The sequence below is a fragment of the Gadus chalcogrammus genome, chromosome 15 (genome assembly GCF_026213295.1).
Source record: "Gadus chalcogrammus isolate NIFS_2021 chromosome 15, NIFS_Gcha_1.0, whole genome shotgun sequence".
NCBI lineage: Eukaryota > Metazoa > Chordata > Actinopteri > Gadiformes > Gadidae > Gadus > Gadus chalcogrammus.
Genome location: NC_079426.1, coordinates 27,932,443 through 27,987,406, shown reverse-complemented (window position 1 = coordinate 27,987,406; position 54,964 = coordinate 27,932,443). Strand labels below are relative to the sequence as shown.

Genomic DNA, 54,964 nt, shown 5'->3' with positions numbered 1-54,964 from the left:
CCCTCTATTTGCCACCGTGCACCTGTCTTTAATATAGTATATCCATGCTCCCCCTCATGGACACCGCTCCTGCTTCCCGGGGTTAGCCCTGCCCTAGACGATTGAAATAAAAACAGGCCTGCCCAGTTTCCCCCAGGATAGACGACTCTAAATAGCGTGGTTCCAGACCATTCTACTTGCTATAGTTTGGTCTGGCTTTGTGAGACTATTCTAACCCTAACACATTCAAGAATTTTAGCCATTGTAAAATAAAGGTCAGATAGTCGATATCGCTCTCTTACCAAGTGCAAATAGACAAAACGAAATTATTACTGGCTGCAACGCATGTTTTCACCACCGCATGGCGACACAGATCCACTGAACTACTATTCATTGGTGTTTCAACATATTATGCTACTAGGCCTACAGAATAACATTTAAAGTCACTTTACGAGTAAAATGTACGCACCAACGAAAAACCTACAGTGCGAAGACGTCATATTCTAGAGAAAGATAAGGCCTATTAATAATAATAATAATAATAATATTAATAATCTTTATTTTTACAGTGCTTTTCTAAACAGTTACAAAGTGCTTTACAGAAATAAGAAAGAAGGCAAAACAACCAAACCAAAATTAATTCCTAAGAACAATTGTATCACCGTTTTTTTTTACAATTATATATAGGCCTATATATATATTAAAAAAAAACGTATTAACCTTAGTACATGACAGTATTGGAAAAAGAAGTACTTCTACTGTCAGTTCAATAGGCCTATAGAGGCCTACCTCCAACAGATCATGACAGGTCTATATCTTCTCTTTTGTATTCTGTGTGTGTGTGTGTGTGTGTGTGTGTGTGTGTGTGTGTGTGTGTGTGTGTGTGTGTGTGTGTGTGTGTGTGTGAGTGTGTGAGAGTGTGCGTTTGTTTGCGCTTGTGAACATCAGTCCCATAGGTCAGGCCCACTGATGTTAAAAAAAACATCAGTTAATTAATCTTAATTAATCTTTATTATCTGAATGGGAAATGCAATATTTTAGGACAGATACACCATTAAACGCGTTTCTAATTACTTTTCTAGCGAGAAATGTACATTTTCCTTACATAATCTTCAGTCAGTGAATGTGTATGATCTTTATTAATCTTTATTATCTAAATGGGAAATGCAATATTTTAGGACCGATTCACCGTTAAACGTGTTTCTAATAACATTTCTAGCGAGAAATATACTTTTTACTTGCATAATCTTCAGTCAGTGATTGTGTCTGATCTTTAGTTTTATTGTTATTAGGATTTGATCGGCTCGCTCGCATGTTTCAACGACGTCAGGTTGCTTTCGCTAAACTAGCAGCTCACGTGCTTCCTGCGTTTGTGTTATTAAACTGTTACTTTATGTAACTTTTAATGATATCATCTTGTTAGAAACACGTATATCTGAGAGCCAACCCAGTCGCCAAAAGCATACGTTGACAGTGTACTTTTCGTGAACACTGGATTACGTCGCATTTCAACATAAAATAGCGTGATATACACACACACACACGCACGCACACGCACAGACACACACACACAAGCACACACAAGCACACACACGCACGCACAGACACACAGACACACACACACACACACGCACACGGTGCATTTCGCTGCTAAAACAACAACAAAAAATATTCCCTCAAATATTATTACTTTCAAAACGTTGGCCAAAATGGCCAATAATATCATTTTTTATTTGGGATGCTTCTAGGACATTTTGGCTGGATTTTGAACGGTATGTGGGGGGCACGTTTTTTGCAGGACCTGGCAACCCTGCGCTGTTGCCCGAGATCTGGATCCACCCCGGCGTGGTGCCGTCTCCTTTTGACCTTTTGACCCCAGACTTCTGGGGGAACAGCTGAATCAATTCATTAGTCAATCAGAAGCATGTAAATATCTTCCCGGTGGCGTAAGAGGACGAACAAGGTGTCCTTCAACATCTACGCTTCCAGGAGATTGCAACGGTGCCACACATGAGCCACACATGAGCATATTCGAACATGTTTAATGGTAGTAATTAGCTGTCGAAATTGGAGGCCTTAATCATTTAATTTAATCATCGACTTAATCATCGACTTAATCATCGACCTCCGCACCGAAACTTGGCCCGGTCGGACCCCGAGGGCAGGAAGGGGGGGCCCTTCCTGCCCGAGACTTGGCCCGGTCAGACCCCGAGGGCAGGCCCCCCCTTCCTGCCCTCGGGGTCCGACCGGGCCAAGTTTCGGTGCGGAGGTCCCAGTTAGGCCCTAGAATAAGGTATTAAAATTTCAGGGCGGTAGGACCTTCCTATCTCAAAAACTGTTTTTCCACCACATTCTGAACCATTAGGCCTTGCAGGCTACACTTCTGAGGGGCTTTGTCCAAATTACACTCCATTTGGGAAAACTTTTTTTCTCTAAGGGCTAGAACTCCAAATCTCGGACATTTTAGCATCCCTAGCTATCTCGAAAAGGTCGGCAAAGGGGCGTGACCTCCAACAGTACAGTAAATGTACATAAGACAGAGGTTAGTTTCTAGTCCCCATTTTTTGTGGGATGGAGGTGTACATTTGTGGCTGAAGGTGTGTAGACACAGCTGGCCTGTGGCCACGTTTTTGAAGTCGGGGGTCAAAAGGTCAAAAGGAGCCGGCACCACGCCGCTTATGAGATAACAAAAAGTTAATGTGTGTTTCTCTCATAACTTTTTGTCATTATTAAAGAGAGGCCTGATTCTCAGATATGCATGTTGGATGGCTAGGGTGTAGGTCTGGGAAGAACTTCAGGCCAAAATCTTGCAAGCGAGCCGCTGGGTGCAGGTGCAACGAGATGGAGCACTTGCTGAGCCTGGACTTTCATAATCTTCGCTCTGTGAATGTAAAGGATGTTTGGTCGGATGTTACGACGAAGAATCATAATGTGAATGGGAATATTCCATAAATCTCTTGATATCATCTTTCGTCTCAACACTTCTGCTGCAGCCACTTAAAGTCTCACTCCGAGAACCTTAAAATATGAATCAATCCATTAGAAGTATGAAAATATCTTCCCGGTAGTGCAACAGAGCAAACAAGGTGTCCTTTGACATCTACGTTTCGAGACGATTGCAACAGTGCCACACATGATCATATTTGAATATGTTTCGGGGTAGTAATTAGCTGTCGATTTTGGAGGCCTTTATCAATAATGACCAGCTATAGATTTGCTTCCCGATGGAGATTTTTGACAAATTACATGTTAATTAGCATCTACACGTTAATCTGAGTCCAATGAGATCAAGCTCGGCCTCTTGCTACACCGAGATCATGTCCTAGACCTAGGTGTACCATGTAAAATACATGTTACCATTAGCTAGAGTGTCGTTCTTGGTGTCATTGGACTCAGCTCAACGTGTAGATGCTAAATAACATGTCATTTGTGACAAATCTTTATCGGGAAGCAAATCAATAGCTGCTCAGTATTGATTAAGGCCTCCAATTTCGACAGCTAATTACTACCATTAAACATGTTCGAATATGCTCATGTGTGGCACCGTTGCAATCTCCTGGAAGCGTAGATGTTGAAGGACACCTTGTTCGTCCTCTTACGCCACCGGGACGATATATACATGCTTCTGATTGACTAATGAATTGATTCAGCTATTCCCCCAGAAGTCTGGGGTCAAAAGGTCAAAAGGAGACGGCACCACGCCGGGGTGGATCCAGATCTCGGGCAACAGCGCAGGGTTGCCAGGTCCTGCAAAAAAACGTGCCCCCCACATACCGTTCAAAATCCACCCAAAATGTCCTAGAAGCATCCCAAATAAAAAATGATATTATTGGCCATTTTGGCCAACGTTTTGAAAGTAATAATATTTGAGGGAATATTTTTTTGTTGTTGTTTTAGCAGCGAAATGCACCGTGTGCGTGTGTGCGTGTGTGTGTGTGTGTGTGTGTGTGTGTGTGTGTGTGTGTGTGTGTGTGTGTCTGTGTCTGTGTGTCTGTGCGTGCGTGTGTGTGCTTGTGTGTGCTTGTGTGTGTGTGTCTGTGCGTGTGCGTGCGTGTGTGTGTGTGTATAACACGCTATTTTATGTTGAAATGCGACGTAATCCAGTGTTCACGAAAAGTACACTGTCAACGTATGCTTTTGGCGACTGGGTTGGCTCTCAGATATACGTGTTTCTAACAAGATGATATCATTAAAAGTTACATAAAGTAACAGTTTAATAACACAAACGCAGGAAGCACGTGAGCTGCTAGTTTAGCGAAAGCAACCTGACGTCGTTGAAACATGCGAGCGAGCCGATCAAATCCTAATAACTATAAAACTAAAGATCAGACACAATCACTGACTGAAGATTATGCAAGTAAAAAGTATATTTCTCGCTAGAAATGTTATTAGAAACACGTTTAACGGTAAATCGGTCCTAAAATATTGCATTTCCCATTCAGATAATAAAGATTAATAAAGATCATACACATTCACTGACTGAAGATTATGTAAGGAAAATGTACATTTCTCGCTAGAAAAGTCATTAGAAACGCGTTTAATGGTGTATCTGTCCTAAAATATTGCATTTCCCATTCAGATAATAAAGATTAATATAAGCTACGCCGTGTTCCGGAGCCGCGGGGGATTCTGGGAATTGGGGTTCTCAGTTGACAAATGGGGCTTTTGTTAACTTGTTTTGTTGTTAGGATTAAGTGGGGTTATTGGGTTCGGGATTTTATGTGGTTGTGTGTTGTTCTATTAACATTGTTCGTGTGTTCATTATTGTCGACACCGTCACCGAGAGTGACGTGACCATCGTTTCGTGCAGCTGTTCCGTGTTGAAGTCTCGTTCAATAAAAACCAACTCTCGTTGTCGAGCGTTCAATAAAAACCAACTCTCGTTGTCGAGCGTGCCCCCCCCCTACAAACGTGTCTCCCCCCCTCCTCAACAAACGTGTGTGTCCCCCCCCCCCCCCCCCCCTTCAACTAACGTGTCCCCCCCCCCCCCCCTTCATGGGTCTGATTCGCCGATTTCCCATGCTGATATCCCCGAAGATTCTCGGGGCATCTTTGACAATTTGGCTATAGATTGTCTCATTACACTCTAAATAATATAATTATAGCCTTGTAGTGACCGTAACATAATTCACCTACAGTATTTCGTTATGTGTTGTTCTTTCAATTGTGTTGTTGTTTACTGCATGTAATTTACGTTCTTGGTGGTTCAGGGATCGCGGTCCCTTTAAGGATTACGTGCGTCTCATGACGTCACAGACCATGCTGGATTTGTTTACCTTCAGCACGCTTTGTTTTCCGGTTTTCTTTTTTACAAAATAAACGAGTCACACGGCTGTGTGCTCAACGTGCGAAGTTGTGTTCTTAACTTATTGCAATTTCCACAGCCTAATTATATATATAGGTTTTGGCATAAACATAACTAGGGTGCACTGTACTATCTGCGCACACCCTTTCTGAAGCCTCTCTCGCTCTCTCTCTCTCTCTCTCTCTCTCTGTCCCTCCCGCTCTCTCTTTCTCTCTCTCTCGTACCGTTTTGTGGAGCACGTTAATTGTCTTAGAACACTCCCATTCAGAATGCATTGGTTTACATTTCGTTATGTGTTGTTCTTTCAATTGTGTTGTTGTTTACTGCATGTCATTTACGTTCTTGGTGGTTCAGGGATCGCGGTCCCTAAGGATTACGTGCGTCTCATGACGTCACAGACCATGCTGGATTTGTTTACCTTCAGCACGCTTTGTTTTCCGGTTTTCTTTTTTACAAAATAAACGAGTCACACGGCTGTGTGCTCAACGTGCGAAGTTGTGTTCTTAACTTATTGCAATTTCCACAGCCTAATTTTATGTATAGGTTTTGGCATAAACATAACTAGGGTGCACTGTACTATCTGCGCACACCCTTTCTGAAGCCTCTCTCTCGCTCTCTCTCTCTCTCTCTCTCTGTCCCTCCCGCTCTCTCTTTCTCTCTCTCTCGTACCGTTTTGTGGAGCACGTTAATTGTCTTAGAACACTCCCATTCAGAATGCATTGGTTTACATTTCGTTTTGTGTAAAACGCAAAAAGTCGGACTATCGTGCTCGGGAACACGCTTCAATAGATTAACGTTCGTGCGCAGGAGCACGCAATTGCGTGATACCGGGTTGCTCCCCAAAGGTCTGCTGCTACAGAGCGGCTGGAGGAGACAGCTTGATCCAGAGACGTGGTGATGATTCACCAAAAGCATCTTGGACAACCAGTCTGCTCCCACCAGTTCTCCCATTACTAGCCTCTACAAGATGGAACTAGGACCAGACCAAAAGCAGAGATCAGTAATGTATGAATCAACAGCAATAATGCCCAGATGTAAAAGATTGAGGGGTGAAATTGTCGCTTTCCTCTCCCAGATCTGTCTGGAGCCCTGAGGCACATGTTCCACCTCACAACGAGGGGCTCAAGGAATCTGAGGCTTGGCTCCTTTTTTGCTTTTCTACAGAAGGGGGGCTGATTTGTCAACATCTTAATCTGAATATATGTTGTTCAACTTGGCTGGCAGGTAGACAGGTTAAAAAGACAGACGGTGGGCCAGCAGTTGGACAGGTTAAGTAGACAGACGGTCGGCTAGCAGGCAGAGAGGTTAGGCAGGCAGATGGAGGGCAAGCAAGCAGACAGGTTAAACAGATAGCAGGCAGACAGGTTAAGCAGACGGACGGGGACTAGCAGGCAGGCCTTCAACATCCTCCATGTCCTTTGTACAACAAACAGGCCAACAAAGGCACATCTGCTAAACCACCTTTATGGTTTCATGTAGCGTTTCAAAATAAGGGTCCGTGGAATGCCTTAATAATTTCAAGACCAGAAGGAGCTATTATCCACTTTGGCTATTTTTAATAAAAATTTGGCAGTATGGCAACGACAACAGTGAAATACTATTAGGGAGATAATGTTTATTGTACACATACAAATAAATTCTGTAAATAGAAAGTATTTATGCACCATAAAAACAAGATAGAAAACATTGTGTTCACCAATAAAAAGGACAAACAGTATTTTATAACAACAATAAAGGCACGTGTTGCATTTCTTAAATATGCTTTCATACTGTACATTGGGAATAAAAAAAGATTGGCTTGGTGTTTGGGCTAACTTGGGTGCTGCAGTGAAACCTGTTGGGTGTGTACAAATGATGGTTAATACAAACAGACGCCACACACACAAATATACAGAGAACAGGGAATCATACATTCTACTGGAAACGCTATTTAAACACCATATTTTTCTCAACTTTCTTGGTTTTAAATGAAATTTCTAAGTGTTTCAACCTTTCCTTACCTTATTACCTTAACATATATCAAGATTAATATTTTTTTATGTAAGTCGCTTTGGATGCTGACAAATGTACATATTGTAAGTCCCTTTGGATAAAAGCATCTGCTAAATGCCCTAAATGTAAATTGAAAATGTTGAATTCATTATTCAACATTACATAATAATGATTACTTCTTCTACTCACAAACAAAAGTTGAAGCCAGAATCAATATTCCATGAGGCACATTTTCATCTTGATATGGTGTTTGACAACCAATATCTATCACTCACAAAGTCCTCTTGGTCACATGGAATATATTGATGTATGTATCTGTGTATTCACACACACACACACACACACACACACACACACACACACACACACACACACACACACACACACACACACACACACACACACACACACACACACACACACACACACACACACAATAACACACACACATACAACATTTCATCATCTACAGCTAATAGTTGCTTCATGGGTCCGTACTCTGTGTCTCGAAGTGACACCACAACACTGGGTAGAATGGGTACATAAATTGAGTCTCTGGTTAACGGTTAATGGTCTGGCAGTGTGCTGAGGGATGACAATTAGATGCACGTCAATGTCTGGTGAAACCTCAGCTCTCTTCTGTCCTTTGCAGTCACAGGCGCAAAAGATTGAACCTTGGCCTTATTTTGCATTAGGTTGCATCATTTCTGCTCATGCTGCAAGAGGCACCTTAGAAAGCAGGAAAGTAGCTCATCGTTTTTTATGCAAGCTTGTTTCTACTGGCATTCTGAAAGCACTGATACCACATTTACTGTATGGGAGATGATACAGGAAGATTACGATATTGAGAGAGGTATATGTTTGTTTCATGCATGAACATGTTTATAATCATATTGCATTTCAAACCATTAGGCAACTAATTATAATTGTAATAACTTAGTAGAGAATTAGAGAGATTTCATATATCAAATAACTTCAAAAATGTCAGTGTTAATTGTGTTTTGCATTAACTGTGAGATCGGCCTTCAGTCGCAATTGTTAATATAATCAAGCCAATGGGTTAAAGAGCTTGAATAAAAGCATGGTAAAAAACAATTGAAAACAAAACTCAACTTAACATAATTTAAACAGAGGAAATCTCAGAAAGTCAATACATATTATGCAACAATGATGGCACATTTGAATGTTCATGGTACAAAAAGAGATTTTGGGGATTTTTCTTCTCCATTTTTTTTAGATTTCAAAATAGAAGTAAAGTTGACACATTTTACAATATAAAAATATTCAAGTATATTTCATTAAGAAAATTGGGATCTAAACATTGGCAACAATACTCAACCACTCCATATGATCAGAAAAAAAAAGTTCCATATGATCAGAATACCGTCTCAATGCAGTTCAAAATACACGATGAGGCCGGTATGAAATGGAAAGAGTGATGTCACTGTGAGATGATGTCATTGGTCCAATCAAGCCTCCCTCCCTCTGCTCTCCACCCCTCCGCTGTTGATCCAGGAAAAGACCCACGAGTAGACATTTACTGTTTTTATAACAAAGCTGAACCAATATTAAAATATCATAACTAACCCAAAATCACCTATCAGCAGAAACCAGGATTCCAGAAGCCTTTGACATGAAGAAAATATCAAAAAATTAAATACCCTAAGATTCAATAGGTTGTGATAAATTCCTCTCTTCCAAACAATCACCAAAGGTGCAAGTTTGAATACCAGTTATCTGTATTGCTTGGTGTGATGAAACAGGTGGAGGCATCCATCCTCAATGGCACCCATTATTTTCCGCTGATTCCTGACGCCAAAATTTTGTCCAATGTCTCTTAGTTTCGGTAGATGGTAAAATCATTTCAAGTCAATATTGCTAACTCTCTCTCTCTCTCGCTGGCTCCCTCTCCCTCCCTCCCTCTCTCCCTGCCTCTCGCTCTCTCTCTCTCTCTCTCTCTCTCTCTCTCTCTCTCTCTCTCTCTCTCTCTCTCTCTCTCTCTCTCTCTCTCTCTCTCTCTTCCTCCCCCCCTCTCTCTCTCTAAATGTTGTTTCCCAAGCCAAGTCGAGAGGAAGTGAGCACAATGTGTTGTTTGCTCACAGGAGTGATAATGGAGACAGGAAGAGGTGGGTCCAACCTCCAGATGGACAGGAAGTGGTTTAAGTTGTTTGCTTTAGTTGATTAGAGGGAGGCAGAAGAGAGGGGAGAGACACAGTGTGTGAGACAGGGTGTATGAGGAAGAGAGGGGAGAGACGAGGTGTGTGAGACAGGGCGTATGAGGAAGAGAGGGAAAAGAGTAAAAGAGTGGGAGAGAGAGAGAGAGAGAGAGAGAGAGAGAGAGAGAGAGAGAGAGAGAGAGAGAGAGAGAGAGAGATTGTGTGTTTTTGCATTATGTGTGTGTGTTTGTGTGAGGCCGTGTGTGCCTGAGTGTTCATGCACATGTGTGTGTGTGTTAGTGTTGGTGGGTTGTATATGTAGCCAACAGGAGAAAAAAATATGGTTTCCAGCTATTGTCTCCACCGGTAATCAAACGTCATTCCAGCGTTTAAAAAAACACAGTCGAGTCCAACAGCAGAACAAAAACAAAAGAAGCTCTAACCACATTTTCCAAACTTTGAACAATGAATGAAAAAATAAGTGTGCCATACTTTCGGCTCATTTGTTGACAAATCTTTTGACATTTCAGGCCGAGCACAAAAAACCCTCAAGGCATAGAATGGTAAGGGTATTATGACTATTTGGACTATTTTGACATACTTGCCAAGGTAATGGAAGGTAAACAAAACTAAATATGGAAAAGTCAAAGGAACTAAACTAAATTAACCTAAACTCAATCCAACTACATGATGATCATCAGCATTAAGTTTGGTCATTAGTTCTTGGCTCCAGGACTCACTACAGCCCATCACATGCTGACAGATGTTTCAGCGACAGTAGCAGAAAGGATGCAAGGTTAGGCATATCCACACCACCTCAGAGCTGTACAGAGCCCTCCCGGACCTCGGGGCAACCACAACATCCCAAAAAGCTTTTTTTTCTGAAGCCGGGCTTCCTGACTTGTCTTAATGACTTTTCTCATGGGCCTGACAGAATCCAGCTTTCATCGCTCCCGTCCGTCTGCTTGTCTAGGCAGTGTGCATGTGTGTGCAGTGTGCAACACACTGCTTCCCTGTCTGTCTGTCCACAAAGCTAAGCCTGTGCTCCGATTGTAGTTCATTTGACATGACAAGTTTTTCTTCGTTGTAAAAATTAATTTCAACGTGATGCAATCAAAATAGCTCAGGTGTCTTTGTTTAACAAGCCGCTAGCACAGTTCTGTTTCAAACAAAACCCTTCCACTCCACCTCTCACATTCACGAAGAAAAGGTGGAAGTCAGAAACCAAATAACTAAGAAAACAAGTAGCAACCAAACAAAACCCGTTTGATTACTGCCAATATTTTCAATTGTAATAATACTTAATAATATATTTCCATACAATATCATAGTCAACCTCAAGTTCGGATATGGCACAAGACAGCGTAGCTGTGGATGTGTAGGGTGTATCTGTAGTATCAAACTCCATAAAACCTAGAGGAAGGCAACACTTCTCAGCGGTTGATTTTGTTCTGTGTTTTATGCTCTCTACAGCAGCTCTACGCACCTGCTGAGGACACAACGGAATCAGAGGAAATGGAGAGCTTGGACTTCAGGGCTCACACCCGATGGCAACCTCCAAGCAGACAATAGATTGTTATGGCCCACGGAAGAGGGGGAAAGACCTTACAGAAGGATGGACTGTGATGGACTAAAGTGTGAGTCTTGCTCCAGTTCCTCGATGATATCATACCACTTCAACCTCTTTCCATTTCATCGAGATTTACACAGGTTGGCATTTCATCGAAAGGGGAGGCAAAGATGTTCTAATAGCCTAATCTCTTGTGTATCGCTGGTTGGGCTGTGGTGACACTGGTTTATGGTGGCTTTGGGGAGCCTACACACACTAAGAGCATGAGTATCTACAGTGGAAAGAACAAATCCGTCTGCATCACACGGACTCTCCTTCATTTCTCAGAAGCTGGAACACTATTTATAGGCAGTGATAGCCGATAGCTCTTACCACCTCCTCCCTATGACAAAGGGAAGAGATTAAAGAATAATACCATCAAAGCATAGTTTGCACAGAAGCAAACTATGCTTCTGTGCAACCAAGCGTCAGACATGCTATGTGTGTGTGTGTGTTTTGAGAGAGATTTTAGTGTTACTGAGTTTCTTTTGAGTGTTTGAGTGTTAATAGCTATGTGGTGTGTGTGTGTATGTGTTTCGACATCAAGGTTCATCTGAGGACGAGGGCGGGTATCCTGCGCCCCCCTCAGTAGGGGAGGTAGGCCTCAAGCTCGTCCACGCCGTACAGCTCAGCCAGGGTCCTGAAGCGCGGCCCCCAGTCGCTGAGGAAGTCGTACTCGGGGCCCCCGGAGCCGGCGGAGGAGCAGGAGCTCTCCAAGGAGCTCAGGCTGCCGGCCAGCGATCCGGGGCCGCCCTCGTAGCCGTAGATGTGCAGCGTGTCATAGGGCACAGCCTCGCGGTCCGCATCTGCCTCGTCCTTCTTGGCCTCGATCATCACAGCCATGTCGCCCTTGCAGGCGGCCGGCGGCTGGGGGGGGGGGAGGAGGTGGGGCGGCAGCAGTGGGTGGTGCTGCTGGTGGAGCTGTCCACAGGGCTGCTTCTGCACCCGGGCGTAAAGGGAGGGGTGGATCCCGTGGTCCGGGTGGAGCAGCAGGGAGCCGTCGTGGCGGGCGGACGTCAGGATGGACACGTCGTAGCTAGAGGAGGACACCACCGTCAGAGTTCAGCTCAGTAGCAAGTCCCCTTAATCACAGTGACACAAGGGGCTTCACAGCTCCACCCTATGACACCCCCCCAACCCTCTGAAGGCCAAGAAGAACCCCCTAATGAGCAGGGAAAAACCTTAGGAAGGATCGCATGAAATGGGATCCCTCCTTCCAGTTAGGAGATCCATGCCTCCATAATAAACAGACATATTGGCAGCATGAGTTGTGAAGGAGAAGTACAGCCCAAAACACCAAGACAACGTTATAAACTATTTAATAGTGATGTACAACGAACTCCAGGTCCTACTTTAGCTTTTTGTGTAGTATTTTACTTTACTTCCTTGAAACTTGATTTGTGTAGGCATTGCTGCAGTAGTAACAGCGTGGTTTAATGGAAAAGAATGTCTTCAAATCACTGTCAATCATCAAGCATAAGTTTCAGTTATCAGTTTAATTCTCCTATGACAAGAACTCCTTGTGGGAATGCAGAGGAGGGCGCACACTTTACTGCCGGGCCAGCAGCCTGCTAAATGCAGGATGCACATGGGCTTTGCGGTCTTGGGGCGTGGCCATGTAGCCATGTAGCAACAAGGTTTCAGCGTCAACCCCAGAACAGCCGGGCAGCAACTCATTGGATATCCCTTCTTGCGTTTAAGCGTAAACTTGCAAGCCTCATAAATAGCTGCAGAACTAAATGCAATAAAATAACAAAAAAAACTGAAAGCGAGCGATGTAGGTTTGAAATCAAGCACAAATGAACTGTCATTGGGTTTTCTAGAATGCAGAACGGGCTAAGCTAACATTACCGCCGCCTAGCTAGCTCTCCTAGCCAAGTCACCAGTCTTTAATCCGGCGGCCGTCACAATTATCGAAGCCTCTCATACATATCAGTATGGTACATTTGATAAATGGCACCCTCAGATTGTGGTAAGCCAGCCAAACGACAGCTAGTCGAATGATTTTAATAACGATAGGGTATAAAAAACATTGAAGCTTAGTAGGGTTGTACATCACCAATAGACGATATCAGAGTGTATCAAGCTGTGTTTCTGTTATGATGTAAGGCATCATGTCCATGGTGTGCTTGTCACCAGAGGTGCAGAGGGTGGGTAAGGGTACTAGAAACAGTCTCTCATTTTGAACACCTGGTTGAGATAACGTTTCCTACATCATATAGGACAAAAGGCTTTCCTACCCATTGGTGTCCATCTCCCCTCCGCCCTCCTCATCATAGGTGACCAGCTGCTCATGGATCTCCCCGCTGTGCTTCATGCTGGCCAGAGACTCCTTCTGGAAACGCCTCCTCATCACCACCAGGATAACTATGACTAGGACCAATCAGATGATTACATGACCTGTCAGATGAATGCATGACCGATCAGATGAATACATGACCAATAGGATGAATACACGACCGATCAGATGAATACACAACCGCTCAGATGAATACATGACGGATCAGATGAACACCTGACCGATCATATGAATACATGACTAATCAGATGAATACATGACCAATCAGGTGAAAACATGACCGATCAAATTAATTCAAGCGAGGTGGACCGACCTTCCTTCTGCCCTTCATTAGCTCTCCCTCCGTGGTCACCCATCCTTAGCGTATTAGGGGACTAAAACCCTGTCTCTTTTAGGTCTCTGAATGTTTGTGGACAGACCTTGAAAAGGCCAACGAATACTTCTACCTTATTGCAACCCCATAAATACCCTGCAGGGCTTGAACCGGCAACCCCTGGGTTGGAAGCGAACACTGTAACTGCTACACTTGGATCATGAGTGACTTGGAAAGCAATGGTGATTGATGACTTTGATCTTCTTGATCAACCTCCTATTTGAACAATAATGGTAATGAACATCAACATTGAAATTAATTTGACTTCATCGTCACCTTGGGCATGTGCCACATTTCCACTCAGCAAGACATACCACCACTCACTATTAAAGTCCCCCAGATCAAGATCACCAATGTGACGAGATATCTGTGCTTAATTAAAATGTTGATGTGGCTTTCAACAGAGAGCGATGGAGAGAATGGTGAATCGTGGGAACAAGGAAGGAATGAAGTAAAGAGAGAAAGCGATGCATTGGGGAGCTTTGAAGACATTTGATTAGACCCCAAGTCTTCTGGCCCGTCCTACCCCTCTGCGTCTCAGCGGGCCAAAGTCATTAGCCATGCCTTTAGTTTAGGGCTGGCCCAGCTCATTTAAATCTGCATGGGAAAGCAGCAGATTCATCTTTTACAGTGCAGGCTTTCTGCTTTAAAAAGCTCTAGTGATAACAGACTTAGAAGACGGAAGAGGGCAACGTTTAAAAGAAGACAGAGAGTTCTTCTTTTCTTCTGTCTTTCCCAAACCGGACTTGGTGAGAATGAGTGAATGGAGACGGAGAGAAACAGCTGTGGCTGATAATGAACATGTTAAATAGTTAATTTGCTCTGCAGTGGGAAAAGGGGTGATGGGGGGGTTGTTTGATAAAGAGAATATGCGATGAGAGAGGGGGGGGGGCTAGGCAGAGGATGTTAGAGCCAGAGGGCCGGAGCAGCATAGAGTAAACCCCTGAATGAATAGTTAATAGGTGCAGTGTCTTGGGTTTAATAAGAACGACTGCAACTTAAGAGCAGATAAACACTCCTCATTACAACTTAACTTCTTTTGCTCGTTCTCACACAATGCTTGTCTAATGCTACTTTCTCTCAACTTCTTTCTTACTCTCAGGTAGTTTTGATTCCTTTTCCTGTGCCCTGTGTCTTGATGACTGACTTTGTAACAGATGTTAGGTTATCATTTCTCTTCACCGACCAGTCCAGGTAGTGTCTGATTACCAAGGATTAGAAACATGTCAGTATTTCACCTTGCGAGAAATATCAGATTTTCCTTTCCTGCCCTCAAAATTCCCAAATTTCCCAGATTAATGAGTAGCTCGTCTGCAGTTACACAAAGCATCTCCTCAATTTAAGCAAATAAGTGGAGCAGAAGCTTTCAAAGAGAATACTGCGCTCACAACCAAAGACATCATTTACTCATCCTTCTTGCTGCATTATTCATTCAAACCAACAATACCGGGAGAAAAGCTGGAAGGGCAGAAGCATGTTTCTGTTTGTTTCTCTGAGCGTGTATGAGTGTAATTCTCACGGCAGAAGTTTTAGATCCATCATTCATGCAATGCTTTCACATCATTACGATGGAATTCTTCATTTATAAATATATAAACTCAAAATAAAATGTTCTGTACCCAGGGCTGTTAAAAAGTGACACCACAACTGGGTCTTCTGGCAGCTGAAGCTGAACCTGCTCCTTAGTTCTAGTCTTTATCAACTCACCCAGGATGGTGAGGATGCAGACAAGAATGGCAATGAGAGCATGGATGCTGACTCCCATCCGCAGAGCAGCAGCTTTACACTGGGTGTGTATCCTCCGGGAATCACAGCGGCACACCTGAGGCAACAATCAACAAATCAACAAAACAATCAATCAATGAAAATATGATGCATTTGTAACATTATACTTTTTTTTTGGTAGTTACTATCAACTTTAAGAGTTTACACTTACAAATGAATGACCCCCCTCACACACACACACACACACACACACACACACACACACACCTTGATGGGCACGTGCATGACGCTGCTCCTCGGCGGTCGCCCTCCGTCGTCCACGCGGACCCCCAGGGTGTAGTCTCTGGGGTCGTCCAGGCGGAAGGTGCCCTGTCTCACCAGGATCACTGCGGTGTTGTCTGAGGCGTCTGCAACGTCCACAACAACATCAACATCACTCCCATGTCGCTGCTGTTCATCAAGTGCTGTAGAACCACAATGAGGGCCAGCCTCTCCGTTCTTCAGAGAGGCTGTAGGTCGGTAGCAGGGCCAGAGCCATTGGCCCGCTGTTTGTGAGTGAAATGCTCTGTGACAATATCTGTTTATGGTTCACTGCGCGTAAACTATGCATCAATAGTTGCAGGCGTCATGAGACAATATCGATTTAAGTCTGCTCCCGGCTGTTTTCGACCTATCAATCCCTGATTGGTTCAGGAAATCCATCTTGCATGTCAAGCACAAGCACACACGCAACGTTTTGGTGGCTCCATCCTCGGAGAGTGAGCAGAGAGAACGGGGGCCTTCTTTTGGCTTTTTATTCTTCAAATTGTTCACACTTATTATTTTATGCTCACTCTTAAACCCAGCATAGCTTTAACTGTCACAATCATTTGAGGTTCCCAAGATCTTGCGAATCTTTGGGAATTTTGCAATGTCCCATTTTTGCATGTGAAACAATACTGTAACTATAAATGAGGAAACACAGGGAAACCAAATGAAGAAACGTACGCCTTTGTTACTGAATCCACTCCTGAAGTGGCGTAAACCACAGTATTTACCTCTATGTATCTCTTCTATTGTAATTATTAGTGGCACGGCGGAGCATGGATCAGCGCAGAATATAATGGAATATAATGGAAATTAATTGAATGGACGAGAATAGAATAGAAAATAACATAAAAGCTCATTGAAGCGTACAGCAAAGAGCCTCCCAGACCAGAACATAAGAAGGGCTACTTGTAGAACTAAGCAGGACTGGCCCCCCGCTTGGCCCCAGAGAGGAGGCCCCTGGATTGATAATTACACAATAGAATCATTACTCAAATCTCTGCTGAGCACAGCTTCCTAGGGGAAGACCTTTTCATACACAATGTCAAGAGGAACGAGGAAGAAGAACAACACAATAGCAGGAAGCTCGGGCAGCGCAAAACATAACGCTGGTGGGTGAACAGCCTGCTGGAAACAGTCCAGCAAGGAGAGTCTTAATAGAAGAAGCAGTACGTCTTACGTTGTTAAGAACCATCATCTGTGTACTGGTTAGACTGTGGAAAAACTATGCAATGTTTTAGTGGAAAGACCTTGAAGACATAGCAGTACTCTACAGCTCTGGGGCCATATTCACAAAGGATCTTAGGGCTAAAAGTAGGTCCTAACTGGCGAATTTAGGTGTAACTCCTAAGAATAATGGGCGTGTCACTCTTAAATTTAGGACTCCTAACTTTTTTCACTAAGAGCAATTCACAAAGTATTTTAGGCCTAAAAGTAGCACCTATGTCTAGGAGAGCTTGAAAGTCCTCAAGAGGACTCCTAACTCAGTAAGACCTATTCACAAAGAATTGTAGAAAATGGCTGCCAGACTAAATGTTTTGGAGACAATGGAAGACTGGGAGTTAATGAAGAGATATAGGCTAAATCGTGAGGGTATTAAACTTGTTGTGGAGTTAGTGCGGGATGCAATAACATCCCGGACTAACAGGAATAATCAGATTAGTCCCGAAATAAAATGTTTGGCAACACTACGTTATTTAGCAACAGGGAAAATGCAACTTTGCAATGCCGACGATTTAGGAATATCGCAAACCAAACTATCAACGCGCTCTCTAGACCACATATCATCCAACAGTTTATCCGGTTTCCTTTGGACATTCAACAATTACACAGGATCAAAGCCAACTTCATGGCAATTGCAGCTATGCCCGGTGTGGTCGGTGCTATTGACGGGACGCACATGAAAATAATTGCGCCATCAAAAGATGAGGACGTGTTTGTCAATAGGAAGAAAGTGCATTCCATCAACACGCAGGTTGTTTTTGATGCAAATTTTAACATAGCCTACTGGATGTTGTTGCAAAGTGGCCTGGAGCTACCCATGATTTGCGCATTTTAATGGAGATCGGTCTGAGGCAGCTTTTTGAGAGGCACCATGTACCAGTTGGGTGTCATATGCTGTGTAACAGTGGCCATCCCTGCAAGACGTGGCTCTCGACACCCTACCTCAATCCACAACCGGGAGCACAGTTAAAGTATAACATGTAAGTTATTACGCAGATTACGCTTAGTCCTATGAGTAAAACACATCGTATTGGTTATTTGACGCCTTTTATTTCTTGAATCCATATTTATTATTGTTTACTGTTTTCCTCCATATATGTTAGAGCACACAAACATACACGAAATGTTGTGGAGAGAGGAATTGGGCAGATGAAACGTCGGTTTCATGTCCTCCACGGCGAAATACGCCTCACCCCAGAGAGGGCAAGCACAGTCATCACTGTATGTGCCATTCTACACAACCTCTGCAAGCGGAGGAACATTCCACAGCCAGACTATGATGATGATGATGACGACGATGAAGAGGACGATGACCACGATAATGATGATGATGATGGCGATCAACATGACAATGAATTTGGCCGTGTGGAGCCGAGTGGACTGGCATTTAGGGATCACTTTGTGAATACACATTTTAGGTAAACACCTTGGCACAAATCAGTCAACACACATTTGTGTAGTTCATAACATTTATTTTCTTTCAATTTTACCTATTTTAATTGTTTGCTTTCTCTCTCTCTCTCTTGAACGTGCAGGCTAGAACGTCATTATCGTGGTCTGCACATCATGCGTGTATTCTGCTAACTGCACTATAACTACTTTCATTTCAATTCATTTCTAGCATAGGCTATTTCCTTGTTTTTCGGTGATTTAGTGGGCTCGTCTGAACAACCAATCACCGCACTGACCGCTTCTAAACTCGTGCACGAGAATCAACGTAATCCATAGCAACGGCGCGTCACTCTTAGTTCACTCTTAGTTATTCATCTTTAGTAAAAGTAGGTCTCAGCGGCTTTGTGAATAACTTTAAAGAAAAAACTCCTACGTAAAATGTTTTAGCGCGAGTTAGGAGCACTTCTAGCGGTAAGATAAAATGCTTTGTGAATACGGCCCCTGATGTGTTAAAGGTCATCCTATTTCTTATTCTCTGCCAGATTTCACGCGGTGTCTCGTGACACGCGGGACTTCAGTGGATATGCCAAACAACATCTGTTAAATATTAATGTGTAAGAGCTTTTCCTAGTTCACCACTCAATTAGTCCAGGGGTTGTGTTCCATGTGGATATTCTCTCGCTCTCTCTCTCACTACCAATATGTTTGGTTCAAACCGCTGTCTCTTTACCATACGTCTGTGTTTCCTTGCCTCCATTTGTGTGTGATCAGTGTAAATGAGTCTGGACTGGTCTCACACGCCACAGATGAGTGTTTAAATAAGTCAAGGGAAATAATGGAGCATGGCAAGTCAACACCACATGGGTGTGTGTGTGTGTGTGCGTGTGTGTGTGTGTGTGTGTGTGTGTGTGTGTGTGTGTTTTTTTTGTCTGTGTGTAGGTGTGTGTGTGTGTGGAGGGGGGGGTGTTTGTGTGTAAGTGTGTGTATGGGGGTGTGTGTATGTGTTTTTGCATGTGTGTGTGTGTGTGTGTGTGTGTGTGTGTGTGTGTGTGTGTGTGTGTGTGTGCGTGCGTGCGTGCGTGCGTGCGTGCGTGCGTGCGTGCGTGCGTGCGTGCGTGCGTGCGTGCGTGCGTGCGTGCGTGCGTGCGTGCGTGCGTGCGTGCGTGCGTGCGTGCGTGCGTGCGTGCGTGCGTGCGTGCGTGCGTGTGTTAGGGTGTGTGTGTGTGTGTGTCTAGGGGGAGTGTACATGTGTTTTTTTTCGATCCATATTCATTATACAAGCCCACCTGTTTTAAGGAGCATGTCTGATGAATAGTTCATAACACGTCCAGCTCCTTCCCCCCAGAGTCTGTCTGCTGTGTTGGTGTCTCAACACTGACACCAAGCATGTGCAGATTCATGAGTACACAACCAGCGAGGTGTCCACTAGTAGACCGGAGGAACACAGGGGTTTGTGACATAATGCCAGCACTTAGCCCAACTCACCCCCTCCCTCACCAAACCCACACACTCCCTCTCCACCCCTCCCTCTCTGCTCTGTCTTTCCTTTTCTTTCCTCTTTCCCTAATCTCCATTTCACCCTTTTAACCTTTCTCCTGCTCCTCATTTCTTCTCCTTGCTGCTTCCTCAACCCCTGCCGTATTTTCCTATCCTCTTGTCTACCTTTTCCTTCTCCCCTCCCCCAATCAGGCAATTGATCTTCTCTCCTTCTGTTTTTCCATTTCTTCTGTATAATCTACTATCCCCCCCTCCCCTCGCTCCAGAACGGTCAGTCGGTCAATCGATTAGACTGAACATGGATCGATCAACATGAAGATCATTCTTCATCACACGTCTTCTCAGATCAATATAAATCAATAGTTCTCAGATCAATGCTTATAATTCCGTTTTTTGGATCAATGCTTGCTAATTCTGCTTCTCAGATCAATGTAAATTAATACTTTCTCTTGACTGCCTGCAAGACAATCTGAGCAGATTTCAGACAACACTTTGGGCTCTGGTAACTTGGGCAAAAGTAATCACCATATTATCTAGAGCGATTTCTAAAAGGTGGTCCCATGTGCTGTTCATTCCATTGATATAAAGAAAGAATGTTACAAGATGAACAAGCCAAAGGAGGCCAGAAGGAATGAGGGCTCTGCATGGCGAAAGGTACGTACTCTTTGTGATGGTGAAGTTGTCACTGGGATTGACCAGAGAGTAGCGGAAATAGGCAACCTGCTCATCCCTGTCAGTGGCACTTAACCTCCCGATTACCTGAGCGAGACAAGAGACAGGAGCCAGGAAACAGGAGAAAGAGACAGAGACAGGAGACAGAAGACAGGAGACAGAGGACAGGAGACATGAAACAAGAGACAACAGACAGGAGACAGGATACAGATATAGAGACAGAGACAGAGACAGGAGACAGGATACAGAGATAGAGACAGAGACAAGAGACAAGAGACAAGAGACAGGAGACAGGAGACAGGAGACAGGAGACAGGAGACAGGGATAGAGATAGAGACAGGAGCCAGATCACAGGAGACAGCAGACAGGAGACAGGAGACAGGAGCCAGGAGACAAGAGACAATAGACAGGAGACAGGTTTGCTCAGTGCATCCAACATGAATCAAGAATCGTCAATCAATAAATCAACCATTCAACAAATCAACAAATTCACAAGTTGCCAATCAGGCACTAAATAAATGTATTATGCATTTTATAATGTAACAATGAAACAATTCAATAATTAACCATTTAACAAATTAACCAATGAACAAATACAAATCTTACAACACCAATTACACATTAGGAAATAACACAATTAGGCAAACAGTCACTAAGTCAGCTTATCCCATCAGTATAACTGATGTGTATTCAGGGTCCTACCGTTCCCGCCATGTCGTTCTCACAAACAAAGATGTCGTCCCAGACCAGCTCCGGAGCGTTGTCGTTCAAATCCTGAACAGAGATGTTGACTCTGACCAAGGAGTGCAGCCCTAGAGAGAGAGAAGGCAGCTCAATCAGACAGACCACGAGGGGGGGCCCTCACCTGAACCCCCTTTACATCCGTTAACAACAGGGAGGGCCCTCTACTGAACCCCCTTTATGAAACAGCGTGTGTGTGTGTGTGTGCAGTGTGTTTGTGTGTGTGTGTGTGTGTGTGTGTGTGTGTGTGTGTGTGTGTGTGTATGTGTGTGTGTGTGTGTGTGTGTGTGTGTGTGTGTGTGTGTGTGTGTGTGTGTGTGTGTGTGTGTAGGGCTTACCACTTGGCTCTTCCTGGGCTCTGACTTGGAAGATGTGTGTCGTCCTCAGCTCTCGGTCCAGCTTCCTCAAAATGAACAGTTGGCCGGTGACAGGGTTCACACCAACAGGACACTCCTGGTCCTCCACAGAGTACCTGAGCAGGAGGAGCAGAGCAGGAGGAGGGAAGAGAGAGAGAGGAACAGAGAGCGGGAGGGAGAAAGAGTGGGAGGAACAGAGCGAGAGGAATTTAAGAGAGCCTTTCATTTGTTGGTCAGACAACCAGATCAAGAAGAGTAAAACTAATGATAGAAAATGCCATGTTGAGGATGGGAGAAAAATGACTTACAGTTTTTTTCAATTTATTGATCACATTTTGCAAAACTTGGCTCATTGTGTCAAAACTCAACACACAAGCAAATAAGACACAACACTGATGTCAAATTGAAACTCCTAAATCAAAACCTAATAATCCTTTATCAAAATGTCCCTCTGATGACAAAATGATACACACTTGTATCATATGAATACACTTTCAGATCAGCAGCAACACACTGCTCTACTTTATATAAAACACTGCAGTCTTTCATATTCACTATTTTTATTCAGTTCCACAGAAGGCACGTTTTCATAACAACCAAAAAATCAAATACAATACTGTACATTGCAATACGGTACTTTACAGTGCAGTAAATTCAGTTGAAACAAAAATAAGTTTTTTGCCAATTGCTTGAACACTATAGGCACATGCTTAGACCAAAGTAGCACAACTTGAAGTTTTTGTTACTGTACCTTACAGTTTTTTTCAATTGCTTGAACACTATAGACACATGCTTAAACCAAAGTAACACAACTTGAAGTTTTTGTTTAGATACTATGGAAGCATATATGTAGCAAAATTCAAATGGCAATGCAATTTGCAATTACATTATGCAATTGACAATTCATTATGCAATTCTATAATGTAATTTGTAAATACGTTATTCAAAGTGTATTTTAATATGCGAAGTGACAATGCAATCCTCAATTACATTTGCAAAAGTTATAACAATACAAATAGAATAACATTTTGTCAAATTCTTTGAGTTCCTTTATTCAAATTGAAAAGCTATAGCGTCCCCGTGATTGCAATCCACTTTGCCACGCTCCGTGTGTTGCGATATTCAAATGACATTTCAATCCGCAAAACAAACGCTTTGCAAAAGATTTGGCAAAACGGAATCCAAAACGTTTTCCAAAAAGTCAATATGCAAAGTGGCAAACGTATCAGCCAATCAGCGTCTGGGCGGGAACTACGTCACTTGCTCGTTATTTCCTTGTTCACGTTCGTATGTGTCTTGTATTGAACATGTATTGTTTTTGTTTTGAACATGAATTGTTTGTTGTTTTGAACATGTATTGTTTGTTGTATTGAACATGTATTGTTTGGTTTCTTCAATTACACCTCTAGTCAAGCAAACCAATATTTTATTATAAACCTTATTATTTTATTAGCTAAATGGCATATTCATAAATGTAAATACTCGAATCAGAAACCGCTTTTTGTTGTGTTTGAGAATGAAACCAGGCAATAGGAATGGGACAGCTATTAAAACACTTAGTGTGTGTGCTCTTTATAATATTTGTATTTAATTTAATGCTGCATTTTGTATTTTTTGTCTCTGTATTTTGTATTTCTGCCATTTCTGTACCCCCTGGCTGTTGTTGTATTGCTAATTGTCGATAAAATGTATTTTAAAAAACGTTTGTATGTGTCAGGTCAATGGTCACCAATGGATGAGATTATTGATACGCTCCGAAGTTTGGCCGATGATGTGGAGAACAATCGTGTTGAAGACACAGATGCAGTTGATAGAGGGCGTGTTCTGGGAGATATTATCCTCACTGGTACGTTTTGACGCCAGTGTGGTAAATAGAGACCCACCGTGGAGATACCCTTGGAGGCAATAGGAAGTGACGTAATTCCCGCCCATACGCTGATTGGCTGATACGTTTGCCACTTTGCATATTGACTTTTTGGAAAACGTTTTGGATTCCGTTTTGCCAAATCTTTTGCAAAGCGTTTGTTTTGCGGATTGAAATGTAATTTGAATATCGCAACACACGGAGCGTGGCGAAGTGGATTGCAATCACGGGGACGCTATAGCTTTTCAATTTGAATAAAGGAAGTCAAAGAATTTGTCAAAATGTTATTCTATTTTTATTGTTATAACTTTTGCAAATTTAATTGAGGATTGCATCGTCACTTTGCATATTAAAATACACTTTGAATAACGTATTTACAAATTACATTATAAAATTGCATAATGAATTGTCAATTTCATTATGTAATGACATATTGAATTGCAAATTGCAAATTGCATTGCCATTTGAATTTTGCTACATATATGCTTCCATACTATACCTTACACATGTAACCATTCCTTAAACAAAAGCGCTGCTTTGCACTTTAGTTTGCAATTGTGCAACACACTTGCTCCTTTCTGCATCACACTTGCTCCTGCACACTACACACTATTTCATACATAAGTCTCTTACCGTTTTTTTCAATTGCTTGAACACTATAGACACATGCCTAGACCAAAGCAACAAAACTTGAAGTTTTTGTTTCTATACCTTAAACACATGTAACCATTCCTTAAACAAAAGCGCTGCTTTGCACTTTAGTTGCAATTGTGCAACACACTTGCTCCTTTCTGCAACACACTTGCTCCTGCACACTACACACTATTTCATACATAAGACACTTAATTAAAAAATAACGTCTCATTGTAGCATTGGGAAAACACATCTATTCAAAATCCTAAACACATTGGTTACTTAAAATTCTTACATACACACCTGAAAACACATTCTTCCAAAACAACTATCAGCCGGCTACAAAAAGGCCTCAGTTACAGTAAGCCATTTTGAGGACTTTGCAAGCATGGATGCAGGAAGAGCAAGAGGCAGAGGTAGAGGAGGAAGAGGAGGACAGAGACATAGAGGAGGACGTGGTGGAAGAGGCCGTGCACGGAACATTACTTCCGATGACATAAGAGCAACTTTAGTGGACCATGTCATAAACCATGGTCTGACTATGAGGGAAGCTGGGTAGAGAGTCCACCCTAATCTAAGCCGTTTCACAGTTTCATCCATAATAAGGACATTCCGACTGGAAAACAGGTATGTCTTCAACTCTCTCTCTTTCTATTCTACTCAGACTGTATCTAGAGTATTTGCAGTACTTACCATATCACATGTACTGTATTGCAGGGTGGCTAATGGTCCTTTTAGTATGAAAGTGGTAGTATTGTGACATACTGTGATTACCTACATTGAGATGTTTCAGTACTTTCTATGGTATATACAGTAAAGTACAGTATATACAGTACTGTAAAAAAGAAGCAAACCAATACAGTAACATTTTGTGGTTGCTTTTTTCTATCAAATGACTAGAGATCTTCTGGGGGCGGACGCCAACGCCTGTTCACCCAACAGCAGGAACTTGCCATTGTTGACCTGGGCCCCGTTTCCCGAAAGCATCTTTAGCCTAAGTGGATCGCAGAGTGGGTCGTAAGAGCATCGTACAGTTTTCACACCGTTTCCCGAAAGCATCTTTGGTAACGAACGTCTTAAAAACGCTCACGAGTCACGAGTAGCTAACGAGTGCTCCAGGGTACTCGTAGGACGCTAAGAGCCTCGTTAGCCTACTATAGCCTCAGTGGCGTAGCCAGCGGACATTCCTAGTATTGGATGCGTTTTATTATAACACATTGGTAATGGTGTATCACGTGCGTCTGAGCCTAATGTGGGCCATTATGTTCTTAGTTTGAGAGAGACAGTCCAGGAAATGTTTGAGCAGGCAGGGCACTTAAAATGTGTGAGAGAAAGTGGGGGGGATTTGTGCAGACTGACATAGGCTACTCATAAAACGTAGCATAAAATAATGTAAAAAAAAAAAATATATATATATATATATAAATATATATATATATATATTTTTTTTTAATAAAAAACAAGCAAAGGAGCAGGCAAAAGGCTGGGATATGGTGGGGATTGGTCACGTTGACGGGAATGTTTAGTGACATGTGGGAGGGTGGAGGGGGTTAAAAAAAAGTCTCAATCACTCTTCGACGTGCATGAAAACCAGCCGCGTAGTTATGAGGGAGGCCGTCCTCACACCGATCTTCCTCGTCGTCATCGTCCTCAATGTCCTCCGTTCAACCAAAGCTACCCCAGCCTTAGCTGCAATGTTGTGCAACATAGCTGTCACACATATCACAGCGCATGACTTGGCCGGCGAAAACTGGAGCCCTCCGCTGGACTTGTGAAGGCATCTAAAGCGCAACTTCCACCTCCCGATCGTGTGCTCAGGATTAGGACTGCTATATATGCCGGCCTAGGCTTAATCAATTGTGTTTTAATATCTATAACATTCATATTATTGCAATCTATTCTTTTCGTAGGCTACTCTGCGGTTGGCCTTGATGGGGAGATATTTTAACCCTTTTTAACCCCATTTTCCTCCGACATTCCTGCGTCTCCCCCTGCGTCATAGCCCGTTTCAGCACCATGTCAGTGGACAGGTACAATCCTAAGATCGTCTTGAGTGCAGCGAATGCGCGTTCACGTTAAGAGGAGTTTCGGGAAACGCTCCAAAGAAATTATCGATGGTTCGAAAGCTCCCTCTTTCGAACCATCTTACGAGCGAAGATCCATCGATATCGCGAAACGGGGCCCTGGTCAGAGCAAACAATGCAATCCGTCTCAACCAGCTACAGCAACAAATACTTGCAGATAGAGAAGTATTCAATAACATAGAGCGAGTAAGCATTTCCACTATCAGACGCAGCTTGGTAAAGCACCAAATTACCATAAAGCAATTGTACAGGGTCCCATTTGAGAGCAACAGTGTCAGGGTCAAAGGACTTCGACGTGAATATGTACAGGTAAGTGTTACAGTCCGTTACAATTACAATACAGTATTCGTGTCATCCAGTTAGAGCTGAATATGTGCCATTGTATCAGTGCCACATAGATACATTCAGAGATGTATCAGGTACCTGTTTGATGGGTACTGTAGTACTGTAGTACTGTAGTTGAGTGTTTTGAGTAATGCCATCCAAAATATGTATTACATGTATTTCTTTTTTGTTACAGGGCATCTTGGAGATGGATGGAGCTGCACAGCCTCATGAATTTATTTACATTGATGAGGCTGGATTCAACCTCAGCTAAACAAGACGACGGGTCGTAACATTATTGGCCAAAGGGTTAATTGTGCAAGTCCCGGGGCAGCGCGGGGGAAATATCTCATTTTGTGCTGCCATAAGCCTTCAAGGGCTACTGCAGAATCAAGCAAAACTAGGTCCCTTCAATACCGAACATATAATAACATTTCTGGATGGACTTCACGATGCAGCTGTACGGGACAGAGCAGAGCAGCCCAGGTTTGTTGTTGTCTGGGATAATGTTAGTTTCCATCGGGCTGCTCTGGTCCACAATTGGTTCACCAACCATCATCAATTTGAAGTCCTATACTTGCCCCCTTACGCACCATTTCTAAACCCCATAGAAGATTATTTTTTTCGGCTTTGAGACGGCGCGTATATGACCGCCAACCACATGCTCGCATGCCTCTTCTACAGGCCATGAAACAAGGTCTGCGGAGTCATCGACTTAGGGTCAATCCATGGATGGATTCGGCACACAAGGCAATATTTTCCCCGATGCTTAGCGGGAGAAAACATTGCTTGTGATGTTGATGAGATCCTATGGCCAGACCCCAACAGACGGCAGGATCCATAAGCCTACCCACGCACAATTGCCATGTTTTTCTGTGTCTACAGTACAGTAGGGTTTATTTTTGTTTTATTTTTGCTCAAACTGTATTTACTGCACTGTAATGTACAGTACTGCAATGTACAGTATTTAGTATTTGATCTTTTGGTTGTGGTGAAAACTTGCCTTCTGTGGAACTGAATAAAAACAGTGGAAATGGAAAACTGCAGTGTGTATCACTTTGTCACCAGAGTGACATTTTGACAAAGGATTGATAGGTTTCGATAGAAGAGTTTCAATTTGACATATATGTGAATGGTATATTTCTTAGTGTTGTGTCTTATTTGCTTGCGTGTTGAGTTTTTGACACAATGAGCCAAGATTTGCAAAATGTGTTCAAGCAATTGAAAAAAACTTTATATAAAGTAGACTAGTGTGTTCCTGCTGATCGGAAAGTGTATTCATATGATACAATTTAGTATCATTTTGGCATCAGAGTGACATTTTGAAAAAGGATTGTTTGGTTTTGATAGTAGAGTTTAAATTCAACATAGATGTGAATGGTATATTTCTCAGTGTTGTGTCTTATTTGCTTGTGTGTTGAGTTTTAACACAATGAGCCAAGTTTTGCAAAATTGAAAAAAACTCAAACAAAAATATACCAAACAACCAACATGGTCTCACAGGAATCCGTGAAATGACTACGGTCGACGCTTAACTCGAAATCCGTGGCCACATGACGGAAAACAATTGAATTGATTCTGTCAGACCACCACGGATTTTGAGTTAAGCCCCCGCTGTGGTCAAATGTGGCACACACACAGATTGAAACGGGAGCACACACACAGATTGAAACGGGAATCTGTGTGTATCATTGTCATTGTCATTTACTTGCATTGGAGCAACTTCCGTGGACACAACAAGGACAATTTAAGTGTTTCAGTGACACCACCCCGGGTTTTGAGTTAAGCCCCCGTGGTCGACTCGCTCGTTGAAACGGGGATCCGTGTGTGAGCCACGGAACAGCAGCATCATTAACTTGCATTGGAGCGAATTCCGTGGCCACATCACGGAAATCGGCGTGTTTCCGTGATGTGTCCACGGATTTCGAGTTATTCGTCCGTAGTCATTTCACGGATTCCTGTGAGACCAGGTTGCAAACAACACTACTGTGCTCTAAACACAGAAATACAAGGCAATTGTGAGTGGGTGGGCTTATGTATCCTCGCATTGTCAATCCATCCAATGGATTGACCTTACATGTATATGACCGTTGGCGGTCACACACATGCCATCTTGAAGCCGAAAAAAAACCTTCTATAGCGTTTAGAAATGGTGAGTATAAGATTTCAAATTGTTTACCAGTGTCAGTCTTATACTAATCCACTACGCTACAGCCGCTACCTCTCAGCGGTTGATAACATGCGATACATTTCTTACATAGTGTGTATTTAAAGTGAATTCCCTAAATGATAGAATAAGGCAGGACGGACGTTGCTTATGCAAATCATCATCATTCTATTTGGATTAATGGCGAACAATTCTGCATTTGGCATAGTTATTTTATAGACATGCATAATCTTTTCACTTAAACGCATATAGATTGCTTGATCTATCGTAAAGGTGAGAAAAATGACGCAAAAAACGCCCCTTTCAAGTGAACGCGCACTGAACCTAAAGCGGAAAACCTGGTTCAACTAATTGAATCTAAAGTGAGCTTTGTGGTACCATTTAACTCTGATTGCGAGTTGCGGCTCTGTCGAGCCATGTTTTCCCAAGAAAGCCTGGGTATGTTCAGCGAGGTTCGTGGTATACCCCCTGTGCCCTATACGACGAAGCTCGCTGAACATACCCAGGCTTTCTTGGGAAAACCTGGCTCGACAGAGCCGCAACTCGCAATCAGAGTTAAATGGTACCACGAAGCTCACTTTAGATTCAATTAGTTTAACCAGGTTTTCCGCTTTAGGTTCAGTGCGCGTTCACGTGAAAGGGGCGTTTTTTGCGTCATTTTTCTCACCTTTACGATAGATCAAGCAGTCTATATGCGTATAAGTGAAAATATTCTGCATATTGTCTGTAAAATAACTATGCCAAATGCAGAATTGTTCGCCATTAATCCAAATAGAATGATGATGATTTAAAAATGCATAAGTAACGTCCATCCTGCCTTATTCTATCATTTAGGGAATTCACTTTAAATACACCCTATTTAAGAAATGTATGGCATGTTTTCGACCGCTGAGAGGTAGCGGCTCTAGCATAATGGATTGGTATAAGACCCGAACGCCAGCGACCGGGGTTCAATTTCGCCGGTTTATCATCATGCATTTTACCCCCATAGATGTGGTGCCAGCACGGCCTTGAAAATATGGGTTCAAGTTCGAAATAAGCACAAAAATATAATTCCATAAGCTTTAGTGAATAAGTATTCCATGTGCATGAGAATTAGGACTTTTTAAGCTTCACATGAATTTGCATCACTTGGGAGTCGAACCCCCCGCGCAGAAATTCAAGACTGACGCGCTACCTCCACTCTAGCAAACTGTCACGGAGACAGTAGACACAATCATTGTCTACATAAGGTCCAAAAGGACGATCAAATAACGAACACCCTCTGATGAGAATCTGTATCTCTCATGAAGAACCCCAATTTCGTTGTTTGCACAATGACAATAAAGTCTGAAATCTGAATATCGTCAGACAATGCCAAGGGATCGGTTCTGTCCCGTAAAACCCTCTGTCTCCGGAGAGACGCCTGTACGAGAAGTGCGCCGGGGTCCACGGGAACACCCACAAATGGTGACGCCATTGTCAGAGGAGGGGCTAGGAAGCTGCGCACGCCCATTTAAGTAGCCGATCTCCGGCTAGACTAAGCCGAAAAACTGCTCCCGACCAGGTTTGGTTGCGAGCATAAGTCACCATGGTGATACAGCGACGCTAAATGAGATCGACTTTCGTGGTACAACTAACCCAGGCTTGGAGCTCAACATACCTCACTAAACCTCTAAGCGAGCTTCGTGGTACAGGGCCCTGCACGAGAGTTCAATGTTGTCATTAGCTATTGATCCTTTCTGACCAATCGCAGTTCAAGGCTCCCCTGGGCTGTACCACTTCGGGAGAGGCCGCTCAGTTACTCCCCTGTAGACAAAATCGACTTGGTTGCGACGCTGACGGTTTGTGTTGGGGCTGTTGAGTGAGTGAGGGGTTGCGGGTGCACAGCTCAAGGTGCCGGACGGCGCTGCAAGGAACTTTTATGAACGCATATTGTTATCCCTCAGTAATCAGCCCGACAGCCCCGAAATGTTAACGGCCCTCAGGGAATACTCCCGACTCTCCCAATTACCACTCCGCCACCGTGTGTGTGTGTGTGTGTGTGTGTGTGTGTGTGTGTGTGTGTGTGTGTGTGTGTGTGTGTGTGTGTGTGTGTGTGTGTGTGTGTGTGTGTGTGTGTGTGTAGGCTTTATTCGATAGCCTGGTAATGTGTATAGGCCTACGTACGGTAGGAATATTCATACTGGTTTAAATAATAAATGTTATAGTATTTCCCATCTTTGCTGAGTAAGAGTTTTCAAAAGTTCAGTGAATGAAACATATAAAAGCCTGCGCTATTTAGGTTTTACGTTAGGTCTACCACTGTCATTCACCTACCCGATGTCAAGTGGACCGGGTTGAATTCACTGCGGGTCTCTCTTCTTAAATCCATCTTATGCCCCGTTTACACCATCCCGCTAATGGCCGCTAATGGCCGATGGACCACCGATGTGGAAGTCGGAGTGATTCGGGTGACATCGGGCTAAAAATGTATGATCGGTTCAATTTATCGGGGTAGCATTTACACATACCCAATGTTATAACGATAACATAACGATTTATGCCAGGGAAGACACCCGAAGTGCGTTTGGCGTCATTTGACGTAATTTCGAATGACGCCAAACACGTCAAATGACGCGTTTGGCGTCATTTGGCGTCATTTCGGGAGAAGGCAAAGGGGAGACTGGTTTAGACTGATATTTATTTATATATTTATTTATATTACATTAGCGATTTTATAATAATAGAACGCCGGTTCTAAATGGGCGAAGTACCCTGTAATTATAAAAGTAGGACATCCATCCATCACCCCCTATTTATACCCAAGTGGCAGATTGAGAGTCTTCCTTAACACAATCTGGTCACTCACAATCGTTATTTGTCTAGGGTTCTCGAGGGTCTTTTGTGTGTTGAGGTTGCCGATATAAAGACGATAAAACACGATAAAGCGCGGAAGATTAACGAATATAGCCAATGTGCCCAGGAAAATTCCCGAACGATTTGCGATGTCATACGTTATACTCCCGTTCTATTCCCGATTATAGCCGATTAGCCCATAGCAACACCTGGTAACCGATTCTACCCCGATAGACCCAAAATTAACAAACATGTTCGTTCTTTGCCGATGTTGCCCGATGTTGCCCGATCATTGAGCATTTCTTCCCGTTTCTTCCCGTTGTCTAACGATGTTCCCGGGAAGAGTAACGGTGTTTTCCCGATGCAACCACGCTATTTGCCGATGTTATAACGATAGCTGCTGATTTAGCCATCGGGCACCATCGGGGCCCACTATCGGATTGGTGTAAACAGGGCATTACCAAATATATTTGATCACTGTCCTTCTCACACTCTCTGATCTCACTAAACGGCTAGCAGCACGAAATCAAGGGATATTTAGAATAGAAAAACAATTGTGATTAATCGCAAGTTAACTATGACATTAATGCGATAAATTGCGATTAAATCTTTGAATCGCTTGACAGCACTAATAGATGAATAATGGAACATAAAGGTAGCTAAATGGATCTGATAGGCGGACAGACTGAGACATACCGCATGGCCTTATTGGCTTGGTCGGGGTCTGTGGCACTGACGATGCCGATGTTGGTTGCCATTTCTTCCTCCATCACACTGAATGCATAGCTGGGTTTTGAGAAGACGGGCGGTTCATCCACATCCAGCACCCTGATGTTCACCTGCCACATAACAAGTCAACACAAACACGGTTGGCCTGGGAGCGGCTGAATTTAGAGTTGGGATTCATGTGTGCTTTCAATGTCTGTGTTTCATTTGGGTTATGCCCTAGGCATGGTACCAATTGCCTTTCTTTCACCGTAGTAAACAGATGTTTAGAAACCATGTTGTATATCTTACCTTTAACAAATTTTGTTAAAGAGACAAATAAAGGAAAAAACGAATATAATGAGGTCTATAGTAAGAGAGTTGTGGTAGCATGCCAAGGCTAGTGGGATGTCCTATTCCTACAGCTCCTAGGAAAACATCCCGCTTATGAACTGGTACAATGACCAGTGAGTTAAATGTTGTTTGTTCTGGTCCCTACACAGGGGACTTGTACAACCATAGTGCCATACAATGAGGCCCTGGCTGTGATGGAATGGATGGAGGTAAATATAAATCGCAGTAGAAATCGAGACTCTACCTGGATTTAGAAGGTTTGGCACGCATCCGCCATTGTTTGTGGGGGATGTGTGTGCGCGTTTGTGCCTGTGTGTGTGTGGGTGTTAGGAGTTTACCCTGGCCTTGGTGATGGAGACGTTCTTGTTGTCAGCGGGGAACTGCAGGCTGTTCTCGTGCACATCCACAATGAAGCTGTAACTGCTCTTGGTCTCGTAGTCTAAGGCCTGGTGTGTGTGTGTGAGTGTGAGTGTGAGTGTGAGTGTGAGTGTGTGTGTGTGTGTGTGTGTGTGTGTGTGTGTGTGTGTGTGTGTGTGTGTGTGTGTCAGTGTGTTTGTGTTTGCATGTGTGTGTTTGTGTGTGTGTGTGTGTGTGTGTGTGTGTGTGTGTATGTGTGTTTTTGTTTGTTTTTGTGTGTGTGTGTTTGTGTGTGTGTGTGTGTGTGTGGAAAATATGAAACAGAAAGCAACCTATCAACATTTGATCAGCCATGAATCAGACTTAGAGTGTAAAATGTTTAGGGACACCTCGATCACAAAAAGCTATAACCTAATTAAGTGCTGACTATGTATGATGGACAGGTATACCTCTGAACGCTATGAAGCTACAGGGTAGCAGGTAGCATCATTCTTCCGTGCATGCACATGCACATGTATTTTGAGTTCCAATTAAAGAGGGGTGGAGGTGGAGGTGGGGTCGAAACAATTTGACACATTTGATAATTTTAAAATTTACTTTAAACTAACGCAATAGTTACTTTCCAGAGTAACTAGTTACTTTTATAATTTGTAACGGAGTAACTTCTTCAGTTACTTTTTGGGAGAAGTAACTAGTTACTGTAACTAATTACTTTTTTTAATTAACTTTAAAGTAACTTTACTTTTTTTTAACATCGGTTAATACACACATTGACACACCGACGGCAGAGTCAACCATGCAAGGCGACAGCCAGCTCTTCAGGAGCAGTTAGGGAAAGTGTCTTGCTCGGGGACACATCAACACTCAGCTAGGAGGAGCTGGTGAATGAACTAGCAACCTTTTGGTTACAAGCCAACCCTGACACAATAAATAAACATTTTCAATCACATCCTTTAAAAATGCGAACACTGCCCAAATTTTTTTTGCCAAAGGACCCAGTCCTGTCTGCTGGTGTGTGAGGTGGACAGAGCCCCCATGGGAGGTACCTTTTTGAGCATAAGGTGGCCGTCCTTCTGCGGGCTGCGGGAGAGGGCAAACTGCCTGCTAAGGTTCGGCTGGATGGTGAACACAGGCTCTTTGTTCTGGATCTCATCACGGTCGTCCAGAGTCAGAGTCCCGATCTTCTCCTCCAGCCTCTGGTTCTCCGGCACGCTGAGATCGTATGTGTCTGTGGTGTTACAGGCGAGATCAGATTTTTCTTGCCCTCTTGGGGGCTTGGGTCAGGGGGGTGTCTTAAATATTTGGCCTGTTATGCCATTTGAGACTGTAACTGTGACTAAGGGCTATACAAATAAAATTTAATTAAATGTAATCCTAGCGTGTAGCTCAGATCGTACGTGTCTGTGGTATTACAGATCGGAGATCAGAACCTATTGTGCAGTGTTCTCCATTTATTTAAAACATTGTCCCACCGACTATTCATTAATTTCGTTATATAATCATCAACATGTCAAGTGAACTGCCGCTCTCCATTCCCTGTTTCATTTGGGTCACATGTCTCATTTTTGTAATTTCATAATCACATGATTATCACCAACCTAAAAACTGCCGCTGAACAGCATGTCTGACTTAACAGTCTCTGTCTGTAGTCAATTAGGTGCATATCAACAAATCTGGTGGTTGAGTGCAAAAGTAATTTAATTAAGTGTCATATAAATTGCACTGACTGCAATGTATGTGTCAAAACAGAGAACCAAGGTCCATGATAATCAATTTAATTTAAATCTTTATTAATACATCGACCAAAAAAAGGAAAAAAGTATGCAAAGGCATGCATACATGTATATGTTGGGTCGTTAAATTAATATAGATTGCTGTATCAGCAGTCTTTTAAATGATTATCTGTAAATGATCGATGGACCTTTTGTGCAACTCAAAGTGTATTTTTCTCCACACTAGAATTCTGTTGGCGAAAGCATTATGACCAGGCATCCTCTGGTGTCCTTACCCTGGGTGAAAGAGGCCATGTTGTCGTTGATATCGGTGATGGTGACGGTGACCGAGGTCGTTGCTGTGGTTCCCGTTGTCATGCCCCTCATGTCCTTTGCCTGGACCACCAGTACATACTGGCTCTTGTCCTCCCGGTCCAAGGTGTCCACCCTGGAAGTGATCATACCTGGAGAGAGAGAGAGAGAGAGAGAGAGAGAGAGAGAGAGAGAGAGAGAGAGAGAGAGAGAGAGAGAGAGAGAGAGAGAGAGAGAGAGAGAGAGAGAGAGAGAGAGAGAGAGAGAGAGAGAGAGAGAGAGAGAGAGAGAGAGAGAGAGTGACACACAAAGAGACTGGGTTTTGCGTTTGAAGGACAGGTGGAGATAAAGATGACAAGGTAGTTCCCGATTTGGTCAAATGGAACTAATATTTACATCGCCCTACTAAAATGGTTTAGCCACATCGCGCCAACCCGTATCTTATTATAATGTAACGGTGCTGCAGCCCCGTCTCACTTTCTGTGTAAACACTGCAGTGTGCGTGCTGCGTGCCTCTCCGAAGACATCCAGATAGATTAGACGTGAGATTATGTATAGAGATTATGTACTCCCTGAAATTAACCACATTCATGTCTGTATTGTTTCTGAAAGAAGCTTAATAACAATACAGTTTTGCAGTAATGTTATAGAACTGAATACATTGAGAAAGTAATAGAGTGCCCAAGGGGGAGAGAGAGAGAGAGAGAGAGAGAGAGAGAGAGAGAGAGAGAGAGAGAGAGAGAGAGAGAGAGAGAGAGAGAGAGAGAGATCAAGGGATTAGGAGTTAAAGTACTATGGAAGACAGGATGACAGGAAGAGTTTAGATAAGGAAATGTGACACCCCAAAGCATGGTTTCAAAGTCAAAGAGATAGAGACAAAGAGAGAGAGAGAGAGAGAGAGAGAGAGAGACAAAATATATCTAGAGAGGGTGAGTGATGAAAGGGGTACATGGGTTTCATTTGTATTTCTGATCAATCTCTCCCATCTTTCCAGAACCCCCTCCTCTGAGCCACCCCACTGGGCGTACCTGTGATGATGTTGATCTCAAAGGCAGAGCGCTCGCCCTCGGGCCGGAGGGAGTAGCGCAGCTCAGCGTGCACCGTGCTGGGGTCGTCAGCATCCGTGGCCGTCACCTGCACCACCTTAGCCCCTAAAGCAACGCGGACAGGAGAGGAGACACGCATCACTCTCCGCATGTAAAAAGCAGCACAAGAGGATGTAAAAACAACAGAACAAGAGAGAATTCAAATAGGAATGAAAATACAAGCTAAATACGAGCTAACCAGACTGTCCAACGACCGATAATCTGGGTGGTGTGTCAGGGCCTTTAAACAGACTCGTCTTTGAGATCTAAAGTGTGGTGATGAGCTGACATTGGAGAACCTGCTCTTTGTACATACCTATCCCCGAGCGCTCCAGGATGGACCCGTTGTAGGTCCTGGGGAAGACGGGGATGTGGTCGTTGATGTCGTTGACCTGGACCACAAACTCCCCCGCGTCCTCCACCAGTTGGTCTCTCCCGTCGTACAGCAGGGCAGTCAGGTTGTACATGCTCTTCTCCTCCCTGTCCAGGGTCTTGATCACAAACAGGTCTCCGTTCCTGTTCACTGTGAAGATGGAATTGGCACCGTCGCCCCTGAGCTTGAATGTCGTCCCGTCTGCCGTCTTACTGGACTTGAGCTGCAGAGAGTCAAATTTAAAATATAATATATGACACCTTTAAACCTTAGTACAGCCTTCCTTCAGCACATTGTTTTAATCAATCAGAGTTTTTATTTCAGAATTTAAGAACCATATTTAAAATCTTTAGATATTTATACAGCCCTATGTTGTTCAAAGATGGAAATCACAAGAATTATATTTTTCAAATAGAAAAATAATGTTGTACGCATATGATACCACAGCATCCCCCCCCCCCCCCCCTGCACATAGAAACAGCAGAATACAAGGAAACATATGAGAGGAATAGGAGGAATAGGAGGAATTTAAGGAATAGGAGTAAAAGGAGGCATCGGCGAGCTAGGAGAGATAGGAGAAGGAGGTGAGATAGAACAGCATGTGGTGCAATGGAAGGTATATATTAGGGACTCTGCACAGCTTATTCACTTCTTTCAACTTCGTTTCATCATCATATACACCCACTGGCCTAATAGCATCAGAATATATAGGACAGTAAATCCACCACCTCCTCAGTGTCACCCCCCCTCCCCTTCCCTCTCCTCCCCCTCCTCCCTCACCATCTGTCAGCCCTGATGAGCGTTTGCTGACCTACCTTTCCTATCTTTTTGGGGCTTATCATCTCCGACTCCTCTGTCACGTAGTAGGAGTTCCAGATCCACGCTCTCTTCTGCCGCGAGCGGTACGGGAGTCTCTCCTTCCTCACTATCTCCCTCATGCCGTCCCCTCTCCCATCCCCGCCTCCCGCCACAGAGGAGGGGTCAGAGGGCACGCCCTCCCATTGGGCAAGCGCCGCGACAAGGAACACCAGCGTCAGGGCGGCGGATGCCCTCAGCATCGGGACTGCATACATCGCCTTCTGGAGCATTCTAGAAAGATATTCACAGTGGAATATTAACATTAAGCCTTCTATATAGAAATTCACAGTGGGACTTTCAATTAGCCTTCTAGAAAGACATTCACAGTGGGGCATTTAATTTACAGTGTTACATTTAATTTGAAGTGTTACATTCAATTGACAGTTTTACATTTAATTCACAGTGGTACATTTCATTCACATTGGTGTATTTCATTCACAGTGATGCATTTCATTTGGTTGGTGGTTAATATCTCGCGGTGCACCAGGCCTAAACAACATAATACAACAGTAGGACACAACATGTAATGCAATGCATGATCAACATGTAGCAATACAACACATGATATATTATGTCCATATTGTTTGTAAATGTTGTGTCCGTATTGCAGTGGAGATAGTAAGAGAGAGAGAGAGAGAGAGAGAGAGAGAGAGAGCAGGAATAACATTATAGCCCGCTTATCATTGGGGGACAGGCCTCTCCCATTGGTGGAATGAGAGGCGTGGAGGAGAGCTGTGCCTCAGCCCGTCTCCTGCCTCTAGCCTCCAGTACCCTATCAACGGCCACCAGGAGCTCCTAATCCTAGCTGGCTGGGGCCCCTGGGTCCCAGAGCTGAGGCGTGTTAGCTGTTAGCTCTCATCCTGGGACCCAGGGGCCTCTGAGCTGGATCTAGGGCCCAAAGCTGGTGCTTGTGTGAGAAGGAGAAGAGTCTCCTCAGTGACGATGACCCACTTCAGGTCCCCCTGGCCGCTATGTGGGTTGGGCGGTGGGGTTTGGAGAGGTTGATCCCTGATCCCCGATGCCTCAGGGCTCATGATGTAGACTGTTATTCTGTGGCGGTCATTTGTTTGTGGCTCAGGGTTTATGTTCTCTTTAGATACAGCTTCAAGGAGCTTTACATACGTGTCTCAGTACCGCAGCTGAGATTTACTGTTCAGGCTGTCCATTTGTCCACTTACACTTAGCCTGGTCTTGGAGTCTTAACAAATAATACTTGTGATAAATAAAGAACGAAAATGAAATGGCCTACATCTGAAAACAACAGGTGTAATCATGGACAACCTTGTCCCATCTTTACCCACCACCCTTTGCTCTGGGAGACTACAGAGACAAGACTCTCTCTCTCCCTCTCTCCCACTCTCTCTCTCTCTCTCTCTCTCTCTCTCTCCCTCTCTCTCTCTCTCTCTCTCTCTCTCTCTCTCTCTCTCTCTCTCTCTCTCTCTCTCTCTCTCTCTCTCTCTCTCTCTCTCTCTCTCTGTCTCTCTGTCTCTCTGTCTCTCTCTCTCTGCACTGTGATTGAAAATGAATTTCACTTTGATAAAAACTCTCTCTCTCTCTCTCTCTCTCTCTCTCACACTCACTCACTCACTCTCTCCCTCCCTACCCACCCACTCCAACTAAAGCAATGGCATAAAATACTCTTTTACAACACATCGATATCATACTCTTTTTGCTCCGTGTTCCACTAAAACCCCTTCAACCCCATATATGACACAGATTAATGTTTTTATTGTCCACTGTCCATTAGTGGCAGAAAAAGAAACGAGAAAAAGACGGAAACCAAGAGAAAGAGAGAGAGATTAGAACGGTGGGATTATATCTCCTCCTCTAATGGCCTAATCTTGTTTTCCGCTGCACTTTGCGATCCCTTTGCACGCATCCCTTTCTTCTAGTGCAAATCTGCTCAAAGCAGGAGAAAACAGCTGTTTTTCGGGTGATTTTTAGAACACATACTATTATTTGATTCCTTTGTGGAGTGTTGCTTTGGTCAGCTGGGTTCCTGATGAACCAGCTGGGTACTTCATGTTGAAACAAATTATGTGTTTAGTGGCTCAAATCATATGCTGCCACAGACAACACAACAAAAGGTAAACCAGGGCAATCATTTCTATATTTTAATTATATTGTAATGAGCTGGGTTAATGTGGATCTGTTATTATGCGTTCAGCAGCTATGCAAATGTTCATCTGTGTTGGATTATGCACTAATGTTATTAGTGTAGGTTAATGGGGGATTGTATCACGAGAGTGAGGGGGGGACAACGTGAGGGGGTGTCCGGAAGCGACGTTGTTGTTGGAGTTAAGTTGTGTTACGGCTGGAGGTACGGCGTGGTCACGGCCAACAGTGATCGGAGATAACGTTGTATTTGCTAAATAAAGAGCAGGATTACAAGGCAGACATCGCCTGTTTATTCAACGCTGCACCACCGTGGGTTGAACGTTACACTGGTGTCAGAAGTAAAAGCGACAGACTGGTTTTTCCCTGCTGTTCGCCTTTAGCCTAGCCGGCTAGCAGACCTACCACGGGGTGCTGCTGTTTTTACTGCCAACGAACATGGCGCACGGGAGCGGGGCACGGCCGAAAGTGAAGAGGAGGAGGGGAGCTGCAGTTATACCCGTGCGGAGGGTCTGGCGGCGGAGTTTGAGTGCGCTGTGGAGACCAAGGCCCGTTTGAGGGAGACGGCGAGGCGCATGGCTTAGGACGCGGGAATGAGCTCCACCGATCCCCAACAGAGCAGAGGATATGAAGGAAGCTTCATCGCTGACACCTCGGCTCTTCCAAAGCATGACAGTGGCGAGTATGCGCAGCCTGTGTAGCGCGCTGTCTGCTGGACCTGGGGAAGAACACATTGACCTTTCCCGGGGGCCCCACTGTTAAACTGATACCGCCCAGCCAGTCCACAAAGACACACCCCCTGGTCAGGACAGCCATGGAAACACACTGCCATGACACAAAAACCCCAGTAGAGAGAAACACCCCCCCTGTTCGCAGCTTCCTGCCACTGGTGCCCCATGCCCCTAGCAACGGTCAGCCCCCCTCTGCACACTCCCATTCATCTTCCCCAGCACAGTCAACTACAGTGGGGGAGACGGACAGGTTGTCGGCGGTGAGAGAGATATGGAGACAGAACTGTGACCAATTGGAGCAATGGCAGCAGGAGGAGCTGTGGAAGGTATTGTCCATTACCCAAGATCGATGAGTCACTGGACTTGGTGTCTGGCTCCTCCTGGTTCTCTTCACTCGACCTGCGAAGCGGATACTGGCAGGGGCCCCAAGACCAAAGACTGTCTTCATGTACGTACAGGGGGTTGTGGCAGTTCCGGGTCGTCAGTTTCGGCCTGTGCAACGCCCCAGCCACCTTCGAAAGACTCATGGACAGGGTGTTGGCTGGCATCCCCCGTCAGAGATGTCTGGTGTATTTGGATGACATCCTTGCCCATGGGAGTTCCTTCCAAACAGCCCTTGAGTCACTGAGGTTGGTGCTGCAGAGAGTGGTGGCGGCAGGCCTGAAATAAGTGCCTCTTCATGAGGAAGGAGGTGGAGTGTTTGGGTCACAGACTGGGGGGAGAAGGCGTCAGCACACTGGAGGAGAAAGTGCATGCAGTGAGAGACTGGCCCACACCCACTGATCAATGACAGCTGAAGAGCTTCCTCGGCCTGGCCTCAAATTATGGGACGTTTGTGCAAGGTTTCTCCTGTACAGCCGCCCCCCTGCACCACCTGCTGCAGAAGGACAGGAACTTCACCTGGACTCCACAGTGCCAACAAGCCTTCAACTCCCTTCAGAAGGCACTGACGGAGGCCCCCGTCCTCACCGCCCCGGACCCCGGGTTGCCAGCGACGTGGGCATGGGTGCAATGCTGGCTCAGGCGGGGCCAGAGGGGGAGAGATTGGTGGGGTATTTCAGCAAAACATTCAACAAGGCTGAGCGCCGCTACTGCGTCACTCGCCGAGAGCTCCTCGCCATGGTGGCGGCGATAAAGCACTTCAAGTACTACCTGTGTGGCCGGCCCTTCACTGTCAGGACAGATCATTCGGCACTGCAGTGGCTGATGTCCTTCAGAGAGCCAGAGGGCCAAGTTACACGCTGGATTGAAACGCTGCAGTCATGTGTCTTCACAGTGGTACACAGGGCCGGAGCCAGCCATGGCAACACCGATGCTTTGTCCCGCCGCCCCTGGGAGGGTGCCAGTACTGTGAGCGGAGAGAAGTGCGTGAGAGAGAGCTCCGTATCGAGGAGGAGACATTCCCCATGCACGAAGGGGCCGGACCAGTCTGCCGCAGAACGCATGTGGTTGACACGACCGAGTGGCAGACACAACAGAAGCAGGACATGGACATACAACTGGTGTGACAGTGGGTTGAGGCAGAACAGAGACCAGCCTGGGAGGAGATGACTGTGAGCTCAACTGCAACGAAAGGCATGTGGACTATGTTCGAGGCGCTAAGAGTGAGGGATGGAGTGCTGCAGAGAGCCTGGAAGGCACCTGCTACGGGAGAAAAAAGGTGGCAGGTGATAGTCCCCAGTTCACTGAGAGACGCTGTGCTGAGAGCATCTCATGGGACCGCAGGACCGGGGCACCTCGGAGTAGCAAAAACACTCCGCCGGCTTCGTCAGGGGTATTACTGGGGGCGGGTCAGAAGGGACGTAGAGGACTTTTGCCGCGGCTGCGACCTCTGGGCGGCCTACAAGGGCCCCAAGATCAGTCCTCCGCACAACTACAACAACAGGCGGTGGGGGCTCCCACGGAAAGAGTAGCTGTGGGTGTCATGGGCCCATTTCCCCGCACGGACGCAGGCAACCGATACATTTTGGTCGCCATGGACTATTTTACAAAATGGCCGTGCCGCCATGTGTGAGCGCACGGGCATGCATAAGACCCGGACCACAGCCCTGCACCCCCAGAGCGACGGCCTCGTCGAGAGGATCAATAGGACCCTGGGAAAGCAGCTGGCAATCCTCACCGCGGAACAACAACGGGACTCTGCCCTTTGTCCTCATGGCCTACAGGTCCGCTGTTCAGGAGTCCACCTCATGAACGTCTGCCCTCCTCATATTGGGGTGGGAGCTACGGACACCAGTGGAGGTGGAGGTGGCCTGGCAAGCCCCCTGACACCCCTGCTGTTCCCCCGGGGAGAGAGTACGCCAGGGGACTCCAGCATCTGATGGAGTCCGCCCATAACTTTGCCCAAGACCAGCTGAAGAAAGCGGGCATGAAACAAAAAAGGAACTACGACATAAGGTTGAAGGGAAGACACTTCCAAGCTGGAGAGATGGTGTGGGTGTACCGCCCCTGCAGGAAGAAGGGACTGAAGAAGTTGGACTGTCATTGGGAGGGGCCTTGTCAGGTGGTGGAGTGGCTGGGTGAAATAGAGCACCTGGTCCAGCTGCCAGGAAAGAGAAAGAAAGTTGCGCTCCACAGAGACAGGTTGGCCCCGTACAGAGGGGAATCCCTCCCTTCCCCAAGCTCAGAGTCCCAGGCGCCCGCCCGGAGGGGTTACGGCGCAACCGCTGCACGCGGCTACACAGGGGCACATGAGCCCTATCAAAGCCCCATTTCCCCTGCACATACTTCCTCAGAGCCAGTGACTAACCCCCCTGTTCACATCCCTCCTTCCCCCTTCCCACCACAGACACCTTTCACTGCACAGGGGCGTTGCCCCACCCACCGGGCTGAAGCGCCTGCATCCCCCACAAGGCCGCAGAGACAGGGACGTCGGCCGGCCCGTTTCAGAGACACACCGTTGGGTGAACGTTACAATATAATTATGTTTGAACTGTTATAATAACTAGATTTTCCGTGCGCGCGTCGCGCTTGCTCAACCTCTAGTTGTAATTGAACCCATAGCTATAATGTGGAAACCCCAGTCGATAATTTCTGAGCGCATAATATCATATAATTTTGTATAACATATAACATATAACATTTTGGTTCACCTATTACTTAATGAAGCAAGCATAATAATTGTCTCCATATATTATGAAGAAAGCATAAGCCGTTTTCAAAAAGGGGCGGGATAAGTGCGGCCGCTGTCACTGTAGTTTGCTTTGGTTTGACCACAGACAAAATGGAGGCAGAACAGGCGATCATTTTAATTGTTGCTAAAATTATGCATCATATATTCCGTTGCATCCACAAAATCTTTAGCAACGATCGATGACAGATCTGAGCTTGAGTTAGAAACAAATAAACAAAACTATAAAAAAGAAAGGCGTCGCAAACGACTGCATTACTGGAGAAAGTCGTTTGCGACTTCTTTGCTTAATTTCTTTGCTTAATTTCACTTATAACAAACACTGGGACAAATGTATTTGATATCTGTGTTTAACTGAGAAAAAAAAAAAAAATTGAAACAAATAAAGTGACAGCTGAATGAAAAGCGCAAAGCATTGAAAAAAATGCAGAAATGTAAAAGGAATTTAACTGCAGAGTCTGAAAGGTCAAATGTATTGAAGTGCACTGCTAAAAAACCTGGAAGCTGAAATCGAAAACTGACAGACGCTGAATTGCATTACCTGAAGAATAATAATAATAATAATAACAGCTGAAAATTGTGTTAATTTACAGAAGCACCTTAGTGAAATAAACTAAGTGTAACAACAGCTAAGGCAGCAACCTACCTAACTATAGTGAAATAAAGCACAGGCTTGTGTGGGGGAGGGGGAGTGGGAGAAGGGAGAGTGTGAGGGCAAGAATGTGGATGTACATTGGCTACCTGACGTGAGAGTTTAAGATGTATTATTTATTTTAGTTTCTTTACCAGAAGAATACGTCATTGAGATTAAAAACTTGTGGTGGACTCTATAGACATAAATCACTATATTGTGTTATTGAAATGTTTTCTTTCTGTGTTATAGGGATCCTCTTTAAGGTCACCTTTTTTGTTGATATGCCAGTCGGCGCGATGTTTAAATTGAATGATTTCCATATGATAAAATAATCGACCTGCCGTTGCCTTATCGACGTGAGAAATTGTCTCTTCACTTCTTTTATCGCAATTTCTACAGTCCAGACAGAACGTCTTACCTGGGAGAGTTTGTCGACGGCCGGGCCGTTAAAACAGACAGAAGGGGGGAGGGGGACATTGCGGGACGCTCAAATTATTGAAGATACAAGTGCCTTGATTTGTTAAACCTTTGAACGAAGGTTAACGATAAAAAATTGACCAAGTTATGAAGTCTGAAGTAGTAAGTGTCAGAGAATGGGCGGACGGCTGACTTCCATTGTAAAAAAGAGTATTTTAAAAGTAGAATATCTTAAAAAGTATAAAATATTAAAAAAATCGGAAAAGCCAAATAAAACACAACAGAAATTGTATTTCGCTACGATACTTGATTTGGAACATCAACAAACGCCAATAACCACTCGTTGAGATGCACATTTCTTAAAACGAACGTCTAGGGTAGTTTTTAGGACAGGTTTGTGAATGCCCGTAGCCAGCCATTTTGAAGCAGGCAGGGGCGATTTGAAATGAGCCAAATACTCGAGACAGGACCAAAATTTTGGTGTCAAGTGTCAACCACTCTATTTCATCCTAGACAAACCAGAAAGGGGGCTCAATGTTCAAAATACCGGAATTGTCCTTTACGAAGAAAAATAGTCACCTAATAAGGTTTGGCAAAAAAGTCTATAGACGAAAAGTCTCAGCTGGGGAGCGTGTCGACGGAGTAGCTGTTATTTCGATCTTGCCGTTGTCTTGCAACGTCTGTGTCCGCGCACGCACGTGTGTGCGGTGTGTTTCTGCATGTGCGTGTGTGTGCGTGCGTGTGTGCATGTGTGTGTGGTGTGTGTGTGTGTGTACGTGTGTGCAGTGTGTGCGTCTGTGCATGCTGTGTGTATGTGGGCTTGAGCCCACCCAAAACTTGCCTTAGCCCACCCTATCGTTTCGTCCTCAAATCTCATATTCAACCTCTTTTTTTTTACACAAGCAATGAGAGAATGGATGTTATACACTAATTAACAGGCTCAAATGGGGTAGTGAAATCGAGCGCAACCTTCCTGCAGGAATCTCTAACCTCTGATTTGTGGGTGGGAGTCCCCTGTTTGACAAAACCAAAAATGCAGCACGAGCGCACCTAAAATAGTTTCTGCTGTTTTGTCTGTCAAAAAGGCTAGCTAGTTTTTATCAGAAAATCCATGATTTCCAGCTGTGTAATAACATGACCAGGTAATAATAATAATAATATTCATTTTAAAACCTGGACATAATTTGTTAGATGTATTAAATGATAGTTGACCAGAAGGCGATTCTATCTATTCCTCCTCTTGAATTGCTTCATGTTTTAGTCGGCAGGGGCTTGTAATGCTGCGTAGCGTGATAAGCATGATAAGGTGCAAGGAGCAGAAAAAGTGGACATGGGTGCTAATTTTCAGTTGAAAAAAAAACGCTGGGATTATTTTATCAACTGAGGGCGTATTCATTGCCATAACAACTGAGCTAATCAACAAGTACCACATGTTCTAATACTATGAGACTCATGAAAACGCCCTCAGCTGATAAAAGGTGTCGGGGGGGCACGAGCATTTATTTATTTTAATAAGTTACTTTTTTTAAATAAACATAATACCAAGGGTCAGAAGTTTTACAAGAATTTTGATCTTACAGAGTCATGACCGAGGGATTTGGTGTCTTTATTGATGCTTGAAATATTTTTTTTGAAAGGGAATAAGCTGATGAAGCTGACAAGTGACCAATGTTTACTGTTTAAAAATATTTTAAATTAAATGCAAACCCCAGTGAATCATTTGCTCTTGTTTCTCTGTTTTGAGATTCACACAGACTTAGCAGACTTGTTTAAATGTTACAAATTGAGTTAATAAACTGAAGTTGGAAATAGTTAGGGGGGAATGACAGAAAATTATTGAGAATCATAGTTCTAGAACATGTTTTAGGCCTACTTGTTGATTAGCTCACGTTGGCAATGAAAACGCCCTCAGCCGATAAAATAATGCCAGTTTTTTGATTTTTACTGAAAATTAGCACCTTTTTTTTTTGCATCAGAACAAAAACATTTTTTTGCATCAGAAGATTTATAAAAATGTATTAGTCCCTGAAAGTGAGACAACATAGTTTAGTGCTCCCGAAATAGTGGTCTGTTAATCATAGGATTAGGCTAGTACATGTTGTACTTTTTTTGCATAAACATACATTAATCAACATGTATGTTGATACAATTTATAAAATTGTATTGGTCCATGAAACTTAGGTGACATAATTTAGTGCTCCCGAAAAAGTGGTATGTTTCTCATATTATTGATCTAGTAGCCTACATGTTTAACCAATGTGTTTCACTAACTGTGTAAATATAAAAAAGGGAAAATATGGTAATTTTTGAGTGAAACTTACACAAAGGAAATTTTATATGCCCCAAATTTGTTTGTACAGTTTACATCCATGGATTATTCCTTCATCCAAACAGTATTTTTTCCTTTCATCACTTTAGTGGTTCAGAACTGCATTTTTCAGCTGACATTGCGAGCTATTGGCTTAGACATACAACAGCATAGTAATTAAGATAGATATAAAGGTTGTGGAATAACAATTTTTTGGACAGGACTTTATTTACTTCATAGACCCCTGTGGCTTCCTGGGGTTCAGCCCCCCCAAAAGTCAGAACCTAGAATCGCCCCTGCCTGCTATTATATAGTAGTAAGAAGTAAGATACTACTGATAATATTAAGACATATTTTATGAAGTGTTATTATAATTATTGGAAATAGTTTCATCATATTGTATCTTAATTAAAGTCTGCCCTACAATCGTGTGTTGCATTACATGTTGGCCTCAGGGGCACATAAAAAATGAGGGCTGATATTTGTATCGCTTTCACTTTACAATGTGTTGCATCTAATGCAACACATTGTAAAATGAACCCAGGATGAGACGCAGGAAGAGTTCTCTATCAGACATAACCTTTCTTTACCAGAGACACTCTGTTGCTGAGCTTCTCTCTCCCTTCTTTCTTTCTCACAAAGGTCCAATGTTGAACCAGTTAATGTCTAAAACATTAACCCAAATGCAACCGATTAAGGAGGAGAGAACATTGTAAATGTGTGGGCATGAAGGTTAGGTAGTGAGGTAGTAAAATATGAATATCTATTGTCTAAAAGGTCAAATCCTAATATGAATACCAATACATTTTCTAGAATAAATCACATGGTGGGAAAGAGTTGCTTGCCTTGTAAGATCCCCTTAACTTGGACTGGTCCCTGGGGTCCTAGACAGCTGACTTATGTTATGCAGAGAAAAAACTTCAGGAGCCGCACACATCTACCTACATAAGTACATTTACCCCCCCCCCACACACACACACACACACACACACACACACACACACACACACACACACACACACACACACACACACACACACACACACACACACACACACACACACACACACATACACACACACACTCTCTACATTGCTAGTCATTCCTGCCATGACAATTGGGGGACATTCCCCTTCAAAGAAAATCATCAACTTCCTGAATCAAAACTTCCTGCCACCAAAAACCATGCCTGTTTATCAGAAGCAGGAAGCGTAAACACAATACCTTCTGGGAAATATTTGCTGCTGATGAAGACGTCATGATTAGTGAGCGTTGGACAAGTGCACACACCCTTCCTGCCATTGAGCTCCGGGAGCCCCCCTCTCTCTCTCTCTCTCCTCTCTCTCTCTCTCTCTCTCTCTCTCTCTCTCTCTCTCTCCTCTCTCTCTCTCTCTCTCTCTCTCTCTCTCTCTCTCTCTCTCTCTCTCTCTCTCTCTCTCTCCCTCTCTCTCTTTCTCTCTCTTTGGTTAAACTTTCTTTAGAACCCCCCCCCCCCCCCCGTGCGCACACCCTCCTTCTCTTTGACTCTCTGACTAACAGTCTGAACATGCTAACCAAATTGCTTGTTGTTTTTTTGCCCTACTTTGATGTCCCTTCCCTTCTTGAAAACACACATTATTTCTTGTTAGATAAATCACACTATTTTTAGATTGCCAGAGCTGATGCCATTGATACCAACGTAGGCTAGCGTATAATGAAGCCACCATGAGATCAATAACATTCAAAGGAAATGCAACACAAATTCAACATGTCAAAGTATGAAACTGGGTTTTTAAGCTTTCAGTAAAGCTTGTGTTTTGTCTGTGTGTTTGTTCCTTCATGTCTTTCTGACCATATTTAAAGCTTCATTCCTTGAAAACATATTTTTTAGATACACCACACCCACAGCAGTGCATGTCATTCTCTACAAAGAATTGTGATGAGGCAGGTCTGACCTAGTTGTACTTAACAAAGGCTTCGTTATCCCCTCACTCTGACAGCATGACACTGAGCAAGGGGATCGGTTTAAACCTTTAAAGTGGAGGTGGAGCTGCCCATGGACTTTATACAGTTTGAACTTCTTCTCTTTTACTCAACTATATTCTACTCTACTATATTATACTCTACAAGTATCCACTACTGTTTTCTATACTCAATACTCTACACTAGTCTACTATATCTGGGTATTTCTTGCATTATTTTAGTGGTATCATTTAAATGTACAGTATCACACCTTTAGTGTGTGTGTGTGTGTGTGTGTGTTTGTGTGTGTGTGTTAGTGTGAGTGCGTGATTGTGTGTGTGTGTGTGTGTGTGTGTGAATGGCTTAAAACAGGTTTAATCACCGAACAGCTTTGAAACAATCTGTCAGTCATAGTCTGTAGTAGACAGATCAACACACACACACACACACACACACGCACAGACACACACAAACATGCACGCACGCACGCATGCACGCACACACGCGCCCTCACAAACACACAATGGACCCATGGGCGCTCTCTCTGTCAGCTGTAATCAGGAAGTTGGGTCTAGCTGCCACAGCTGGACAGCTTGTCCAGCAGCCTGACATGTATCTGAATGATCCACGTAATCACAGACTAGTCCACCATTCTCTTCCTCCAGCTCTGTGTGTGTGCGTGCGTGCGTGCGTGTGTGCGCGCGCGCGCGCGCGCGCGCGTGTGTGTGTGTGTGTGTGTGTGTGTATGTGCGTGTGTGTGTGTGCGTGTGTGCCTGGCAAGTCATCCAGATGGCATCTTACAGATATGCCCCGCACACAAACGCAATCACACACACAAACACACTCACCCCACAAACACACACGCACACACACACACACACACATACGCACTCGCACTCACAAACAGACACAGATACACACACACACACACACACACACACACACACACACACACACACACACACACACACACACACACACACACACACACACACACACACACACACACACACACACACACACACACACACACACACAAGCTCAGCACTGACAAACTCACTCCCTCCAGGAATTAGAGATCTGGGTTTAGTTAAACCGAGCCCCGTCAGCGCGGCAACTCTATCCCATCCCCCGGTCCTGGGAGGGACCCAGGGGAGCAGAGCCCGCCCTGCTGTACAAACACCCTGATTCTTATTACCTCAGCCCCATTCCACAGGTCATCTACATCACAAAGATATCTACACTATCGCAGTAAGAGTTAGATGTCTGCCTGCCAAATAAAAACTATATATGATGACAAAAAGAAAATATATATATATGACATTGATGTCATATTTGTCTTAAACACACACACACACACACACACACACACACACACACACACACACACACACACACACACACACACACACACACACACACACACACACACACACACACACACACAAACAAACACACACAAGAAGCCCTGGGTTGAAATAGGAATGACAGCTCACCTAAAGGCGATCGGACTGCGGTTCTGTCTTCTTGTGTGTCGGAGTAAGTGAGTCCAAACCTTTCGTAAATTCTCCTGCCTTTATCCTTCAGCACCAGTCAATATGTCATTCAGCTGTTTGTTTGTATTTTAAATGTGTACTGCTTTGATCTGCCCTCCTGACTAGGTGAGACCATCCAAGCCTCCACAGATGAATCTCTCTCTCTCTCTCTCTCTCTCTCTCTCTCTCTCTCTCTCTCTCTCTCTCTCTCTCTCTCGCTCTCTCTGACAGGTACAGGAAAGAGACAGCGAACCCGATGTCCCTCATTTGTATAAGATATACAGGGCATATTGTACAAGATATACAAACACACAGACACGCAGACAAACAGACACACAGACACACAAACAGGCACCTGATTGATGCCTTACTACACCAAAGCAGGTGTTCCAGATAGCAGATAGGAGAGCCAGTGGGTTAGTTGGGCTAAAGACTGACTGTGCTGGTCCCCATCAACCTAAGCTTAAGGATCCACCAGTGACCACTTTTCTTTTGATTTGTTTTGCCGAAACTAAACCTAAGATGGTCCCTGAAAGGAAGTGTCCATGTCTGTCCTGCCAGAGTGTGTCCATGTAGATAAGACCATAAGTTACAGTTTGTGGAACGAACCTGTGTTTGTAGAGTTCTTGCCTGGTGCTTCTCTCCCAGTGCCCGGTCAAGCGCTCAGGAAGAACCCCGATATTCACTGAGCTGCTTTCAAGTGGAGAATGTCTTCTGGTTGCCGTGACCACACAGGTCACTGCTCACTTCCCCTTACTCACTTCCTGTTATTATACTCCGTCTTCTTTGTTGGTGGCGGTGGCTGCTCCTGTCCTGGACAGAGAAACGGAATAACCCGAGGATTTAGGAACGCTCAGAGAGAGAGGGAAGGGAGGGGCGGATAAAGAGAGATAAAGAAAGAAGAGGGAGAAGACTGAGAGGTAAGGGGCAGAGGGAGAGAGAGGCAGAGAGAGAGAAAGAGAGAGAGAGATAGATAGAGAGAGGGAGAGAGAGAAAGAGAGAGCGAGAGTGAGAGAGAGAGAGAGGGAGAAAGAGGGAGAGGCAGAGGGAGAGCGAGAGGAAGAGAGGGGGAGAGAGAGGGGGCAGAGGGAGAAAGAGGCAGAGAGAGAGAAAGAGAGAGAGAGATAGAGAGAGAGAGAGGGAGAGTGAGAGCGAGAGAGAGAGAGAGAGCGAGAGAGAGAGAGCGAGAGAGAGAGAGAGAGAGAGAGAGAGAGAGAGAGAGAGAGAGAGAGAGAGAGAGAGAGAGAGGCAGAGGGAGAGCGAGAGGAAGAGAGAGGGAGAGAGAGGGGGATAGAGAGGGGGCAGAGGGAGAAAGAGGCAGAGAGAGAGAGGAATATGAGTGTGGTTGGGGGAGGCAGAGAAAAAGGTGAGAAGAGAGAGAGAGAGAGAGCGCGAGAGAGAGAGAGAAATTCATTATACATCCTTTCAAGACTAGGATTGAGTTAAAGAGATTATCTGAGATAATCCTCAGATTCCACCACATAGAGCTAGTCAATATTTCAGAGGACCAATATGAATATCTGTGTGTGTGTGTGTGTGCGTGTGATTTAAGTGTTATGCGGGTACGTGTGTGGGATTGTGATGTACATGTGATGCGTCTGTGTCTGTGTTTTTGTGTGTGTGTGTGGGTGTGTCAGCATAAGCTCTTCTACTTATGTCGATAAATGTCGGGAATTAATTCAGTATGCCTATGTCACTGTAGTGCGTATGTTGGGCTGTGTGTGTGTGTGTGTGTTTGTGTTTGTGTGTGTGTGTTGGAACGGCCATGTGTGTGTTTGTATCTGACAGAGAGATCTCATCTAAGCTTGTTAATGAGATGAGGCAAGAGCCCCCCCCCCCCACACCTCTTGGGGGAGTCTGCAGTCATTTAGAGAATTGGACAGGAAAGCTCTATGTGCTTTAACACTACAGCCCTCCTGGCAACGAAGGAGACCTCCTCTCCCCCTCTCTCCCCACCTCTCTTCTATCCCCAAGTCTTTCTCTTTTTCTCTCTCTCCCTCTCTCTCCCCTTTCTCCTCTCTCGCTCTCTCTCTCTCAATTATATTAAATTCAATTGAAAAAAGCTTTATAGCCATGATAAATATACATTTCTATTTTGCATTGCCAAAGCAGGTGAACAATAAAATAAACAGCGTTATAAAATAAAAAGTAAAAAGGTAAGGAATATATTATAATAATAATAAGTATGAACCTTTAAATGCAAAATATCTCTATATATCAAATGTTATACAATAAAAGTACTTTATAAAGTAAAATGTGCGATATTATAAAAATTACAAAAATTACAGTATTCAATGAGGGTGCTTAATGTGAATATATGGTCTGTTGTACGATCATTTGGTGAGAAACCGATCTAGTTTTTGCTTATGGCATTATTTTCAATCAGGAAGTTAAAGAGTCTGCTATATATAATCATGCATAGAATTTTACCAAGGTTGCTGTTGACACAGACTCCTCTGTAGTTATTAGTGTCAAATTTATCTCCACTTTTGTGGATTGGGCTAATCAGTCCTTGGTTCCAAATATTGGGGAAGATCCCGGAGCTATGAACAGTGTTAAGCAGTTTTAGGATTGCCAATTGGAATTTGAGATCTGTATATTTAATCATTTCGTTTAGAATACCATCAACACCACATGCCTTTTTTAGTTTAAGATAACTTATTTTGTCCTGTAGTTCTTTTAATGTGATTGGAGAGTCTATTGGGTTCTGATAATCTTTAATAACTGATTCTAGTTTTTGTAATTTATCTTGTATATGTCTTTGTTCTTTGTTCTTTACAATGGGGCCAAAGAGATTGGAGAAGTGACTTACCCATAAATCTCCATTTTGAATGCTTAATTCTTCCCGTTTTTGTTTGTTAGGTGTGTTCCAATTTTCCCAGAAATGGTTTGAGTCTATGGATTCCTCAATTTGGTTTATCTGGTTCTATAGCATGTTGGTCCCTTTTTCTCCTTATCGTGTTTCTGTATTGTTTTAAGGTCTCATAATAATGGAGACGGATATTTTTGTTGTCAGGGTCGCTATGTTTCTGATTTGACAGGTTTCTCAATGTTTTCCTAGTGTTTTTGCATTCGTCGTCTAATCACTTATCGTTAAAGTTGTTTTTGTTCTTAGTTTGACTGTTTGAGACCTTTGAGACCTCCATTCTCTCTCTCTCTCTCTCTCCCCCTTCTCCTCTCTCTCTCTCTCTCTCTCTCTCTCTCTCTCTCTCTCTCTCTCTCTCTCTCTCTCTCTAACTCTCTCTAACTCTCTCTAACTCTCTCTTCCTCGCTCTCTCTCTCTCCCTTCTCCTCCTCTCTTTTCTCTCTCTCTTTTTCTCTCTCTCTCCTCCTCTCTCCTCCTCTCCCTCTCTTTCCCCCTACTCCTCTCTCTCTCTCTATTCCTCTCTCTCTCTCTCTCCATTAAAATTGAATTCAAAAAAGCTTTAGAAAAAAACTATTACATACTATTAAAATGTGGAATACTATAAAAAGTACAGTATCTCTTATAAACAGACATATTAAAGATACACTGCATACAAAGTATTTATAATGAGGAGGATGTGTGCAGTTTCATATTTACAAAGGTGTGCTAGTGGTTAAAGTCCAGAGGGATGAGTCTGTTTACAGGGAGTTTGAGGTCCTTCTGTCATCAGGTGAATCTGGCTGCTGTGATCGCACATCGTTGTATATCTCCCAACAGAGATGGTAGTTTGTTAGCGTCTGGAGTGTTTTCAAGGTTCTTGCATGCCTGTGGAATCCATGGGAAATGTGTGTTCCTGATGTCTTTGTATGACTGGCAGGAAGTTAGGAAGTTAGGAAGTGCAGCTCAGTTACCAATTTGTTTTGTGTGCCGTGGGAGCAGTCTGTCTTCTCTTAGGAGCCAGGTCTGTCGGTGTCTGTCTGTTTCTTCTCCATGGCCAGGCTGTGTTCACTGAGTCTGTACCAGGTCAGGGATTCATTTCTCTCTCTCTCTCTCTCTCTCTCTCTCTCTCTCTCTCTCTCTCTCTCTCTCTCTCTCTCTCTCTCTCTCTCTCTCTCTCTCTCTCTCTCTCTCTCGGTAGGTAGGTAGGTAGGTAGGTAGGTAGGTAGAAAGTTTCAGGATAATGTTTATGTAGTGGTTTATGCAATATTATTTGATTTCATAATATACTCCTTTATAATACAAGGATTCCATAATTACACTTCAAATGTTGGGGGACTTCATTTAAAAGGGTGTGATTAATGTATGGTGTATGTGTTAAGGAAGGATCCTCATGCTTGTGTGTTTGTGTTTGTGTGTGTGTGTGTGTGTGTGTGAATGAACACTACATGCTTTTCTTTGTAGCGTAGTTTACCTGTAAAATTGTTGGACTCTGTTTGATGAAATGTGTGTGTGTGTGTGTGTGTGTGTGTGTGTGTGTGTGTGTGTGTGTGTGTGTGTGTAATTCATATGTCTGGTACCCTCAGGATGGTGGATGATATTCAGAAATAGCACGGTTACTGCCAGCATCAATTGAGTCTGATTGAGCTTGTTTTGGATTCGTTTTTGTCTGTTTGTTTGTTTGTGTGTATGTACACAGCAAGCGTTTTATGATTATTATGAAAATCCTTTGTGTAATAAAGTGGTTACAGGATACATTATGTGTTCATGTGTTTTTGTGTGTGTGTGTGTGTGTGTGTGTGTGTGTGTGTGTGTGTGTGTGTGTGTGTGTGTGTGTGTGTGTGTGTGTGGGTGTGTGTGTGTTTTGTTTGTGTGTGTGGGGGGATTACATATCTGCCTCAGGGTAACAGACAGAGAGAAAGAGAGAGAGAGAGAGAGAGAGAGAGAGAGAGAGAGAGAGAGAGAGAGAGAGAGAGAGAGAGAGAGAGAGAGAGAGAGAGACCACACACACACACACACACACACACACACACACACACA

General features: G+C 44.0%; 1 protein-coding gene across 1 annotated transcript; it reads right to left on the bottom strand.

The window, feature by feature from the left end:
- Positions 1 to 7,647: 7,647 nt before the first annotated feature.
- On the bottom strand, positions 7,648 to 50,944 carry cdh5 (cadherin 5). Its single transcript, XM_056608797.1, has 15 exons — positions 50,692 to 50,944; positions 37,229 to 37,502; positions 36,357 to 36,636; positions 35,984 to 36,106; positions 34,940 to 35,107; positions 33,978 to 34,159; positions 32,913 to 33,020; positions 32,212 to 32,354; positions 21,609 to 21,742; positions 21,232 to 21,341; positions 20,520 to 20,616; positions 15,706 to 15,845; positions 15,421 to 15,535; positions 13,282 to 13,414; positions 7,648 to 12,077 (listed from the first exon to the last, which is right to left on the bottom strand). Exons 2-15 carry the CDS (start codon positions 37,499 to 37,501, stop codon positions 11,627 to 11,629), a joined length of 2,457 nt encoding a protein of 818 aa, XP_056464772.1. The 5' UTR covers position 37,502; positions 50,692 to 50,944; the 3' UTR covers positions 7,648 to 11,626.
- Between the last annotated feature and the right edge of the window lie 4,020 nt (positions 50,945 to 54,964).

Bases quoted from the DNA above. Each gene is read 5' to 3' on its own strand.
- cdh5 (XM_056608797.1), bottom strand. From the start codon at position 37,501: ATGCTCCAGAAGGCGATGTATGCAGTCCCGATGCTGAGGGCATCCGCC. The intron at 13,415-15,420 runs GTGAGTTGATAA...GATTGGTCCTAG, and splicing joins CTGCATCCTCACCATCCTGG to TCATAGTTATCCTGGTGGTG. The intron at 12,078-13,281 runs GTAGGAAAGCCT...GTCCTCCTCTAG, and splicing joins GGGGAGATGGACACCAATGG to CTACGACGTGTCCATCCTGA.